General features: G+C 42.3%; 1 protein-coding gene across 1 annotated transcript; it reads left to right on the top strand.

Annotated features, from left to right (window-relative positions):
* The first annotated feature begins 26,137 nt into the window (after positions 1-26,137).
* On the top strand, positions 26,138-53,168 carry HMGB3 (high mobility group box 3). Its single transcript, XM_044057163.1, has 5 exons — positions 26,138-26,255; positions 40,633-40,792; positions 42,730-42,869; positions 43,567-43,741; positions 52,353-53,168. The coding sequence occupies exons 2-5, from the start codon at positions 40,643-40,645 to the stop codon at positions 52,479-52,481; spliced, it is 594 nt and encodes a 197-aa protein (XP_043913098.1). The 5' UTR covers positions 26,138-26,255; positions 40,633-40,642; the 3' UTR covers positions 52,482-53,168.
* The last annotated feature ends 18,921 nt before the right edge of the window (positions 53,169-72,089 follow it).

Below are 72,089 nucleotides of genomic sequence, written 5' to 3'. Positions count from 1 at the left end.
GTACCTACCATAAATGTAGATGTTTGAGTGTATTCACTGTTGCAGTCCAGGTTACCCTCCCACCATCCCCCTTTCTTTTGCTGGGGTTTATCTGTACTTCTCTATTCTATACAACCAATGTGGTGTATTTGCTTGTAGATGAAGGAAATGATTATCTTAGTGCATGCATGTTTATTGGCATCATTTTTAGCCTACCCTTTTGGGGGCACCTGACATTTGGGGCAAGTAAAACTGAAGAAAATGGCGTCGGCTGCATCTTTTATACCCCTGGCGCACTGACATCAGGGAAGAGGCGACAGCAACCGACGCCAGACCAAGACTTTGGAATTCAGGCCGACTGCGGGTAGCCTGCCAGCAGAATAACCCAAGAGTAATGACTGCAACAGTGAATACAGTCGAATATCTACATTTATGGTAGGTACACAACTGTACTTTCTGCTGAGTCAGCATAGCAGGAGCATTTGTTATGAATGGAGAATACTATATAATTTCATCAGCGGCACCCATTTGTTTCCACTTATATGTATTATTAGCATTAATATTTTGCAATACACTGGTCTTGTATGAACTGACCATTCACTCAGGTCTGCTAGATTGTCTTACTGTAACACATCAGTAGCTTTAGTGGTGTTAATTGTACCGTGCCAGATTTTTCAGTTATGGACATTGAAATTACTTTATCAGCATAGCCAGTATGATTAGATACTAACTTGATTTCAGGGCTGTATGGTTTAATGTTGCTCCTTGTTTAGCTTTATAACGTGTTTAATGCATCTCCTCTAAACATTCCTGTGTCTATTTTTAGTACCACTATTATGCAAGGATATGATGGGGGTTCACACCTGTGGTTAGTTGGGAAAGCAGCAGCTCAATTCAGTCATGTTTTTGGACCAGTATATCATTGTATTAGTGCTTTAAAAACATTGAAACACCTCCTCCATATGTTTTATTCAGAGCTGAGGGGGATCAAAATGTATGAAAGGCACTGTAGACTTTAATAGCCAGAGTGATTACTACGGTTCTGTACTATGTTTCTGTGACTGCATATATGTGTGTGAATTTTCTAGGGTAAGGAGTGCTTCCAGGTAATAATTTTTTTTATATTTAAACTACTAGCATTGAGAAGCAGCACCTTTAGGTATTTCTGACTGATTTTTATTATGTTGGCGGGCTTAACTTGGCATATCCTAAAAAAGGCACTATGGTGACAAAGTTTTTGTCAATATTCAGAAGCCAAGTGGTGAGTAACTACCCCCAAGAAACCATTATACTTGGAGATTTTAACATTAACTGGAACTCCTGTATATCTGAGCAGCCTTCTACTCATATCAACTTATATGGTTTTACCCAAACTATAACATCCCCAACCCGTACCAATAAAACTAACAACAAAACTAGTACCCTTGACTGGATACTCACTAATACCCCCCAACTAAACTATAAAACAGGCACCCTCCCTGAGGACATAAGTGATCACTTGCTTACCTATTTAATCAGAACAAAAACTGTCATCCTAAACTCTACCATCTGTAGAACTATTCGCACTACCAAAAATTTTAACCCTGCTCACTTTCAAGCTGAACTAGTCACCTGTGACTTGTCACCCCTGAAATACCTCCCAATAGATAATGCCGTGAAATACTTTAACTCTAAATTTCTAACCATTTTAGACAGCCATGCCCCATTACGCAAAGTTAGAATTAGAACCAAACTGGCACCATGGCTCACCAAAACGACCAAACAAAAAATCCTCCAAAGAAATAAACAATGGGCCAAATGGCGCTCAACAAAAAGCTCCTCAGACCACCTGCAATTCAGACAGCTAAGAAATGAAACAAAAAAAGCCATATTAGCCGATAAAAGAAACTACTACTACCAACTACAACAAACCAACCAAAATAATCCCCATAAATTCTGGCGAGGTACCAATAACCTCCTACACCCTGGATGCTCAAGTACTCCCTCTCCCTCTGGTTCTGATCACAACAATCCCATCCAAATAGCTGACTCATTTAACACTTTTTTCACTGAAACCATACAATCCCTAGCCAATCAGCTATCCCCTAGCACCCCAGACTCTGCCACAACCTTTACCAATAATTCTCATCAATTTCATTTTCAGCTAGTGCCCACTTCACTTATCTGTAACCTCATACAGAAACTTAAACCCACTACTCTCTCTGTTGATAAATTACCTGCAGAATACCTGCAAAAAGCTGCTAAAGTCATAGCCTACCCTATATCCATCCTCATTAACAGAACTATTTCTGAAGGATCTATTCCCCTAATCTGGAAAGTCTCTCACATAATTCCCCTGCATAAGGGCGGTAACTCCAAAGAGTTGTCCAATTATAGGCCCATAGCTATTCTATCTCCTTTGGCAGAAATAATGGAGAAATGTATACACATACAACTGTTAACCTACCTACTCGATCACAATTTATTAGCACCCTGTCAACATGGCTTTAGACCATTTCATAGCACCACCTCTGCTCTCTTATCCTTCACTAACCATATTAACAGTAATTGTAATATTGATACTCTATCCTCAGCTGTTTTATTGACCTGTCCAAAGCATTTGACATGGTGAATCACCACCTCCTTATAGACACACTCAAAAACCTGTCATTGGACAAACATACTATACAGTGGTTCCAATCATACCTACATAACAGGCAACAGGCTGTACTATGGGAAAATACTTTATCTTCCCACATCCCAGTCACTCTAGGGGTCCCGCAAGGATATATATTAGGCCCATTACTCTTCTCCATCTTTACAAATGACCTTCATTCTGTAATTCCTCAAGCTGACTGTATCCAATACGCTGACGACTCCACACTCATATGCGCTGCTGCTTCTCAATCAGAACTTCAGTCACTAACCCAAATGACCTTTAGTACAGTTGAAAACTGGCTCCTACAAAGACGTCTTATCCTTAACCCCAAAAAACAAAATGCTACTATTTACCCCACCGCAGAACCTCCCACTTAACTTTACTATTACTTCAAATGATGGAACTATAATATCTCCTGAACCAACCACCAAACTACTCGGGGTACTAATAGATAACAACTTGTCCTTTGAACCTCACATTAATAACACCATAAAAATAGTAAACAAGAAACTAGGTTCCCTCTATAGAATAAAACCCTTTCTTACACCTCCAGCCAGGGTTACTATTGCTCATACCCACCTCATCTCTACCTTGCTCTATGCCTCCCCTATCTATACCAAAACATGTAGAAGTAATCTGAGTAAACTTACATCCTCCTATAACAATATTGCCAGATTTGGAGCTGGGTCCTCCTATAGAACTCATCACTGTATCAATCTGAATCAGTTAGGATGGTTAGAGCTGCCAAATTTAATACTTTTCAATCAATTAATAGTAGCCCATAAAATCCTGTATTTACCTCAAAATACACCCATACTTACATCCCTAATCATCCCCTATAATAACCTCAAGACCTTACGCTCAGCTAATAACCTAATTGTACAAATATCAAAATCCAACAACTTAGCTGGTGACACCTTGTTCTCCAATACAGTAGGTAAAGCCTGGAACATCCTCCCAAGCCAGCTAATCTCAATATCCTCTGTCAGCTTATTTAAAAGCAAGCTTAAACCCTACCTCAAATCACACTGGCTATGCCCCTGTGTTAACCCAGACTAAGTACCTAACTATTAACTAGACTCCCACAATTCCTAGCCTCCCATGATCATGATCTTGTGTTGTCTCACTAATTTTTAGTGAGCTTAACCTTCCTTAGGATTTTTCTCATGTAAATAAGTATATACTGTGGAATGATCAAACACCTTCATATAGTATCACAACCTATGTGTTAAATAACACTAGAAATCCATCCTTGTTTGCTGTTCTTCTATACTCTATCTATTGATCTCTAGTGTTTTTCTTTCTTAGGTTTTTGTGAGACCTTAGTATCTCTTATCATAAATTACTAGGTGTATCTAATTTTGTAATATGTTATAAAGATTTGTACTACACCATTTCTAATACAAATGTATTAGTCTTATTCATCTATTCTTAGATAAATTTTTCCTTTTTCCTACTGAAATATAAAATATATAATCTTAGGCTTATACTATAATTGTTAAAACTTCTTATGTACCAAATTATACTGTTATTGTCTTTGTCTTGACCTTTTATGTAATTTGTGGAGCTTTTCTCCCCGGGCCTCCACTGAAAATGGACATATATCCAGCTGGACTAGCCCGGTCAACAAATGTAAAATAAAATAAATAAAAAATAAGTGCAAACCATCTCTTGAAAAGCATAGTGGCTTGTCGGTTATGTCTATCCAAGCTGTTAGAGATTGAATACCCTTGTTGTGACACCAGAAACTAAGCCATTTGTTGAAGTAGGTCATTTTTGCTGGTCCTGTCGTATAATCATTGCTGAAGGTAGGAAGTGACTCAAGGCTAGATTCATACCCACCTGGGACACATGTATTCAGAGAGCTCCATGTCCCTCTTCATATAGTCCAGTGAGGTATCATGGACTATGACCGTCATACTGGTTCTTGTGTTTTAAAGCCACAAGTGCATTTGTGTGTATGTGAATGCAAGCAAGGGGCAAGTGTGTGTGTGTGAATGCAAGCAAGGGGCAAGTAAGTTTGTGTGTGTGTGTGTGTGTGTGTGTGTGTGTGTGTGTGTGTGTGTGTGTGTGTGTGTGTGTGTGTGAGAGAATGCAAGCAAGGGGCAAGTAAGTGTGTGTGTGTGGGTGTATGTGTGTGTGTGTGTGTGTGTGCGTGTGGTGGGGGAATGCAAGCAAGGGGCAAGTGTGTGTGTGTTTGTGTGTGTGTGGGAATGCAAGCAAGGGGCAAGTGTGTGTGTGTGTGTGTGTGTGTGTGTGTGTGTGTGTGTGTGTGTGTGTGTGTGTGTGTGTGTGTGTGCGTGTGAATGCAAGCAAGGGACAAGTGTGTGTGTGTGTGTGTGTGTGTGTGTGTGTGTGTGTGTGTGTGTGTGTATGCAAGAAAGGGGCAAGTGTGTGTTGGTGTATGTGTGAGAATGCAAGCAAGGGGCAAGTGTGTGTGTGAGAATGCAAGCAAGGGGCAAGTGTGTGTGTGTGTGTGTGTGTGTGTGTGTGTGTGTGTGTGTGTGTGTGTGTGTGTGTGTATGCAAGCAAGGGGCATGTGTGTGTGTGTGTGTGTGTGTGTGTGTGTGTGTGTGTGTGTGTGAGAATGCAGGCAAGGAGCAAGTGTGTGTGTGTGTGTGTGTGTGTGTGTGTGTGTGTGTGTGAGAATGCAAGCAAGGGGCAAGTGTGTGTGTGTGTGTGTGTGTGTGTGTGTGTGTGTGTGTGTATGTGTATGAATGCTTACTAAGCTGGGCATTAATCCCTACGTCACTCGATGGGTTGCCAACTGGCTTACTGACAGAACCCACGCTGTAAAAGTAGCTGACTCCAAAGCCAGCTTCTGACAAGTCAGAGTACCTCAGGGGTCAGTCCTGGGACTGCTCTTGTTTGGCATCTACTTCTCTGAAGTACAGGCCAACAGTAAGGGATTCTGGCTAACAAATTTCACAGATGACTGCAAACTGGGAGCCATTATTGAATCCCCAAATGTTGTGGATATTCTAGAAATGTGCCTTATAGAAACAGATGCTTGGTGCCAGAGCCATGGGCTCAAGCTCAGTGCCAAGAAATGTATAGTTATCCCCTTTGGGAAAAAACATGTACCTGTTCTGGGACATGCTACACTTAAAGAAATCCCAATCCCTCAGAGCTATACGCTCCAGGGATCTAAACTTTGTCATCACAATAAACAAATGCTGGAGAGATAGGTTCCTGACTCAGAGACCGTCCAGACTCTGGAATAGACTGCCCATACATGTCAAGCAGACTGCCTCTTTGGCCCTCTTCAAACGGAACATTGACGATTGGATGGGAGAAAGAAATTAACCCCGGGGATCACATCACTCACCTGCTAGACAGGGGTCCAGGGTAGAAAGTAGTGTGGAAGTAATAGCCAGGGAATTGTTATGGCTAGGCTTGTATAAGCCCTAGGGCCGATAGCCTAGTACCAACCTATGAACCTATAGTTAACAGACTGCTATCAGAAGGAAGAAGCCCTTGGGTTATTTTAGCTGTTGCCAAACAAACTTTGTGTCTGTGTGATAAGGGGCAAGTGTGTGCACATCTGTGTGAGAAGGGGCAAGTGTGTGCACGTTTGTGTGATAAAGGGCACTCTGCCAGTATCTGCTGAATTTTACAAAACCACTTTTATCTCTAAAGCTGTCCCAGCACAATGTGGTAGTTAGATGTAACTTTAAATACACTATACTGGTATGTTCTTCATATACTGAATTGATAAAGTCTGTTTTGTGATTTATGATTTAGTGTTGAATTGTCACTTAATTCCATTAGGTACTGGAGTGCCTTTGCTGGGTAATTTTTTCCCTGTGGTTGTGGAACTGTGTAGTTATAAAGACAGGAAGAATTTGATTGTTCTCAGGTGGTGTGGGCATGGTTGCTTAACCCTCCCCTCAAAACCGTAACACCTTTAGTTTTGCAGCCATGTTTGGATGGATTTGGATCAGGGTGATTGCAGTTTATAGGTCTCCTTTTTGCTGGGATTTATGTAAGACCCCTAAAGTGGGAAGGATTAAAGTTTAAAAATAAAACATCCTGCATGAAAGGTCTGAGGTGGAAGATTGTGTATGTGGTTATGCTGATAAGAACTGGAAATTCCTGTGTTAACACTAATGTACAGTAAACAGTTTATTGGACTGTGCTGCAGAAGCTGAATCTGTGGACAGGTTTACTGGGCTGTGTAAATTAGGGTTCACTAGTGTTGGATTAAAGTACTTTAATAATGCTGTAGGTGGACAACTGTTCAATGGGTGCATTTCACGTACAATTTGAATGGAGCGGCTTGATGTGTAAGATCTGTATAGGCATGTGTTTCTGATGTCTGCACAGCCAAAGTACATAATTACTCGTGCATTCCTCGGATGAAGGCCTGGGTTCATTCTTGGTGTTGCCAAACAAACTTGTGGTTATGTGTGTGAAAGGGTGAGTGTGTGAGTTGAGTGAGTGTGGTGTGTGAGTTGAGTGAGTGTGGTGTGAGAGTTGAGTGAGTGTGGAGGTGAGTGTGGTGTGTGAGTGGGTGAGTGAGTGTGGGGGTGAGTGTGGTGTGTGAGTGAGTGTGGGGGTGAGTGTGGTGTGTGAGTGAGTGTGGGGGTGAGTGTGGTGTGTGAGTGGGTGAGTGTGGTGTGTGAGTGGGTGAGTGAGTGTGGGGGTGAGTGTGGTGGGTAGTGAGTGAGTGCAGGTGGTGAGTGAGTGCAGATGGGTGGTGGGTGAGTGGTTGAGTGTGGGTGAGTGAGTGAGTGTGGGTGAGTGAGTGAGTGTGGGTGAGTGAGTGAGTGTGGGTGAGTGAGTGAGTGTGGGTGAGTGAGTGAGTGAGGGGAGTGAGTGAGTGAGGGTGGTGAGTGAATTGAGTGTGGGTGAGTGAATTGAGTGTGGGTGAGTGAATTGAGTGTGGGTGAGTGAATTGAGTGTGGGTGAGCGTGAGTGAGGTGTCTGAGTGAGAGTGAGTGGTGAGTGTGGTGAGTGTGGTGTGGTGAGTGGTGAGTGAGTGTGGTGGGTGGTAAGTGGTGAGTGAATGTGGTGGGTGAGTGAGTTGAGTGTGGGTGAGTGTGGTGAAGTGAGTGGGTGAGTGTGGTGAAGTGAGTGGGTGAGTGTGGTGAGGTGAGTGTGGTGAATGAGTGAGTGTGGGTGAATGAGTGAGTGTGGGTGAATGAGTGAATGTGGTGAAGTGAGTCTCATTTTTGGATGTAATTTCTAAATTTTGTAAACATTGTTTTTGTATTGTCATATTGCTTTACATTGCCCTACCGATATGTGACAAAGTACAGGCAGAAGCACAGTAACAGCTGCAAAAACTAAGAGCATAAATTTGCAATAACCATGTGTATACATTAATTGCATGTTTTTACATAAGAAGCAGATGTCTGTCACAATTAATCGACAACACTACAGCAGATTGCAAGAAGTATGCAATACCGTAATTTTTTTAATTATGTCTTAAAAAAGCATGTTGGTGCTGTCATGCAAGTCTGTGAAATATTTCATGTTTATAGTGTGTCATTTGTTAGCTATTTAACCAAACGGGAAGGAAAAATAAGTGGGAGTTTGATGCTTTGCAAAACGGTGATTATCCCCAGTGCTGTGTAGCTTGGTTCTAAATTTGACAGGAGGAGGGCAACAAAAAACGTGTCCCACTGTAAGGAGGGAAAGGCTGACAAGAAAACAGTACATCACCTGCTGTGATCTGTCAATCACATACAGATAATGGGTCAAATTACCCTTAGCTCTTTGACAGCTAGGGAAGGTAGGTGTGAAGTGGGAGGGGAGATGCCTTGAAGAACTAGATTTCAGCCTTCACAAAAGAAAGCAAGTTAGCATTTCTAAGAAGAAAGAGCAATAAGATGCACTTTTCAATTCTGTTCTGTAGCATTTGCACTGCTTGTGTTTGAACTAGTCATTGAAAAAGGATAACATTTTAACCAAAAGTAGGGGACTTTAAGACAGCAGTGAATGCCTGTTAAGTCAATGAAGTGACAGCAGCGTAAGGGAAAAGGTGGCAGATCTGATGCAACTTTTTGGAGACAAACAATGCATTCTGGGATACTTAGAGGCAGCGTAAACAGTCTGAATTATTTCAAAATGCCAGCCCCCATGTGGTCAGAGTCAGAAATTGCATATAAAAATATCTAAAAAGCTCTAAATAGTCCCAGAGTGCTGTTAAAATGTAGGAAACACCAAACCATGATGAAATAAATATGTTTTTTGAGTTTGAGGGTGCGGTTGTCCTTTAAGACAAATAAGCAGGGCAGAAGTTATGGGACCCAGTGGGTGCAAAATCAGGCATAAATGAATGGATTGGGACATTTACATACAGGGCCAAATTGAGATGCACTATTCTTCATCATGTGGATGGTTCTCCCTTATTCACTTATCATTTCACAGTTATTTTGACAATAACTCTGGATGCCCTTGGCCTAGACAGTAGGAGACTAGCAGTTCATTCCTTTAAGCTTCATGCACATAATTAAAAGGGCATCAGAAAGGGATGTAATGTAGCTAGGCAAATGGAAATAATGAAGGCATATAAGAGATATGTCAGGTCTCACTTATTCTAATCAGTGTTTCTTTTGTAAATGTCAAGGCAATGCTACTGGAAATTTAGATATCTGTGATTTATTTATTTATCTATCATTCAGGACAAAAACTTTGTAGGTGAGGGTGGGGCAACCTAGGAATGAGTCAGGAGATGGCATTGCTGGACATGAGAGGACTACAGTGGAGTCAGCTAAAAGATGTCATGGAAGGGCATGACATGAGGTTGTCTGATATAAACAAAAGATCATGGGAATTACAAGGCATGTAAGTCTACAGGCCACATATATTGTGCCACTGCCCCACCTTATCAAGTACCTCCCATTTCTGGAAGGGTGAATTTGGTCAGGCCAAGAATGAATTTGCAGATGTCCATCCTATTGCTGAGGTTGGAGTTGAAAGATGTGCAGATGTCAATATGTAAAGGTAATCTGTTCCAGAGATGGAGTAGACATTGTGTAACATATCTGTGCCTACAATGTGTTTTGTTTATGACTTGGTAGAGATTTAAACTCTTAATTCCAGTGTACTGGAGCTGTTTGTCTTGCAGAGGTGCAACAGTTCAAGTAAGACTGGGTTACAGAATGGAATTCAAGACAAGATTATTATGTAGGAATCTATATGGGAGACAGACTAAAGGGAGAGGCTTCAAGTATGCCTTGGTTGCCAAGGGCTTTTAAACCAGTATTTTTGTTTAGCTAGGAAACTCTGAGGTCTTTCAATCTACATGATGTGTCTGGAAAGATGCATGGCAAAGCGGACATTGCTAATTGATCAAACAATTGGGTAGAACTGTCAGTACCTATAGTCTTATCGGAGCTGGGTTACACATGGGGGAGTAGCATCAGCGATTGCCCAGTTACTGAAAAAGAAAATTGAATGTATTTTGCTACATATTATTACATTGCTGGTCCAAGGTTAAAGAGATCTGCTCAGATATTACATAGAGAAAAAAACTGGGGGGAGGGGGCTTGAGGCAACAGAAGAGGAGAAAGGGCAAAGTACTTAATGAATAGGTTTGCTAGGGAGATAGATCATGAGGCATGGCTGTAGATTAACACTCAAACATCATCATGAAAGTGACATAATTGTATAGGAAGAACAAAATACACTTGTCAAACAAAGTAGGATAACATTTGTACAAGGTTTACATGGAAGTTGTATTGAAGTCCTACAAGATGCACAAGGTGGACTGATAAAATTCATCCTCCTGTGGTAGGATGGCAGGATTGGAAGGCTAAATTTGTAAGAAGGGGACTAATGGCAGGGAGCATAGGCTTGGACAGCTTGGTCCCCTTCCATTAGGCAGGCTGTGGCCACCACTGGCAGCTTGGGGTCATGAAAGAGGGATGGTACCTTGAATAGTTTATTGCATACTGGGCAGGCTAAGGACCAATTTCTGGAAACCACTGTTGAGTGTTTGGTTTCTTAGACCCCCTTCATTGAGCTATGTTGGATGTGTTTAACTTTATAATTATTTGGTGATACTTCCTAAATGCCACAAGATGGTTGCTGTGTTAGCCTGAATGTGTTTCTTCCAAGTATTGCCCTTATGCACATCTGGTGATGCTGACTGATATTGACTGGCCATAATTTCTTATTTAGTTTAACTACCATCTAATTTACATTTAATACTAATTGGCCTAATACTAATAAATGCACTGCTATGGCCATTTCATTCTGCACATGTATGTCTGTTTTATTTGTTTATTTATTTTTGTGTAAGCATAAGCATGTTTCAGATGACTACATAATAAGAGCATTCGATAAATCCCTGAATGATTTAGCATTCCTGCAGGAAGGTTTGTCTCTGTGATGATCTGAGGTGTAGACAGCTATGCCAGGAGAAGTAAGGCAGTGGATGTGTAACATATGCCAGCATAGTAAGCTGGAGTTTTGTAAGGAATTATATGTCATGTATATATCAAACTGATTTGTACAGATGCTTGTGCTGAAAATGTATTTGTAAAGCTGCTTGTGTTAAAATGTACCAAACAGTGGGTCCTACTGCACAGAAAAGACATACACCTGTATGTCAGACTGTATTGTAACTGTTGAAATGAATATATTGTAACAGAGGATACTGGAAGAGAATAGGTTAATCTCAGTCCAGCTAACTTTGAAAAAAAAATTCTGAAACTAAATTACTTGGTTTAGGCCATAAAGATTGTATCTTACAGTTCTGATTGCAGCCAGAGACAAAATGTGTGTAAGAAACAGGGCTAGGAATTCTACTGTATTGTCCCTAAGGGTGAACTAATTGCTACTCTGGAAGGGTGGAAGTTTTTGAAATGTCTTTATAGCTTCCAGATGCTGTAACACATCTTAGCAAAGCTCTATGTGTGTGTATTATGACACATATGTGCTAGATTCTGGTTCAGTTTCTAGTAAAGGGGGTAGTGTGGGAACCAGAAGTTAGATTACCAGATGTATGTGATGTCATTCTGTAATCCATCACTAAAATAATGTTTTAATACTAGATGAGACAGAAGTCTTAGGGCAGTCTGTTTTTGAAACCTGACAAGGAAGGATCACTCAACCACTTCATCTTGCCTTGTTTTAGTAAGTAACCAGGGTACAGTAATTCTTTAGATCAGTCAGGAAACTGTGTGAATCTATCCATCTGTGTTATTTTAATATTTTCTGTGATTGAAACTCTGGTGTTTATTGTAAATAGATATTCAGTATCTTCATGTTCTTGTTATTATTTATTATTAAATATATTTAAACTTTTCATTGTGGCTGGTCTTTTAGAGAATATTTTAACCTTTGAGAGTACTAATATTTATTTGGTGACACTGTGGTCACTCCTGAAAGCCTTGCTGCATCTGTTAAACACTACCATTTGTATTAGGATTAATTGTATTCAGTATAATTGGGTACCCTTGTAAGAGCCTTACAGTAGCTGGCTTTGGAGTGTACTGTCGCAGTATCTACCTCATAGTCTGGGCAGAGGGGGTATAGCTGGTAAATCTATGCCAGCCTTTCCCAGGTGTGTGTGTGTGTGTGTGTGTGTGTGTGTGTGTGTGTGTGTGTATGTGTGTGTGTGAAAATCAAACCTCAAAGTGTGTGTGTATGTCAACTACTTGGAGCAGGGACACAGAGCACCGGCTTCACAGAGAGGGTGGTGGAGGACTTGACTTGGAACACTTGGCTGAGGATTCAACTGTACAGCTGTGGTCAGTGTGGAGCCTTATTTGGAGCCTGATGAGAGAGAGGGAAACCCAGCCCCAGGATGGGAGTATGTTCCCTGTTTGCTCTTACTGGAAATTGTGCTTGGTGCAGACAGCTGCATCTGGAAATACTGTGTGTATCTATCTTTGTTCCAAGTGAACGTCCCTCACCGATGTCGGTGGTGAGGATTGAGGCTCCTTGATTACTGGCCCAGAGCAGAGGGGTCACAGTCTCAAATAAATAACGGGTGTCAAAATCATGATCTGAAACTAAATGCCCAAAAATTATTATTGTATCTTTTGGGAAGTCATCTACCCCTGAGAGCTACCTTATTGACAATATGCCACTAAGGGTTGACCCAGTTGTTCAGGACTTGGGAACTTATATGGAGAGTGACCTAACCTTGAACCAACATATGTCTATTGTTTTATGAAAGTCCTTCTTTATTGCTCGGCTTATACACAAAGGGATTGTGTCTAGATCTAGGGATGTTACTGTCCCCTTTTACTCAGCCATCATAAGACCAATCATTGAATATAATGCCCCCTTTGGGATGTATTTGTCCTAACAGATATAACAACTGGAATGCCCACAGAGATACATTACCAAAATAATACAAGGCCTGAACAACATGTCCTACATGGAGCAACTCAAAGCCCTATCACTATACTCAGTATCATACAGGCTGCTAAGAAGTGACATGTGTCTGGCATACAAGTCATCCTCTGACCCATTACTGCTATCAGCAAATCAAATGGCATCAGAAATACTCTGCCTAGGGATCTAAACCTTGTCTGCAACATCAACAGGATGGTTTGGAGGAACAGGTATATTACACAGATGACACAGCTTCTGTGGAAAAGTCTCCCCATCCACATAAAACACAGTTCATCCCTGTCCATTTTCACATGCAGTGTAGATCTATGGATGGGAAACAGAAAATTTATCCCAGTACTGTCCCTGTACTACTAATGGACAGATGCAGCTTCTAAATGCTTTATCCCATGCATGAGTCCACTCAAATTATTTATGGTATGATCTCATTTATTCTCATTAGGGATAATATATAATTATTGACCATGGGATGGGTAAGGCCAATCTATACCCAAATGGGATAGGTCATTTCAAGCACAAAAAGGAAAATTGGCTAGACTTAAAATGGCCCACAAGGGCAGCTAGCCTAGTACTTACCTGTGCACCTATGTTTATTTCCATTCCTAAACAATAACCCCCATTATCATTTGCCTACAAGGCACACGTGCCTATATTTGTAGGGGGGAGTAGTAGGGTGAGGAACATTGAACAAAAGAAGCAGTATTATGTGGTAGGATAGGCTGAAATCCATGTAGCATATAGAATTCAAAAGAAAATACTGTAGGCAACTAGGCAAACTTGGCAGGCCAGGGGAAGGCCTTACGTCTTTCCATTTTTTTTCTTTTTGTACCTGATATTGTCAAGGTTCTTGTATTGCACCATTTGAACTGGTCACATGCACTTCAACTGTGCCAGCCAGTCTCTTTGTACCTTTATACAATGTTTCATTTATATGGAAACTGCTAAAGGTGCCCACTACATCTGTGCCATGCTGGGGGGTAGAGGTGTGCTTCTGAACTACCAGTTTCCCACTTTCTTGTAGGCACATGAAGGGGTTGCTATGTAAAAGATCACTATAACCTGTTGTAAACACTTTTTTTTCTGGAGAGATGCACTTACATAGCCAAACTGGAAGCAAAGCTCTCTCCACCCAAGATTGTGCTAGACAGTCAAGAGGAGAAGGTTAACACCTGCACTACACCTCAAGCAACACACAGTCCTTCTAAACCCACACCACCAACACCCTGACATAGCAACACTAAACCCTCATATGTGGAGGCCCTTAGCAGTAACCTGCCCAGGCAACAAGGACCTCCGAAGCTGAAATGCAAACAAACACCAATCACAACCAAAGTGTCACATAGCTCACAACACCAGTGTGCCACCCAACAACAGCCCCTAAGGCAAGACAACATACCCAACACTTTAGTCATAGGTGACTCTATATAGTTCATGTAGTACACAGCCCGGGATGTCATCTGGTCCCATGGATGCTGTATTCTTAGCTTTGGAGAATGCAGTTTTTACCTGTGTGGCCATTATTACCAGAATTTGGCAATCTTTCCATATTGAAATGGGCCCTTTAGGGGGTGAAGTTGACACATAATATCGAGGTATAGATTGAGTCACATATAAGTATACAGATATGGATATGTATATGTATGTATTTTTTTACATTTTCATATTTATATGTTTATGTATTTTTTTATATTTTTATGTTTCTATATGAATTTTTTATGTATGTCTGTTTGCGTATAGGTACATCATGTGTATGAATATATTTTATTAATATTTTATTATTATTTTTTGAAACTCACAGTAGACTGTCAGTTTTATTAGACAATTCTATCAGTCAACAACTGTATTTATAAAGATCTCTCTAAAGACAAGGAAACTGAATGTTGTAAATTAGAATTAATTAGAATTAATTAGCTAATTAACATTCAGAGATTTCATTGGCTTGAGAAAGAGTTAAGTAGAGATATAAGGGAGTTTTTTACTTTTTATTTTCATTAAAGTCTGAAGAAGCGCCCTGTGAGGCGTGAAAGCGCTTACTCTCTACAAATAAAGGATACATCAGCTTTTTAAGTTGGCTTCGATTGTCGTGGTGTGCTTCTAATCTCTTTTTTCTATAGGTGACTCTATAGTCAGGCACACTGATGTCCCACTCACCAGGCTGAACAAGGAGAAAATTACAGTCAGCTGCCTGTTGGGTGCCAGGATCCGCCACATAAGACACGTGCTCAAGTCACTTCACAACAAGTACAAATATGACTCTGTCATTGTCCATGTTGGAGGGAATGACTTGAGACATACCTCCCTGGACTACATGAAAAGAGACTATGGAAGAGCTTTTGGATCATGTGGCCCAGGCAGGTATGACCCTAGCCCTAAGTAGCATCCTGCCTTCGCCCAGAATGATACCACAGTATAAGGACAAAATGATTGACTTCAACAATTGGCTAAGCTTCTGGTGTCATTCAAAGGGGATCCAGTATCTGTCTGCCTGGGATGACATGATCGACAGACCACGATGCTTTGCCAGAGATGATCTGCACCTGTCGCCCCTTGGGATTCAGGTTACTGGCTAAGGCTCTTGCCACCCCTATAGTGCCTTTTTTAGGCAAAGTTCAAAGGACAAAACCACCACCGTAACAGGCACAAGCATTCAAAAATCTGAAAGTAATGCTACTCAATGCTAGAAGTCTAAACCTCAAAAATGCACTCTCTCGAGGCACTCCTAAAAATGGAGAACATTGATATCTGTGCAGTAACTGAGACCTGGTTCAAGGCTCCAGATAGCACCCCTGCAATACCAGGCTATAACTCTTACCACACTTTCCGGCCACCAAACCAGGACCAAAATACTAAAGGTGGAGTAAGTCCATATTCACCAAGGATATTCACAACACTAGGCTAGTTGCCCAACACAGTGCATCTAAAATTCTCCAGGTTCAACTAACACTAGGTAAGACTGCAATCCAAATTTTAGCTTGCCACAGATCCCCCACCATGCTCCAAGATTCTCACTACACCTTTCTAAACATACTGGAAAATATTAAGATACAACCAAACACCCTAATACTGGGTGATTTCAACTACCCTGCCATTAACTGGGAAAACTTGTGTACCAACACCTTTGCCCAATGGTTCTTGGAATTCATAAATTCTAATGCCCTGGATCAACTAATCCATAGTCCACCAGGGGCTCCAATATCCTAGACCTGGTCATTACTAAAATGGGAAATCAATGCTCCACACCTCTGGTCACCCCCTCATTGGTCAGGTCTGACCATAAGTTAATCACCCTTGACATCCACATCCCTTCATCACCCCCCAGTAAGGAAACCTCCATAAAAAACTTCTCCAAAGCCATCTTCATGCTACTCAAGGCAGAAGTGACAAACTTCATGACATTCATGTAGATGGGAACTGAAAGTTTGACTGCTGAATCCTACACTAAGGCACCGTATGAGAACATCCACTGATGCATGAATCATGCCATCCCAAATAGAACCAAGACGTTCTCCTCCAAATAAAGGAAGCCAATCTGGTGGTCCCCTGCCATAAACAAAGTTTACAACAAAAGGAAGAAACTGTTGCAGAAAAGAGAAAAATCCCAGGATGCAAAATACTCCCTTACGAGCCTCAGTAAGAAGCTGAGATCCCTCATAAAATCCTCCAAAGCTAGTTACGAAAATAAAATTGCCAAAGACTCCAAAGACAACCACAAGGCATTCTATAGCTATGTCAAGAATCTAAATGGCAATGCTCAGATCTGCAACAGAATGGCATTAAATATATTGATCCCAAGGATATTGCCAGTATCCTGGCAGATCGATTCAGTGCCAACTTCACCCCCTCTCACCCCCCTAAAGGGCCCATTTCAATATGGAAAGATTGCCAAATTCCGGTAATAACGGCCACACAGGTAAAAACCGCACTCTCCAAAGCTAAGAATACAGCATCCATGGGACCAGATGACATCCCGGGCTGTGTACTACATGAACTACAAAATGAACTGGCACTTCACCTAAGTGCCATGTTTAATCATAGCCTCACCTCAGGCTTCGTGCCCACTGAGTGGCGCACAGCTACAGTTATCCCACTCCACAAGGGGAATCCACCTTGGATCCTGGGAACTACTGCCCCATCAGTCTGACGAGCCTGATCTGCAAGGCCATGGAATGTATTATCATGGAACTTATAAACAAAGATATTGGCAACCTTCAAACACTTGGACCCCACCCAGTTTGGGTTTTTGAAGGGCCGATCTTGTCTCCTGAACCTGAATGACTTCTTCGAATCAGTCTCCAGAGCTGTGGACAAGGGTAAGGCAGTCCACACAGCCTATCTGGACCTTGCCAAGGTCTTTGATACCATACCCCACTCTGGAATCACAGATAAACTTACTAAGCTGTGCAGTAATCCCTACATTACTGGATGGGTTGCCAACTGGCTTACTGACAGAACCCACACTGTAAAAGTAGTCGACTCCAAATCCAGTTCCAGACTAGTGACAAGTGGAGTACCTCAGCGTTCAGTCCTGGGACCGCTCTTGTTTGGCATCTACTTCTCTGAAGTACAGACCAACACTAAGGGACTCTGGCTAACAAAGTACACAGATAACTGCAAACTGGGAGCCATTATTGAATCCCCAAATGATGTGGATATTCTACAAAAGGGCTTTACAGAAACAGATGCTTGGTGGCAGAGCCATGGGCTCTAGCTTAATGCCAAGAAATGTATAGTTATCCCCTTTGGGAAGAAACATGTACCCATGAATTACCACATAGGTGGCAATACACTAAACACCAAAAGTGTGATAAGAGACTTAGGGACATAGGTGGACAGTCATCTCACCTTCGATAACCACATCGCCACAACAGTCAAGAAATCCTTCTATGTGGTACACATCATCACTAAGGGCTTTTCATCCAGAAAAAAGTAGGTAATTGTCCCACTGTACTCATCCCTCATTAGACCCATTATAGAATACAACACCCCGCTTGGAATGTACCTCTCAAGACATCTGCAACAACTGGAAAGGCCGCAGAAATACCTCACTAAAAGAATCACAGGCCTAAAGCAGATGCCCTATGCTGACCATCTAAAAAAATGCAGCTGTACTCTGTGGCATATCATCTACTCAGAGGTGATCTCTGCTTAACATATAAGGCCATGCCAAACCCAGAACTGTTGGACATGCTATACTTAAAGAAATCCCAATCCCTCAGAGCCACATGCTCCAGAGATCTAAAGCCTGTCATCACAATGAACAAAACATGCTGGAGGGATAGGTTCCTGACCCAGAGACTGCCCAGACTCTGGAATAAACTGCCCATACATGTCAAGCAGAGCACCTCTTTGGCCATCTTCAAAGGGAACTTTGAAGATTGGATGGGAGATAAGAAATTTCCCTGGGGATCGCGTCCCTCACCCTTCTAGACAGGGGTCCAGGGAAGTAAATATTATGGGAAGAAATAGCCAGGGAATTGTTATGGCTAGGTTTGTATAGGCCCTAGGGCCAATAGCCTAGTACCAACCTATGATTTTAGAACCTTTTTATCAGATAGAAAAACAGTCAAAAGCTGCTGATCAGACAAGCATTTTCTTGATGGTAAATGTGCAAAATGTTTCTGGTAATATCAGGTTACTGTAGAGAAGATCAGTGTCCATCTATCTTGAGAAAGTAATACAGAAATAAAAATACCACTCTACATGCATGCTTCCAGTCCTAATTCCTGGGTCTAACACATGCATAAACTTTACAGATTTTAACAGTTTATTTCTTACTTTCCAATGTGATTAAAAATAGGTACACATTTTTATTATTATTTATTATCTTGTATACTGTTATTAATTATCATATATGTATTTTGGACAGGTGGAACTGTAGGAACATCATGAAACAGCACTAAATTGCTGTTTTATATCACGACTATCTAAGATTATGCAAACAGGAATGGAATGAAATTAACTTTCTTGAGTTTAGGAGTGGATAATATTTAAGTATTTAAAGTATTTAATTATTTATTCAGGAAATCCTTCTATGTGGCACACCTCATCACTAAGGGCTTTTCATCCAGAAAAAAGGAGGTCATCTCATCCCTCATTAGACCCATTATATAGTACAATGCCCCATTTGGTATGTACCTCACAAGACATCTGCAACAGCTGGAAAGGCCGCAGAAATACCTCACTAAAAGAATCACAGGCCTAAAGCAGATGCCCTATACTGACCGTCTAAAAAAACTCCAGCTATACTTTGTGGCATATCATCTACTCAGAGGCGATCTCTGCTTAACATTCAAGGCCATGTCAAACCCTGAGCTGTTGGAGATGCTCCAGTTAAAGAAACCCCAATCCCGCAGAGCCACACGATCCAGGGATCTAAACCTTGTTATCACAATGAACAAAACATGCTGGAGGGATAGGTTCCTGACCCAGAGACTCCCCATACCCTTGAATAGACTACCCATACATGTCAAGCAGAGCGCCTCCTTGGCGCTTTTCAAAAGGAACCTTGACGATTGGGTGAGAGATAGGAAACTCACCCCGGGGATCACGTCAGTCGCCCTGCTAGACAGGGGTCCAGGGAAGTAAATTTTGTGGGAAGAAATATCCAGGGAATTGTTATGGCTACGTTTGTATAGGCCCTAGGGCAAATAGCCTAGTACCAACCTATGAAGTATGGGTGACTGTTAGTGGCAGAGGATATTACAGATTAGAAGAACCATTACTGTACTGTTTTCTGGCAAAACTAGTCGTAGGCACCCGTTTTGTTATTTATAGGTTCATAGGTTCATATTAGGCTATCTGCCCTAGGGCATTTATAAGCCTAGCCCAGAGTTTTGTGACTTTCGCCACCCCTTTAGTTTGAAGGATACTATGCCCATTATTTAGCTGTGCCTCTGTCAAGCAGTGACACTGAGGTAATCCCTGGGGTATACCTGCGATCTCCCATCCATTGGTCAAGATTTCTCTTGAACAAAGCCAGCGAGGTGCTCTGCCTCACATGTACCGGGATTTTGTTCCACAGCATAGGGAGTCTCTGGGTGATGAATCTGTCCCTCCAGCACATCCTATTTATGACTGTGTCAAGGTTCAAGTCTCGTGCTCTTGTAGATCGGATGGATTTAGATTTTTTGAGGTGAAACATGTTCATTAATTCCGGGTTGGACATGGCCTTGTATGTCAGACAGGTCACCTCTGAGCAGGCGGTAAGTGACTGAGTAGAGCTGGAGCTCCTTCAGTCAGGCAGCATAGGACATATTTTTGAGAACCTTTATCCTTTTGGTGAGGAACTTTTGGGGCCTTTCCAATTGCTGCAGGTGTCGGGTCAGATACATTCCAAATGGGGCGTTGTACTCAATCATCGGTCTGATGAGTGATGAGTACAGGGGAATGATGACCTCCCTTGACCTAGATGTGAATCCCTTCATGATCAGGTGGGCAATGTAAAAGGTCTTCCTAACTACTTTGGCAACGTGGGTGTCAAATGAAAGGTTACTGTCAACCTGGGTCCCCAGATCCCTGATAACCTCTTCTGTGCTTAGTATATTGCCACCTATATGGTAGCTGGGGGTAACCTTGCTTTTCCCGAAGGGTATGACTATGCGTTTTTTAGTGTTTAACTTTAGGCCATGGCTTTGGCACCAGTTATCCATTTCTATGAAACTCTTCTGAAAGATATCTGTGTCTGATGTGTTTTCAACTATGGCGCCCAGTTTGCAGTCATCAGCAAACTTTGTCAGCCATAATCCTCCTGTGCTTGCCTGTACTTCTGAAAAGTAGATGCCGAACAAGAGTGGGCCCAGGACCAAGCCCTGTGGGACACCGCTTGTGACAGGCTTGGAATCAGACATGGCGCCAGCAACTCTGACCCTGTGGGTTCTGTCACTTAGCCAGTTAGCAACCCATCTTGTGACGTATGGGTTTACATTTAAGCTGGTGAGTTTTTCTATGATGCCCGAGTGGGGTATTGTGTCGAATGCCTTTGCCAGGTCAAGGTAGGCTGTGTGGACTGCCTTGCCCTCATCAATGGCCTTGGTGACTGTTTCGAAAAAGTCAACCAAGTTTAAAAGGCATGATCTGCCCTTGACAAAGCCAAATTGGGTTTGATCCAATGTCTGCAGGTCCCCTATGTCTTTATTTATGAGTTCCATTATGATCCTCTCCATAGCTTTGCAGACCAGGCTTGTCAAACTGATGGGACGGTAGTTTCCAGGGTCGGTGGAGGCACCGCCTTTATGTAGTGGGACCACAGTTGCCGTACGCCACTCCTTGGGTACGTATCCTGAGGTGAGGCTAAGATTCAACAGCTGCCCTAATTGCGGGTTTAATTCCTCAATGAGTTTGTGGAGCATACAACCGGGGACACCATCTGGTCCCATGGATGCTGTGTTTTTCGCCTTGGAGAGAGCTGTTCTCACCTGAACATTTGAGATGTTTGGGAGGCTACAATCCTCTGGTATAGATATTTCTCCTTTTGGGGGGGAGGGGGGCAGAAATTTGCACTGAACCTGTCAGCCAGTATGTTGGCAATGTCTGTAGGTTCAGTGATCTTAACATCATTTTGAACTAGTTCTGAGCATATCTGGGAGTTTCCTCCCAGGTTTCTAACATAACTAAAAAAGGCCTTGTGATTGTCTTTTGAGTCCTTGGTGATTTTTCTTTCAAAATTTGCCTTGGATGATTTTATGAGAGATCTTAGTTTTTTACTTATAATGATCAAGGGTGTCTTCCCTTTTAGGGATTTTGCTCTATCTTGTAGTAGCTTTCTCCTTTTGTTGTAGAGCTTGTTTATGGCTGGGGTCCACCAGACTGGACTCTTGCCTTTGGTACAAAGAGTCTTTGTTTTGTTTGGGATTGCCTGATCCATGCAGTCCTGGAGGTGCTGGTAGAAGGCATTTGTATGTGATTCAGCGGCTTTAGTGATGGTTTCCGCTGGTTCGGGGGCCTTGAAAGAGGCCACACCAGTCCTAAGAAGTGTGAAGTCGGCTTTAGAGAAGTTCTTCACTGTGGTATTTTTTTATCTGGGGTGGGGGCGGGATGTGGACTTCCAGTGAGATTAGTTTATGATCTGACCTTACCAATGAGGGGTATACCTCCGGTGTTGAACATTGTGACCCCATGTTCGTGATGAGATCTAGTATGTTTTCGCCTCTTGTGGGCATGGTGACTAGTTGTTCCATGGCATTTGAGTTTATGAACTCTAGGAACCTTTGGGCTAGAGTGTTGGGGCTTGAGTAGTGATCCCAGTCTATATTCGGATAGTTGAAATCACCTAGTATGATGGTGTTTGGGGTTACATTTATCCCCTCCAGAGTTTTCAGGAAAGCTGTGTGAGTTTCCTGAGTTTGAGAGGGTGGCCTGTAACATGCTACAAATTGCAGAGCAGTCTTTCCTACGGTTAATTGCACCTGGATGGTCTCTGATGCATCGTGCGTTGCCACCAACCTGGAGGTGAGGGTGTCTTTGATGAATATGGACACCCCTCCACCTTTCTTGGTGTTGTCCGGATTTTGGAGCCGGAACGCATGATATGAGGTAAAACCTGATAGTGCCGGGGTGCTCTCAGGAGCCTTGAACCAGGTTTCAGTCACAGCACATCGATGTTCTCCATACTGAGAAGGGCTTCGAGTGCGTGCATCTTGAGGTTGAGACTTCTGGCATTGAGCAGCATTACCCTTAGTTTTTTTCCTTTGTTTTGTTCTAGGGTGGTAGGTTTAGAATTTGAGCCTTGCCTAAAAAAGGCACTATGGGGGTGGCAAGAGCCTTTGCCAATATCCGGAAGCCCAGGGGTGACAGGTGCAAGCCATCCCTTGTGAAGCAGCGTGGCTTGTCCAGCATGTCATCCCAGGCAGACAGACATTGGATCCCCTTTGAATGACACCAGAGATTAAGCCAATTATTAAATCTGATCATCTTGTCTCTGTATTGTGGCATCATTCTTGGTGAAGGTAAGATACTGCTCAAGGTCAGGGTCATACCTGCCTGGGCTACATAATCAGAGAGCTCCTCTATGTCTCTTTTCATGTAGTCCAGGGAGGTGCATCTCAGGTCGTTCACACCAGCATGGACAATGACTGAGTCATACTTGTACCTGCTGTCAAGTGACCCGAGTGCTTGCGTTATGTGGTGGATTCTAGCACCTGACAGGCAGCTTACTGTGACCTTCTCCTTGCTCAATCTGGTGAGTGGGACGTCGGTGTGTCTGACTATGGAGTCACCTATGACAAGAGTGTCTGGCATTGTGTTTGGCCTTAAGGGCTGTGACTGTTTGGCACACTGACTTTGTGGTCTATGTGTTGCACGTGTCTTGGTCTGTGGTGGCAGTTGTTTGGGTGTCTGCTTTGGTGGCCTTTGCTGTTTTGGTAGATTTTTGGTCAGAGCCTCCAAGTATGTCTTTATGTGTATGATATGAAGTTGTGATAGTGCTATGTGAGACTGGGTTTGTGGTGTGTGTGGTTACCTTCTCCTCCTGTCTGGTCTTGCCAGTCCTATGTTGAGAGAGCTCAGCCTCCAGTTTGGCTATATAGTTGCATCTCTCGCATGTGTTTGTGTTTTGTGGGAGAAGGAGAGGGTTGTCTGTGTACATGAGGCAATTGTAACATTGCCTCAATATTCCCAGATTCATCAGCTGAGCAGGAGAGGACACTAGCAACTTACCCCGCGACATGCTAGAAGGAAAAGTTAAAAACTTTGTGTAGATGGGTTTGAAAAGACTTCGAGGGATGTGGATGATCGAAAAGGGGTATTAGGCTGGTAGGATGCTATGTATAATAAAAAGTGCTATATCGGGGTAAAGAGTACTTTGGGAGCAAGTGCTAGGCTATCCGGATAGAGAATAGTCACTTAGGAATCAAGTAGATCTAAACTTATTAGGTATAGAATAGGGTGGTTAGATTAGCAGTACAGCTTAGGAAGAGCTGTTCTAAGGGAAAAAATGAAGAGTGGACTTTAGGTAGCCTGAATAGTTTAACCTTGATTAACCGCCGCTGCTCTTGTGTGCTCCTGTGGCAACTCCGCGCTAAAGCGTGCTTTATAGCAGGGGGCTGGAAAAGGCAGGAAATGACCCAAAATGGCCAATGAACTACAAGTTACTGACTTAAACCACTCCTCTGAGGACAAACAGGCAGCTCAGTACTCCCCACTCTCACCGGTGAGTAAAGAAACTTCCCCCTGACCAAACAAGGAAAATGGAGAAGTACAGGAACCAAGACAAAGCCCAGGGATCAGCAAAATCTGATCACTGGAACACTAGCTAGGAAAGTATGGAAAACAAGGATATTTTTTTTTCAAGTTTTTTTACACAGATATACAGAAAACACAATAAATGCTGTACTTTTCGACTAAATGCTATCAAAAGCTAGTACACTTGAGTGTATTAGCCTGTAGTTTAACTTTTAAGCAAAACTTAAACTAGCAAGTGCAGTAAACAGTTTGAGCTTGTAAAAACAGTAAAAACAGGTAATACTTCGATAAAATAAGCAGAAACAGTGGTCGAAAGTCACAAAAGGTCAAAAAAGCCAAGAAGAATACTTAAAATCTGGAAAGTTTGTCTTTTCTGGTCTCTGCTTGTCTTGGAACTCTGCTGGACACCACGAGGAGCTGTGCTGAGTTCTCTACAGCTGGAAAAGACCGCCAAAGCGTGCTTTATAGCAGGGGGCTGGAAAAGACAGGAAATGACCCAAAATGGCCAATAAACTACAAGTTACTGCCTTAAACCACTCCTCTGAGGACAAACAGGCAGCTCAGTACTCCCCACTCTCACTGGTGAGTAAAGAAACTTCTCCCAGACCAAACAAGGAAAATGGAGAAGTACAGGAACCAAGACAAAGCCCAGGGATCACGAAATTCTGATCACTGGAACACTAGCTAGGAAAGTATGGAAAACAAGGATATTTTTTTTTGTTTTTTTTCAAGTTTTTTTACACAGATAGACAGAAAACACAATAAATGCTGTACTTTTCGACTAAATGCTATCAAAAGCTAGTACTGAATTTTCATATACTTCACGACTGATTAATAGCTCATTCACAAACGTTATTTCTGCCAGCAAGAATGCTTTCTTCACTTTTACCATGAGGAGCACCCCTCACCATAAAAGCAATATAGTGGCATATTTATGTGCGCATGCATACACAATTTTAGTTTATAGCTGTTAACTGTGTGACAAAAGCTAGCCTAGAAAAGCCATTTTTATATGTCAACAGGCAAACAAGTCCCTCACTTTTGATGTGCTACTCTACAATTACCCCTCTTATGCAGTACTAGTGCATTTGTCAACCAATATCTAGTACTCTTCTACCTTATTATTAAACATTTATTAAGTAATCCATCCTCTTTCACATTATACTGAACATATCAATATCTTGCACCTGCTTTGTTGCTACCATAAGCACTTGTTGTTCTGTAGAATGTTTTTTCCTTAGCATGTTGCATCAATTTCACGATTTTTCCATGCCTGATAGGGATAATTTGTATTTTTCTTGTTTTCTGCGTCATACTTCTCAACCTCTTAGAGCAAAAAATCTGGACAAACCCTAAAATGATGGGGACAAATAGGGACAGATTTTAAATATTGCTCTTACAAACTTAGAAAGTTGATATAATAACAAATTTTGCATTAGCATGACTTCTGAAGGACGTAGAGTCTTAAACTCAAATATTTGTCATTATTTAATTACTTCAATCCTCAACTATTTGCCAGGAAAGTACAGATTTTAGGAGGTACACACCACAAATGAGGCAAAAATCTGGACAGTCAGATAAATTATGTACCGTTGAGAGGTATATCTGCGTCTAACGCATTTCTTAATGCAAAATAAATATATAATTATGAATGACGCCATGGAAGTATTATTAGAATGTTCGTTCAAAGGGTTGCCAAAAATAGTAATGCGTTTCTTTTTTTATTTATTGTTTTCATTTTGCGATGAAAGACAGTGCAAGAAAGAGTCGTAATGAATATGACTTCAGATGCATCCTACAATGAGGAATTAAATTTCCCCTCCATAACTTGATAAGAGATTGCTGCATAACTTCAAAGCTTGTCATAAGGCCACTATTAACTGCCAAAAAATAAGGAACGTCCTTTATTATGAATATCAAAGGTGTGCCTCTTGAATGAATGATATGTGGGAGTAACTCACCATTTGGGATTTGCAGCTCCTGAATATTAATCTTCGCTATATCCAATTGGTATTTGTGGAGGTTATTTTAAACGCCTTCAATGTTTGGCCAATCAGGCTACTCTCGTAATAAGCTAGCGCGAGGTTGTAGCAACTGCTAAAGGAAACATCAAGGGAAAATTGTGTCATACAGACAAACAATACAGGTACGTATCATCTTGTATGATAGTCTCTTCTTGTAGTCACATGGGGCAAGCATGACTAGGTCGTGAAACGGGTTTTAGCACTCGAATTAAGATTAAAATCACGGTTATTGTAATGCGTAGTGTTTTCATGTGAAAGATTATTACGTTTAAAAAAAAAATAAAGCAAGAAATGTGTGGTTTTGAGGGGGGGAATAAAATGTGATTTAAAATATTTGTTCTAAGTATTTGTCCCGCTAAAAGGCGTGTAACCCAGTGCTTGCATAAAACTAGGGAAAACGTGGAAAGTCGCACGCTGTGTGTGTTAATGGAATTATTTCTCTGTTGTGCTCACGTGACTTTTTTTCCTTAAATTTATTATGTTCTTTTTGAACTCCTTTTATAGTATTAGTGCAGTGCTGGTGACCGGTAAATAATGATGTAAACTTTTACTCTATTATTGGTAGCGACTGTCGCCGTTGGTAATATGGCTGTCATTAAAACACTGCGGCGCGTAAGCTGTCTGACTTTTTTTCACTGCATTATTTTCACCTCTCCGAAGTTGGGCCTGTATTATCTACTTATCTTTCTATAGAGTTTTAAAGTCATTTTTTTCCCTTTTAATTGGAGGAGGAAGAAATGTCTGCACGGTTTGATTTGTTTGCAGTAGCCTGATGCGTGTTAGTATGGCTATTGCTTCAAACCCCTTTTGCTTCCACTGCTAAAAAAAAAACAAAAAAAAAAAAAAACGCTTTACGAGTCTATTTTAAATGTCGGGATAATGTCTTAAACAGTGTTAACGTTATTTTTTTCTTTTCCTGTAACTTGGCAGTTTGAGCCATTGCTTAACTTCAGTCAGGATTTTGTTACTTCAGTGCGCGCTTGGTGACAGCACAGTGTAGTAATGGCTGGTGCTGAGCCTTTGTTATTATGCAGCGGGTTGCGCTGAAGCCGCGTTCAGGAAAATACTTCCCTAAGCTAACATCTCACTAAAAATGTGTGTATCTTACTCTAATAGTAATTGGCTTTCATTTGTATTTATTTCTTTATTCTGAGGAAACTGTGCCCCGTTTTCACGGGGTGTGTGGCTTTGTTATGTTTGAGCCAGCCCTCTCGTCGAGCTGTGAGAAGCCATTTTAGTGAATGGAGTCTTGGCAAACTATAGTAACTTGCTTCTATACGAGTGCAATACTATAGTTATAGGATCTTCGCCTTTTTGTAGAGACAAAAGATCTTATTTTCGGCGCAACATTTTCACCAAATACAATCGGGTTTGGAAAGAGTGACTCATTTTAAGGGGACTTTCTTTCATAATTTTGTAATTCACAAAATGGAAGATAAATTATTGCTGAAGATGACTTGTGGATGGACTTTTCCTTGTATGCATTGGTAGTATCTAGCCTGCGTCCTCTTGAACTTTCCCTGAATGTCTTGATGTAGTGTTTAAGTAACGAGTCGTGGGTTTTTAATTTTTTTACAGGTTTTGTTGCCCTTGGGTGTGGGTGAAGTAAGATGACGGGAAGCTGTTTTAAACTACCCTTTAAATAAGGGGAGCATACCTAATGTCTGCATTTACTCGTGTTTAGTTTTTTCCCTCCCAAAACTGGTGACCTTTGGTGGAAAGGTGATTATAAATAAAATGATACATTTTTCTTCAGAAAATGTATTGACTGACTTTCTCGTTTGCTTTCAGTCTTGAGTAGCTAGTATTCTGTCCCTGATCTTGTTTTCTGGATTTGAATTTTGACAAGTCTGCGTCTTGCAAACCGTTTTAAAATTTTAGTTGCGTGATATAGAATTCTAGCACACTAAGCTGAACTTTTCCTTTGGACTTCTAAATGCAACGTGATTGGCTGTATAGACTTTCTGGGGGAAAATATTACTTATCCAGGCGCCAAGTACTAACAGTTCTAGGATCCACTGCATACTGACTGTAGTGGACCCCTGTTGCAAGAATGACTGGGTTTGTCACTTGGTTTACTTATGTAACCATCACGAGTGGCATGGTGCTGCAGCGTTGCTACGTGCCTCTTTGTTTAGAGGTGTGTAACTTGTGGATTTAGAGTTGAGAAGTGAGTGGATTGCGACTCAATGAATTTAATACTGGTGGACTGGACTACAGGAATGCCTCCCATCTGTTTTTTAGATGGAGTTGGAAGGTCTGTCTTGAGTGTTGCCATACTTCTGTGTTCATGAGCTTTTTCAAGTGAGAGCATGGCTACAAGTGGTGCAGATAGGACTTTAGCAATCTTGTTTACTGTCAAGGTCATGACAGCTGAGAACCAGTAGTGTTTTGTAGGTGAAGCACTTGTAAACTAAATGTACATGGATGGGTATTGAGCACTAATTAGGGAGGTGGGTATGAGGCATATGGGCCCACTCAAGCACAGATTGAAGACTTTGCATAGAATGCTTGTGTTGGCAAGTATTGTAGCAGAGTTTCTCTAATTGGCTCTTGGCACATGCTATAGTGCTGATCATATGGACTCCATGTTCTGCCTAGAAAGTATTCAATTGAAGTACATAGTATAGAATGGGGGAAAAGCCAACTGAAGTCTCTTGCTAAACCTAGAAAGGAGGCGTGGGTATGCCATGCCTAGGAAGTCTGGTACTTTGTATTTTTTGGGTTACTGGGTAATACTGTTCATTAACAGATCCTCCATGTAGCAGGGCTGTAGTGGAGCAGTTGTGAGCAGCTAATGCTTGAGGGCAGTTTTCACTTTGCCTTTCTGAACCTTCTCCCAGAGTGAGACTCTGCTTCTGCTCCCATTGCCTTTGTCAGAACTACGCTTTTTTATGCAATCCTGTTTAGACCAATAAAGAGTGCAAAACCTCTTTCAAGGTTTACTTGGAAGTGACAAGAAACCTTCCAGAGTTTCCCAAATAAAACTATTGGCCTAAAATCCCCAAGCTGCTGTTGGCAGGGTGGTCACTACATTGCATTCTGCAATATTGCAGCTCTCTTCTCATATTCTATTGGCAATTAAGGCTCCACTCAGAGCTTGGTTGGGCATGCTTAAATTTGTTTTATTTTGGGGGGGGGGGGGTCAATACATAATGAGGGGGGTACCTGCTTCCCATTTTCTTGGGAAGGGGGGGGAGGAGTACTGGCAACATGTAAATGTCTAGGGACCCAGTTAATTTTCTATTTATCAACTTTAAATACTAAGCATGTTAATTATGGGGGTAGAAGTGGGTCTGACTGCAACTTAGATGAATTGGGTTTTGTTGCAGGACGTGGTTCTATGAGCCTTATGGCTCTTGATTCTACTAAACAGGCCAGGCCCCATTGTTCACCTGAGTTTGGGGTCCAGGGTGGCCGAACTGGGTTTAGTTTAGAAATTGGCACCTTTTAAGCAAATGTGGTGAGCTATCATGGAAAGATGTGCATGAGGCATTATGTTCATAAGCTAAACTAGGGTGAGTTTGGCCCCTCCCACTCACATGCAAGGGGTTGGGTGTAAGCACATATGCAGTCGACACTAGTGATTAAAAGTCCTCTGTAATAGAAGTGAAGTTATGGCTGCCTGTGTTGCCAGCTCTCTAGGAGATGGCCTTCTGTAGTAGGGGGGTATAGCCCCCCTTTCCAGACCAGTAAATCTGAAATCTGCATGCACTGTTGCTTTTGAGAATGAAAGTGCTGTAGAAGTGTCAATCTCTGTGGGACTCCCAAGTTTAATACTTTAGAAACAAAATAGCAATAGGCATTTTCAGCTACCTAGAAAATAGACTTGCTCTGCAGAACGTGGTACATAAGTCCCATCCAAAATAAACTGCAGTAGAGCTTGTATATGTGCCAGAGCAAGTGTTACTTGCACCTGACTCCATGCATCACCGGTGGGGAGACTCCTTGTTTTGACACTCTTTGCCAGAGCACTGGCTTATAGTGACAGACTATGTAGCACTAAACACCTGGTATCACCAAATTGCAGGACCAATGGATTTAAATTGGGAAGGGGGGTGTGGTATGGAATTCTAGTAAATGTATGCATCTGTTCTGCTAAATTTCAGGAGCATGTCAAAAATTAAAACTGTTCGAACACTGTTATGAGCACCACCTCCATGGTTGGAGCCAGTTGGCTTGGACTATGTTGATCCAAGTCCTTAACTTGCCAACCCCCCACCATTGCATTTACTTAAAGGTCAATCTGGTAATGACCTATCCCCTCTCCAAGTATACCCACTGTAACTGGTGAGAAGTGTCTTGTAACATTCTAAATGGCCTACAATTTAAGACTATGGCTGAAATAGCCATGTCCAGTTAATAAAGATGTGCCTCAGTTAAGAGCTTGACTGTTCAGTTTGATTTAGCACTGGAACAAAGGGTTTCAAACTGAGGTAAAATGATGGCTTTGTATTCTGTCTAGGTGACTAAAGAATTCAAGCACTCCCAAAGTGCTCTTTTGTAGGCATGCAACCTATATCCCTTCGCACCCACTACCTTCCTGTCATTTACTGAAATTCTAATTTGTGGTCCCTTTTAGATGCTGGTTGGATTGTACCTGATATGGGAATAGATGTAATGTAATTGGTCTCCACTAAGTTTGTGAAATCTTGAACAAGTAAAATGGGTTTGAAGTGGGATGGGGAAAGGGATCCATTATAGTTCAAGGAATTTTTCCTCTGGCGGTATGGCATTTTTCTCATAAGTTGCTCCACAAACTACCGTATGGCGATGGGGGCCTTTATAGCACAAAAGCATACAGTAGATTCCAGTCTAGATGGCTTCAAACCTAGTGGTTAACTCTTATTAAGCTGCAATCAAGCTGGGGGGGCGTGCAGCACTACAGATGAAGAATGAGCTGCTTAACCAAGTAGGTACCTTTTTTAAGATGCCAGAGTTTCATGCAAGTTCATAGGTTAGTACTAGGCTAACTGCCCCTGCGAGCCATTTAAGCCTAGCCAGTTATCCCTTGAGACTCAAACCCTGCACCTTGTGTTTGTAAGACAAACACCTTGGCCATTAAGCTACCCTCCCAACCAATTATGGTACTTGTATCCAAAATGTACCTTAGTTTAGTTCCTTAGGTATACAAAGTAAGTTAGTGGTCAGATTTGTTGTGGCTCCCCATGGAGGAGTCTGTAAAACTGGTCCTTGCCCTAGAGAACATATATTTTTTTTTGGGGGGGGGGCTGCCCTCTTAAACTGGGCCATGTTGAAGTCTTCACAAGCTGATGTGGTGACTGGACAACTTTGGTTGGCAAGGAGCTGTGGCTGAAGGGGGATTATTACACTGGTATTAACTGTAGGATCCACTAATGTAGAACTGAAGCTTATCACTTCTGTTTAGTGCTGGCACTGGGATTTGCAGATTAGACAAATGGAATAATTGGCAGTTTATCTTGGGCTTGTTTGGGGGAAGGTGGTGGGGTTGGGTCCATACTTAACAGCTGAGTTAACTATTCCTCTACAGAGTGAGCTACCAATAGGAATGTTCTGGTGGTATAGTTAATGCACCTATTCAGTGTTGGGGTAATACCTTATATGATTACAAACGACAGGTAACAACCCCAATCTGTCTTCAGGAGGGACAGTGTAAATCCAGGGCTACATTTGGGTGTAGGCTGATTATTCGTTTATGAACTTTAACAACTTATTGGGAGTGTTTTACTGCACTTGTTAGGATGGCTTAATCTGTATGCTTAATGATCATGTGCTTGGAGTTAACATTTTGTGGGTGCTGCAGTATTGGAGTAAGGTGTGTGTGGTGATATCGTAACTCCCAAGTGTTTTCAGCTGCACTCTTGTTCATTGCCCCATGCTCTGACAGTGTTGATAGTGAGTGATGGTAGTTGCGTAGTGTAGTCCTGCTGCAGCTGGTTAAGGAGGCACTTCAATTCTGTGGGTTGGGTTACTTGATACAGCCAAGGGATTTCTCACAATGATACACCTATTACATTGGAGGCACATTCCCTTGACTTGTGGGAAGTTACCCTTCCCTTTTTGTTGCAGTCTTTAGGACCAGTTTGGAACACTGACAGAAGTTTGCCTTGATTGCAATGACAAATCTGGGTACAGGGCAGTGGGTAGTGCCAGTCTACAAATGCTTGGTGGGTAGGGTGGTTTAGCTGGCCAGAATTTAGCCATTTCTATCTCTTTGGATAGACAACTTGTATAGCTGCCTGAGCTTTTGCTACCATGCTATTGAGACAATAGCTACTGCTGTGTAGTAGTAGGCTCCTGGGCTCCTTTTTCATTGTAATTTTTTTTTTTCACCTGTAGAAACTTAAGGTTTGATACTGGTATCGGTGTAGTTTTTACCTTGGTTAAACTGTCCAAAGCTCATGATCTCCTCTTCAGGTCCTTTAGATACTAGGTGGTCAATTATCTTAGTAATTCTTCAAATCCTAGACATCCTTAAATTCCCCGTCAGACAAGCAAAGTTCAGATCTGTAGATTTAATGTGTAATGGAGAAACAAAATGAGACCTAGAAAGAAAATTTGCTATATTCTCAACTTTGTAGTCTTCCATAGGATTATAGAAAGTCTAGCCTGGCTTCTCACTAGTATAGTTGGGTTGTAATTGTAAAATACTGCATTTCAGTGAGGTGCTGATGCAGCAAGAAAGCAAAGTTCTGACTAATTTATTGGTATGACAGATTTTCAGGGTAGTATGGAGAAGTGTGCCTTAGATGCCCAGTAGTAAAGGCACACAGCCTGCCCTAGACCATGCACTAAACTAGTGTCCCTTGATTGCTTGAAAAATCACTAGTGTAATCCTATGACAAGCATGCTATTGAGTATAAACACATGGCAGTAGTGCTGCAAGAAAATCACTATTTCATGTCATCTTTGTTAATGTGCCACAACTGTACCTTGTCCATGTTTGCAGCATTCTGGCGATTTTAGTCTGCAGTTCTGTGCAGAAACTGGCTCCTTTTTTATTGTAAGAGAACACTCCCTGTGTCAAGTTTCCTGTTAAACTTGACAGTCCTTGTAACTCTCCATGCTGATGAATGGGTTGCATCCTATCCAAAACTATAAATGAGCCAATGCATCTTTAACCTCCCCAGTCCTCAACAGTTTTATCATGGAACCTTCAAATCACTTGACTTGTTTCTTCCACCCATTATAGAAGTGAGGACTGCTGCCATAAAGGCCTTCATGTTTGCAATGGAGAAGGGGTAAGTCATGCTAATGTTATAAATACAATTGTGGTTAACTTGTGTAGTCAGGGCCACTGCATGGTCCTCCTATGCTGGCAAGCTTGTGTGCATGCCCCCAACACATGCATAAAGGGCCTACCATCTTTGGATTGGAAGCACAAAGATGGCTTTGTAAATAGCATATTTTACTGCGTAGGTCTCCACTTGCACAGGAGCAGTTTGCTATCTGGGGAAACTCTCCCCCTCTTGCTGGGGGTTGAACAGGTGTAACCAGTTTGTCCTGTGCAGCTGTTCAGTGCCCAGGCTGCTACTACTGACTTGGGTTGTGGGCAAGTTTGTCAAACTAGGCTTTCCTGTTTACCAACCATCTAGTAATAATTTGGGCAAAATACAGGGTCTTGAGAGACCCTGTTTTTTTTTTTTTTTTTTAATCTGACCTACTCTTTCACAATTTCAGTTTTCTTTTTGGGCCCTTAGAAATGTATTCCTCTTGAGGCTGCATTTGAAGGCCGTACCCTTTCAGCTTTCAGTTTTGACAGTCTTCAGTCCTGTAAGACAAGGGAATGTAGACAAACACTTGTCCTTCAAGGAAGTGATGGATCAACTGTGGTGGGGAATAACCCTCTTGAAGCCTCTTTAGGTAAGTGTACACTCCAGATTTTGGAAAAGTACATGGAGGGGAGGATCTCTCCAGGGAATCTTCAAGAGCTTGCTCTTGACCAGTCTCTTGTGGTATGATGGTGGCCACCTAGGATGCTTGCTGTCCTGGTGGGGTTAACAGAAAGATTGATATCTAGCAACAGATGCAGTGCTGAACAAATGTCCATAGGTTCCACTCATCATGTTTCCTTTAATTCGTGCAGTTTTCTTTCAAGCAGTAGGAGGGCACGTCTCAATCTTGCAGACTTGATAGGCTGGCATGACTGTGCCCAGAAGGCAGATTGCCACTTAAGCTGATGACAGTGTGTTTGAATCCTGCAACCATCAACCAAGGATGACAAGTCTCAATTCTGACTAGAGGTGGGCCCCAAAAGCATGAACATGTACTGCTGTCCTGGCATGGGCTTCTGGTACAAGTCTGACCAGATTGCAATCTGCTTGCACAGCTGAGCCTGGTCAAGCTGTCCAGGCCTTTCTGTCCTGACATCAGGTACCCCCTTTATCCACAGATTCTTGCTTGAATTCTACCAGCCTGCCAAGTCTCCACAGCTTTCATGGTTTTTATGTATTGGATGTACTAGCCTGGCACACAAGGCAGTAAAGATTGGATGTATGATTTTTTTTTTCTCCTAGGAACTTGCATATCTGAAATATAGTTGTATAAAATATCTAGCCTGAATTATACCATCTCTTACATAAGATGGTGACAGATGTTCACTCATGGCTGCTTGGCCTTTAAGCTATATGGCCATGTTTTGCCAAGGACACCAACTGGCCAGCTTCAAAAAGCTCTGGCTCCCCTCCTCCCTCCACCTTCACTTTGGTTAGGTGGCCCATGTAGAGGGATAAAGGCATTGCTCAGGCTTCACTGGAGCAGAGCAGCACATGGCTTCTAGGCTTTCTAACAAATAAAGGCTCCAGTGGGGAACCCATCACACCACCTTGTATTTTGAAAGGTGGGGGCTTTTAAGCAGTACTTTGAGTATCTCAAGTTTGTCAGGGGAAGGGCTGTTTTTTTTTTCTAGCACCAAACTAATTGGTGGAGTAGCTTTACTTCTGTAGTACGTCTTCATGTAGATAGTGTCTGAACAGGCCAGTCATTTTTTTCCTTATGCTTTTGACTGGTTTCAGATAGGATTCTGAGCTTGTGCATCCCTTAAGGAACTGTACTGGGGGTGTGTGCTGCCTAATATACATTCATTGACTCATTCCAGCAGTGCTTGCCAGCTCTGAGACTACTTTGGTTGCAGTATAGATACATGCCTGGCTCATGCTGTACCAGAACTTGCTAAAGGTCCTTGCTGGCAGCACAAGCTCCCTCAACACACCTTTAGGTAGTGGGTGAATCTGTGGCCACGTGAAATACTTCAACATTTTTCCTAAGCGAGAAATGCATATTGGTGGTGCTTAGTTAAGAAGCTGCTGTTTCTCAGTCCAAGCCCAGTCCTTCGATTCAGAGGAAAATTGTTCCAGAAATCAAGTGGATGCTCCATCTGAGTTGAAGATGTGTGTACAAGTAGATGTACCTTGCTAAACTCATTTCTGTTGTGCTAGTCGTAGAGGATATATTTAATGCTTCTTGTGATCCTGATTTTTCAACCTTCAGATCTGTTAAGGAAGCTTGTCTGCCTTTGAGACTTGTTCTCCATTGGGTTAGATTTGGTGACTTGTTTCTAAATCTTCACTAGCTAGGGTTAGACTTTGCTAATGCCCATCTAATACTGCTGTAAAAATGTCACTAGCTGGGTGGGTTTCAGATGGGACAATGCCCAAACAATTCTGGTGGATTGGCCTGAGTTTTCATGCCTGAAACTGACTCTTGCCATGAAGTACATGGCTCAAAACCTGCCAGCATCATATTTTTTCTCTTAGTGTCATGGAGGTAGACAAAGCTTGTGTGCTGTTACTTGAGGGGAGCTATTAAACAAAGCACCTGGTGTATTTTTATAGGCATGGCTGGCTGTCCAATTAGAGGCAGTTAAACTGGCATAACTTGGCACAACTTGAAGTGTGACCCAAAATGGAAGTGTTAATCACCAGACCGCCTCCCTTGCTTAATCTCTTACATTAAGACAATGCTTTTGAGATTTCCTTATTAGAAAGGCAGGTGGACTTAGTGTTAGAACATGTCATATGATAAAATACAGTAGCCCTCCGTGGCTAGTGCAGCTCTTGGGCTAGTTGACTTACCGAAGCCTAATAGAGGGGATCCTGTGGATATAGGAGCCTGAGAATGACTAATGCTAAGCAGGACCATGCAGATTCATCTAGAGTACTTGAGTCCACCCCTTTCCAGATTGTCAAGCTAAAGGTCAAATAGACTTTTGCCTCAAGTTTTTCATGGCAGGAATGAGTGGTGTGAAACTGAAGTCTGACACTGGTTTGCCTGTTTTTTCTAAACTTACACTTTTTTTTTTTTTTTTTTTTTTTTTTTTTAACAAATCAGTTTAGTTCCCAAGCTGCCTGTGGGCATCCAGAGAATGTACTCCCTTGCCCTGGTTCAACATATTGCTAGGCTGGGAGGGCAAATCCATCCCCTGGTTCAACATATTGCTAGGCTGGGAGGACAAATCCATCAATCTCAATTGGAGAGGTAAAAGGCTTGTCTACTAGACCACTTTTAAATTAAGTAGTGGTCATTGCATGGGGTCCCCAAGTCTGTGAGTAGGCTCAAATGGAGAAAGTTGAGCACAGTGACTTTCCTATGTGGTTTTGGGTGTAAACTCCCTCAATATTTCACTAATGAACATTGGGGAATATTGTGTAGTTGAATTTTTATTCAAATGCCCATTTTGAAAGGAGGCGGGTAGTGCCATAACTTGACTCCCCATTCAATTCCGCATTTGTCTTTGGGGTGTTTTTTTATCTGAAGAACCAAAGTGGATAGTGCCGGCCACAGTACAGAATTGGTCTAATCCAAACAAGTAACAGTTAAGTGCTTTCATCCCATATCTATTAAAATACAATGATTGCAAATCAATTTAAGACTTAAACACTTAAAACTGTTTTATACAAAAGTTCTCCTAAAATAACACCGTGATGCTAACCCAATGTGTTTTATTGGCACACTTAATACTAACACTTTGATCAATACCAGGGTATTTTGTGGCATTTAACCTAAGCTGCCATTTGAGTTCACATCTATCCAAATGTGCAACCAACACCCTACCTTGTAAGTCATTGACACCTTACTGCAACAAGTGAGCCATTCATTGCAAGTCTTATGGAGTAACAATACAGTGGAAATGTATGTTTGGTAGCTTAGGCTACCTTGTAACCCAGTGTACTCTGCCTACGGGCTCCAATTCATTTCTACCTTGAGGGGGAGACCAAGTAAATCACGAATGGGCAGGATGGAGGAATAACTCCTACAATTTTAGAAGTCACTTTAGAGTACAATGTGTGGCAGTCAGTGAGGTTAAAGAATGGTGGGCAACAAGCCCAAAATATTTTGGGAACTGTTGAAAGGACTGCTGCTCAAGGGGCAAGACCGTAGAATTGCAACTTACAGGCAGTATCGGCGGAGGAAATGGGTTTAGCGAAGCGCTTGTGCAATGAAGTGAATTCAATAAGTGTTTTTTTTTTTTTAGTGCTGCTGGCCATAACCTGTCACTAAACTTTCAAAAAAAGGACTGGAGTTCTGATGAAACTAAGAACACTTGATGTGGTCATGAAATGTATGGATGACATGGTGGGGAAACGCTCAGTGATTTTTATGCGTACAATTCTGGAAAGGATATACATACAGCACTTGCAGATTTACTGGCTAAGGGATTACATTTGTACCTAGCAGCAGGAAGTGGCTGACCTATTTGATTTAAAATTATGTGCACATGAACTGAATTCCAGTTTTTGGCTTAATGACCCAACCGGAAGTCTAACACAATTAACGAATCCTAGTATTTTTTAATCCCCCTTTATGTAACATGGTGGGGGGGTTTTAAAAAGCATGTTAATTAGATTTTATGGACATCTTGAATGCTAGATGTAGAGAGGAAAATAAAGATGAAAGTGACATTTCTAAGGACAAACTTAAAGTTTATGAAACCCGATAAGGGAAGTGGTCATTATGATGGACATAACAGCATGGTGACTATTAATGGGGTAGCACTTGCCAGGAAAGTCTTCCAATATTCTATATAGCAGATTGGACGGTATGTTATCAAGGGTAGATGAAGCTGATTATGCATATTAAATGTAAATCCTAGTGTTTTTGAAATTCCCAAAATACACAAGTTTAAATCCTACTTTTAGACCAATAGATGGGAAGAGCAAAAACGTGTTTTAGTAAATATTTGGATTTTCACATCAGAGAGGGTTTGAATGCCTTCCCGATATACTTACAAGGGTTCTTGGCAATTTTTGGCAAATTTAAATCGCATTGAATACCACTTAACAATGTGGTTACTGTTGACGTGTATAGTTTTGGGTTGTATCCCAGGAAGTAGGTCTGACATGGCTAGAGAATTGTTGGAAACTAGTGTGTATATGATCAAGACCAGGCCAATTCATCACCCTGATGGAAATTGTGCTAAATTATAATTTGAAGGTCAGTACTACAAGCAGGTAACTGGTAGCAATGGGGGCAACTTGTGTCCCCATTGTCAGTCGTCTGGGAAAATTAATTCATTTTCCAAGGTGAATACAAATGTATTGGATATTACATGAGGTACCTTGATTCTGAACAGATTCTAAAAACAAATTGGTAGAATTTTTAAGGTACATGAGACTGAATTTAAGTTCACACATGGTTATAGTCCTGGGAGATTAACATTTGGATGTGGATTTTGGGTGTGCACTATGAGAACAGATTGGTATCTGGGATTTATAGAAAACCCACGTTTTCTAATTTGGATTTTGGAAGTTGACACCTTCCATTAAGTCTATATAGTAAAAGGGCAATTAGTGAAGTTTACTAAGATTACCTGAGAAGGAATTTGACTAAATACAGTTTATACTGGGTATGTTTAACAAGCTGGGTTACCCAACAGGTTAAGTAAATGTTGAGTAGTTACAAATGTGTGGCAGGGGTGTACGAACAAATATTGTGGGTTAATCGCAATTTTAGTGGTGGATAAACATTGTATCCCAAGATAGAAAGGCTTTCCACATTCAATAAGTATTCCGCCAAGTGTCTGAAGTTAAAAATTGGGAAATACTACACTTTACAAAAATGTCTAAGGTGGGTGATTAAGGGATATGTCCTTCCAAGCTCAAACTGGAAATGAGTAATTCGTGTGAGGTTAGCAAGGATGTTTACATAAAGGGGCATCGGTTAAAATAATGTGGTTTACATGGCAAAATGTTTGTCCAGTGTTTTATATTGGACAGGCATGTAGATGTTAAGTGTATGAACATTTACTTTTAGAATTGAAAAGATGACCAGTGCTTAAAGTAGGCGTTTGCAGTCATATAATGCCACTGTCTTGGGTTTCTGGCTGTGCAACAAATGGTCAGTGACCAACAAGGTAGGGTGTTAGCTGTGCATTTGGATATGTTAAACTCAAATGGCAGCTAAGTTAAATGCCACAAAATACCCTGGTATTAATGAAAATGTCAGTATTAAGTGTGCTAAAAATAATATGGGGTTATTTTAGAACATTTTTGTATAGAACAGTTAAGTAGGTTTTTTAAGTCTTAATTACTGTGATTTATTTGCAATCCGTTTATTTTAATTGATATACAAGGACTGGGTTGTGTTGTGAGATGTTCTGAGGAAGTTAGTATTACTGTGGGATGAAAGCACTTTTTTTTTTTTTTTTTTACTTTGGATTAAAGACTATTTGTGCTGTGGCTGGCATTCTATTTACTTTTGTTCAATTTTGTGATTTCAGTGTGGTCCTATGTTTTGATCGGGGTGTTTTTAAAAGATGCTTTTGAGAGCAACTCTCCCAAGTCATCATAACACTGCACAGAGGCTAATGCTGTGCTCCCATTTATGTATTTCACAACAGTGGTGGTATGCAATTGCCTGTAGCACACCTGAGAACAAGTGACCTGAAGGTGTGAATCACAGCAGGCATCTTTGTGCGCCTTGATCTGAAGAAAGTTAACCATGAAATGTGGTGGGTGGTTGTTTAACCCTTTGGTTTTGAGGGTTGTAGATCCCAAGGTCTACAACCCTTCCATTGGATTGTAATGTGATATTGCAAGTTTGAATTAAACTGGCTTGCCTGCAGTATAACTAATGTGGTTGAAGGTTTCAGAGGTGCTCGTAAGTTAGAGAGGGTGGCCTGAAGTGGTCAAACTTTAATTGAAACTCAGGAAGAAAGGTGTGGAAATGACTTGGCTGTGCTGAGGATCTTCCTTCTAGAAGGTTTTGTTCTGTCTGTTTACTACTACTACTACTTTATGGTGGGTGATTGGTGTACAGTATCAAGTCATGAAATGTTCTTTACATACAGAAAGCTGGATACAGTACCTTGCATGTGGTGTGGTTAGGAAACTGGTATTGGCCTGCTTGGTGTAATTTCCCCTACCCACTAAAATGAGTAGCTCTGAAGTTAGTATTTACAAACTAACTGAAGAGTTTATAAAGGGTATAGGACCAAGTATAATTTGGAGGCATGATGATTGCTGAACAGCACCTGTATAGCTCCCACACTTTAATTTGTTTTCCCCTCAACACTTGCAGAGTTACCAGAATGGGGAAAGGAGATCCTAAGAAACCCAAAGGCAAGATGTCTGCCTATGCCTTCTTTGTGCAGACATGTCGTGAAGAACACAAAAAGAAGAATCCAGATGTTCCTGTTAACTTTGCAGATTTTTCCAGGAGGTGCTCTGAAAGGTGGAAGGTAATATAACCCACTTTAATTTTGGTATGTAAATTTGCAGCATTTTTCAGGAATGAGTAAAAGGCTCTTTACAAAGAGGAATGCTTTACAGTTTTCACAAGTTATGTTTTGGGCTAATCTTGCTGCAAGTGTTCCTGTCTAAAGCTAGAGTAGGATTGACAGTGATGGCTAGTACTTATGTTTTCTGCTGCTTTTATTTACAAGGGAATGAAAACTTGGTTCCTTTGTGTACACTTCCTGTTTTGTACTTGCCTACTTGTATTCCCAGTTGCTGGCTCCTGTAGTTCTACTTCCTTCATAGATATAATCTGTACCAGTAGACTGCAGCTCAAAGGCATTTATGTGCTGTAGATTCTTGGCATATGTCTGACCTAGTGTTCTTGGTGGTTGCACCATGTTGTATTGCATAGTTATATTTGTGATTTTCTTGAATGTACTTTCTCAGATACTTGTGTTCTCGTGGGCTAAGCCAAAAAATGGTTCCAGAAGGTTGCTGCACTGCAGCAATTAATAAAAATGCAAGGTAAAAGTAGCATATGTTAACTGTCCAGCAAAATGGTATGGGGTACTAGCCTGCCCACACAGAAATGTAAAATGTTGAGTCTTTAATCCATAATGCTTTTATTAGGAAGATTTACATAAGTAAACCAAAGACTTGTTTTTTGGGCACAACAGACATTCAGCACCTGTACTAAAGTTCGAGTTTTTTTTGGCTAAAATTCTTAATGATGAGCTTAGCTCCTTAACTAAAGTAAAACTAGCTGCAATTTCTAATTTTCATAGGAGTAAACCATTCCACCTCCGCTTTTCATAACTTTAAAAATGTCCAACTCTACCACCATCCAATTTTATAATGGGATTTTAGTTTTACAAGCAAATCTGTGAACCGAATGTTTAACCTGCTACTATATTTTAGTAGCGATAACCCACTAGTCTCAGAACTTCAAGCCTTGTTTTCTAAGCCCCCTTTTCATAAAGATGGCATATCCTTGCAAACAAACCCATCCTTTCTAACGTGGTGTCAGAATCCTCCCCCCCCCCCCCAAATTTCTCCAACAGATGTTACACTTATTGGATGTTCAGGCAGTTTTGTTATTTACATCAGGAAAATTCAGAGTTTTTATCAATTGTCTCATTTTCAGTCAAAATTAAGCCACTCAGTGGCTAACTGCATTTCTGTTAATCTGCAACAAACTGGGTTCCTTGTCAAAACCCATAAGCTCACCAGGTCCATGGCAACTTCATTTTTATCCATATCTTCTATGGATGGCATTTTGTGATGCTGTAACTTGGGCTAATCCTCCAACCTTTATTGTTCATTACAAGTTGGATCTGGACTTTAGGGGAAGAGCAGACTTGAGCTTGGTAATATCCTCATTCCACCCAGGATTCAGGTAGCTGGGAACTCTGTCCCACTTGCTGAGGAATGCACAAAAATTGAAAACCTTGTATAATGGAGCTGTGTACTTAAGAATGATGTGCTAAGGGAACTAATGTGCTCTCTCTTTGAGCTCCAGATATTGTTTTCCAATTGCTGTTCCTTGTCTTCAATGTTGCAAAAAGGTTGGCAAACTATCCGAGGTATGGATGGGGACTAGGGACATTATGGTTAAGGGAAGAGCTGTAAAGAGTCTTATCTGAGCCCACTCGAATGAAACTTGACAGATTTGTTTGTTTTGGGTGTGTAAGCAATGGTAATTTTACTTGATGCAAATAACTTTGCAGTGATGAATTTGACTATTGGCAATAGTGTTATTAATTTGAGTTTCACAGGAGTCCTGTGAGGTGGAACTTATTGCAGATTAAGTTGGGTATTGTTGCTGTAAAACCTGCAATGGATGTAATTTTATTTCTAAGCAGAGAGAAACTAAAACTATCTTGTGTCCTGTTCACTCAAAGCATGTGAGAATGTAATGTAAACATTTTTTTTCCTTAAGACCATGTCTGAGAAAGAAAAAGGAAAATTTGATGATCTTGCCAAAGCAGACAAGATGAGGTATGACAGAGAAATGAAGGATTTTGGACCTGTGAAAGGAGGCAAGAGGAGGAAAGATCCAAATGCACCAAAGAGGCCTCCGTAAGCAAATTTTTCTGTAGCCTACAAATAAGTGAAATGTGTGCTGTCTACAAATAAGTGAAATGTGTGCTGTCTAATACAAGAGTACCACTAGCAAAATATTCTTGTGCAATGATTTGATCAATGTAGTCACACTTATCCATTGCAGATTTCCAGTTTTCACCCCCCAAGCAAAATAAGATTGCTTTAAGGCTGACTCTACACTGATGCTCTTCCAAGCTTGCATCAAGCAAGAACGTTTGTATAATGACAGGCCTTTGCATTTCTCTAACAAGTTACTGAAGTTGCTCTGGCAGTCGGCAGGGTACAAGTTACTCTGCCATATCTTTATAATATGCTCATGGGAAAACAAGTGGTACTATAATGTTGGTAGAGTAATTGACAGTGTTTTGCATGCTATTTTTGCAACTGTTATGGGAAGCTTATCTGTGGTACTTTACGTAAGTGGTATAAATCTGGTATTTTTTATTTGCCTACTAGTTAAGTTCCTCTGCATGATGTAGTTGCATGCTATTGCTATTTACATGTGGCAAGTCTAAATTTGTATTGATGCCAGTGTGGTGGCAACATGTCCACTAGTCGGATTTCTTACAGTCCTTAAATCTAAAAGGAAACAGGTGTTCACACTTGTATAGAAATGGTACTCCAAGACTAGTTTTGTGGGGTTTGCTTGAGTAAACTTCAATCTGTCTTCTAGGTCTGGGTTCTTCCTGTATTGTTCAGAATTCCGCCCAAAAATCAAAGGCTCGAATCCTGGCCTGTCTATTGGTGAGATAGCAAAGAAGCTTGGTGAAGCGTGGAACAACCTTAGTGAAGCAGAAAAGGAGCCTTATGTGAACAAAGCTGGCAAGCTGAAAGAAAAATATGAAAAGGTAAGATGTCTCTGCATTCCAGCGGAAGTTTGTGTGTAAAGGCATTCACGGCGTGTGTGTATATGTATAGTGTAAATGGGAAGGGGTCACTTAGCAGGAGGGGAAGAGTTTATTTTGGTAATATGGGGGGCCTAATTTTTAATTGGGCAGTTGGAAGTCCCTTCCTACAGAGACATTTCTTGCATGTGACCAGAGGAGCACAGGAAAAATTAACTGGTATTTGGGGTCTGTCTTGATACTCTGGTTAGTATCTGAGCTTAAACATCAGCTGTGTGATTACCTGTTTGCATGGGTCTGTATTGCTGGCAGATTTATTGGAACCATGTAGTGGGTTGGCTGGCTAAGATGTGTAAAATTTTGCAGACTATCCTTGACACACACACACACACACACACACACACACACACACACACACACACACACACACACATTACCAAAGAACTCTCTGTTATAACTGATTTGGCATTACAATGTATGGTAAGGGTAGCCAGAGTAAGACCAGAAATTCAGTTCTAGCCATACAGTGAAGGCTTGACATGTTGCCCTAAAAGCGGAGCTGAATTTAGTGGAAGGATGGTAGTGCCGTTGAATGACTGCAGCCAGATTACCCAGTCCTAAAACCCTTTTGCTCCTGCATTCTGAATACGTGCAGATGCCTCCCCACACTTCTGCTACTCTTAAGTTGGGGGATAGTTTGTCACCAGTGTCTGCATATTGCATAGCCACTCCTCTAACAAAATCACTAATACAAATGGCCTTGGGAGACACTAGGTCCTCCTAGATGTGTAATTTTTTTAATCTTTGAGGTTTAACAGATCAAACTCTTATCAGCCATACTCCAGGCTACCTTTAATGCATTGGACTGTGCAGTGGTGTAGCAGTTGGGTTATTGGCTTTGTCAAAGTCTTACTTGCCCAGTAAACCTTAAATAAAAGTAAGGACCCCCCACCTTCTAGAAAGTAGCCACTGAGTTTTCACAGCCATTTCTGACTTCAGTGGCCTTGGATTTCCAATGCTAAGGCTTAATGGCATCAAACATTTCATCCTTCTTGGTGCATGGTGCTTTAAGGGTCCATTGTGTATTCTGATAGTGGGATTGTTTTACAGAGCTGTGTTGCTATTTCTGGACTTATCTTTTTCATGGTTGCCTCTCCAGTATATCAGGAGAGTATTTAAAGCAGATAACCCCAAGAAGTTTAACTTTAGTTTGAGGACCATCCTCTTAATTGCAGGCACTTAAGACTCCCTTGCTAGTGCAATAGCCATCCACTTTGACATGAACAAGGGTAGTTGCCCATTCCTACTTGCCTCCCCATCACACTCTCTTTTTTTTTTTTTTTTTTTTTTCCTCAGTGTTACCATGTTAATCCTAAGTGAACTTTTTCTGCCTGCTCCTTTGGCCATGTGGTGATTCCCCACATTGTTTGTTGGCTCATTGTGATTTCTGCATCACAGTTATCCTTGATACTGATCTCTGCACTCTGTCAGCAGGATCCCCAGCACACCCCATCGACATTGGCCAGGACCAGATTTAGCTTTATACAGCAGTTATTTCTCTTGCTTGTGTAAAAGCAAAGCAAACTGTTTTGCTTTCCACTATATATTAAGACTGCATTGTATGAGTCATGAGACATGTAATCACTAAACTTTTTTTAATTTCTCCCAGTTCTCCGTAATGAAGTGAAGTTAACTTTAGGTGTGCCTTTATGTACTGGTATCTCTGGGCTGACATCAGTCTTGTCAAGATTTCTACACTTCAGGTTCCTGTTATGTAATTGAAGATGCAATCCTTTGAGTCTTGATCTAACTTGAAAAGTACAAAATAGCAAAACTGCATTTAAGCTGTTTTCTTTCCGGGGAAAAAATTTGCTTGGCCTCTGGCTGTTTTAGTCACTAGTGTGATCTCAGTTGGTACATAGTGGGGGGGCTTGTCCCCCACTTCATGTAATTGAAGCTTTTTCCTCCTGGGGGAAAAAATCACTTGGTGTACATGGGGTCAAATCAGTATTCACTTAAGCATTTGCTGATTTAATATAGATCCTATACACTCTTTTTTTGCAAATAAAATGCAGAATATGCTGTACATGGCACCCAGATCGTGTTTTGCTGTGCCATTGAATCAGTATCTTGTATTGCTGTCAGGAATGTCTGAGTTTAGTTGGGCCGTAGCAGTCTACTTGCGTATCCAAAGCCAGTCTAATTTGGAAAGGATATACTTTAGGGCTTCTCTTTAACCTGTGTTTGTGGGGGGTTGACGGCTTAAGTGGTCTTGGTAGGAATGACCAATGGTGGTAGAGCATGCATTTGGATGCTTCTGTTTGGTGTCTGAGCACTGCTTCCTACTTAATGGCTTACACCACCCACACTGACAGGACTATATACCAACTTAGAGCTGAACTTTTTGGCAAAGCAGTCCCACAAGACCCTTGTCTTGGTGTTTGCACTGCTGCTGTTCTCATGGTTTCTTTACTTGTACCCTCGGTACCTGAGAAGACTCTCTAGCTGTATTCAAGATGTCATCTTGGCCTCTTCCCATTGTTTCATTTCCCTGTCTAACTTGTTCCCATTCCTAGTATATTCCAGCCCCCCTTGCCTACTCCCTCTACCCCTAACTGCATTTATCCTTTATTGGGAGAATCTCCCTTCTCCATTACTATGTTGGCTTGGTAATGCACATTGCTGTGAGTATTCCAGCATCCCACTCTTCCTTGATTACCACCCACTCTTAGCATTCCTTTCCACTTGATTGCAGCTGCTTATGTCAATTTGTCCATTTGCTTGTCTATTGTAATGTTTTTTGTTCAAATTTATGTGGAGCTTTTCTCCCCAGGCCTCTACTGAAAATGGAAATGTATCCAGCTAGACTAGCCCAGTCAACAAATGTAAAATAATTGCAAGAGCCTTGACTGTGTAGCACTAAAATACCACTTCAGATCTGGTAACTTCTGTTGGATCAACTTGTCCTATTTGAATCTTGCCCTCTTCCTAAAAATTCAACTCTATTTAGTTTTTATAGATGCAGCCTAAAGGGACTAGCCATTTGTATGGCTTGTATCTTGCTTTCCATAGGCAAGAGTTAAGTTGTAGTCTCTTCCACATAGCCTTCGTTGCTATAATGCAGGCTGGGGCCGCATTGAGTGAACAGAAATGGTTTTGGGGCCGCATATAAAAATATCCTAGTTTAACTCTCTCATTGCTCTGGAAGACCACAGTCTACCTCCTGGCTGTAGTAAGGGTATCTCATCCAGGGGCAAGGTCAGAACATCTCTGTATTCTTCCTTTACAAGAGCCATTATTGAGTGCAGTGCCCCTTTTGGCATGTGCCTCAGCAAAACACCCTGCCAAACACGACTACAACCATTTCTGACAAAGGTCAACTTGACCAAGATCACTTATTTATCCAAACAGACTGACCAAGATCACTTATTTATCCAAACAGACTAAAAAGCTTCTTGGTTTCCTGTCTCACTGGCCCCAATAAATTTCATCACTGGCTTGCTTTCCAGGCTAAAAGATCCTGCCTTCTGAGACCTCCTCTACCTCAGAAATGCTGGATATACTTAAAACGCTCACTACAAAGACCACAGCCTTCACTGCAACATAAACAAGCCACTTTTTTATGGACAGTTGACACAAACCTTCAACTTCTGTAAAAAGCTCCTCGTGTTCAGCAAAACGATGGCTGTGGATGGATAGCCATAAATGTAGTCCTTGGGTAAGTTAGCATAGCCTTCATCAAACCAGGTGGAAAATCCACATACTAACCTTTCCCAGCTGGATGGCTAAGATTTAATATTGGTTACTCAAGTCTACTTGCCCAAGAAGAGGAGCATGTTTAACTAAATTCCATTTGCAAAATTATATTCAGTATACAACCCCCCCCCCCCCCCCCCCCCCAAAAGCAACCTCTGTAATCGCATGACACTCCGGGCCTCCACTGAATTTCACTGAAATTGGAAGTCAAAATATCTGAAAAAAATCATAATGGAGATGGATTCATCCATGCAATTTCCCACCACAAAAGACTATCCAATAAATCAACAAATTGCTCAGCAAAAAGTAAATCGATAAACTATACTGGTGTAAACATATAACTTGTTAATCCATACCAAAAGATTGTTTCAGAGTTTCAGCTATGTACAAACAGCTTTCTCCAGAAAACTTAACTCATTGATATTTGCCTTGCTGTGATTATAACTGTAAAAAAATATAAGTTTATACTGTACCTCAATGATTCTCACCATTACAAGATGTAATCTCTGCCATATTGTATGAGTGCTAAATCCATGATTTGCTCTCATGTATTGTATTTTGTTTTTGGAGCTTTTTCTCCCCGGGCCTCCACTGAAAATGGACCTGTCCAGTCAGACTTTCCCAGTAAACAAATGTAAAATAAAAATTAAACTTCCCTCCAATCTAAAGCCATTTGACATTCATACATTTTAATTTGTTCAGAAGTTACTCTGACAGTTTACTGAGCTGTAATGCTGACCTTCACTTTTGAAAAGCACATTCCCAGACTGTCAATAGCTCAAGTGTAGAGAGGATTATTTATTATATCTTTTTGGAAAACTAACTGTTAAATTGATTACACACCCAGAAACACAAGTTGTGATATGTAAACCACAGACTGTTGCAACATTAGCACTCTATGCTTATGTCGAACAGATGACTCATACTGGTCTATTCCAAAAGAAGTAGCTTAAGGTCATTTGCAAGGTTACATGGCAGTTTATATTGGAAATAAGCAGAGATATTAAAAAGGCTGTGTTTTTCATAAATGGGTTCATACTAGGCTATCTGCCCTAGGGCATTTATAAGCCTAGCCAGAGTGTGTTTGGCTTTCACCACCCACTTTAAATTTAGCTTGAGGCCATGGCTCTGGCACCAGTTGTCTGTTTATATGAGGCCCTTTTGAAGGATGCTTGTGTCTGCTGGAGAGTAGATTATGGTACCCAGTTTGCAGTCATCTGCGAACGTGGTCAGCCACAGTCCTTCCATGTTGGCCTGTACCTCCGAGAAATATACCGAACAAGAGAGGTCCCAGGACTGAGCCTTGTGGGGGACGCCACTTGTAACTGGTTTGGAGTCTGACATGGCTCCTGCAATTCTAACCATGTGGGTTCTGTCCTTGAGCCAGTTTGCAACCCATCTAGTGACATAGGGGTTTATTTAAGTTGGTGAGCTTATCTATAATGCCAGAGTGTTTGCCAAAAAGTCTTCTAAGGTAAGTACAACTGATTTAGTATGGAACCATACCTCTCAACCTTGGAGCAAGAAATCTGGACAAAACAAAGTGGGACACATGCCCAAAAAGTTATGCATCACAGACACCATTGAAACAACTGTAGCTACAAACATTATACATCACTTATCTTTCTATCCCATTGTCAGTTAAACACATGACCTTCAGTCCTGCCTTTTGCATCAAAAAAACATACTTTGAAATGACAAATGCATTAAAAATAATAAATAAAACACATTGCATCAACATCCTGCAACTTCCTACCTGCAAGCAACCACAGAGCTTTCACTGAAACGAAGGCGGTTTCATTCCCCAGAATGACAGCTCTCGCTAATAAAGTATAATATAGCAATAACCCACGCCTGGGTGTGGGTTATGCTGGATTTACCCACAGTTGGTTTGGTCATGATGGCAAAGCCAGAGTGGCCAAACAAAGCCAACCGTGGGTAAATCCAGCATTACCCACACCCAGAAGTGGGACATTAAGAAAAAATACTTTAATGGCATTGTATAATGCCTCCTTGCTGCCCTTCCGCAGTTGTCTGGTATTCTGCAGCAGCTCTGATGTACTGCATATGCCTACGCAGTACATCAGAGCTGTGGGCAAAAGCAATGGAGAAAGCAAGATCTCAGTTGCTTTTTACTGTTCGCTGTGTTAAATTGGTTTAACACAGCCAGACAGCTTTAAAACAAGTCTATTGTGTTTAAGGTATTCCTCTGAAATACTTTGGTCTAAAATATTTAGCAACATTTTGAAATTTGTACAACAGAATTCTGTAGGGTAGTATTGCACCCCCAACTAAAGTTTCTGCAATTTGCTGTAAATCCAGCCTTTAATGTTCACTGGACTGCATCGGCTTATTGAAGCTGATCAACATTGAATGCTAGCTGACTACAAAAGGTCAACCAACCAAAATAGTGGACATTAACAGTGATCCCAGGGTTGCTACAAAATTAAGTGGGGGAGGTTCACCCCCCTACTTGTACCATCTCTGATCGCACCACAGTGGAGGAACTGGCAAACCCCTGACAATGGCCCACCAATCCCCCAGGGGGAAATCACTGTTCGTGTCTTCGCTGTAGTGGTTGCTCAACCTTTATATGTTTATCAATTAGTGTTCAATGTTATCAGCTTTTGAACTGTAGTCAGATTGTGACAAAGGCTCAGTGTTTTTAGAAAGTTCAGGTGTCTCCTACTTCAATTTGTGTACTAGGTATAGAACAGTGTTTAGGCAGGAGGGGAAGAGGATAGATTTGGTGCAGCTTACCTTATAGCTTCATTCACATGAGCTCTAGATTTGCCTTATACTTTTTAAGGAAAATGCCTTATTTTGGGGTCTTAAATTCTCAAAAGCCATCATGTTGAATCTGACTGTCTACACGAGAATAGTGAAACTGCAGAACCTCAAGTAAATGGAAATCTCTGTAAAGGGAGATTTCCGTTTACTTCAATGTAGTGCGGTCTCAGAGTTGGTATGTAAGTAGTGGGGGGTGCAGGGGGCTTGCCTACACCATTTAGTTTGACTGTTCCATGTTTTAACAGTTCAGGTCTACCTTTAGTGATTCGAACTGTTAAATATTCGATATTCTAATGCTGAATTTATTTACCTGCATAGTTGGTTTGACTCACTTCTGACTTCATCAGTCCCATTTTTGGACATCCTAAGTTATGCTTTACCCATTGTCTGGAATCTGACTTACTATTTCACAACTGTTTATCTCCCTCTTTCCTTGCTATATATTGATCTTTTAGATATTTGCTTTGCTTATAGCAGTATACTGTCCAATATATTACTTTTAGACTTCATCCTCAAATGTGGGGGCTTCACTGAACTAGCATTTGCTCTGTACTGTGTGGCTGTTTCACACTTCCCTGCAGGCAGTTAAAGGATATTAGAATTCTTTTAAATATATTCTTGTGGAAAGTGTTAGAATTTCGAGTAATAGTGACGTTTTAGTGGTTTAATTTTGGTCTGTGCTTAGCTACTTAAGTCTGGAGATTTGGTTTCCCAGTCTCCTGGGTGCTTCAGTAAAAGGTTAGACTGACCAAAGAAGCCTCTGTTCCTTTGAACATCTAGTTAGAGCAAATTGTAGCTTTCTCATCTGTCATCCACCAGGCTGTGGGAGTATATTCCTACAAGAATTTTTCTGACTTGGGCCACCAGCACATTATATCTGGTTTCTGTCTCTTGCCTATTAAACTGTTAAAGGGCTGTGGGTTAGCTCAGGTGTTGCTCTGGAAACTAGCTTTGGGCCTACACTTGGGCTCCAAGTTTGGATGTGGATCCAAAGTACTTCCATTTTCCTGTGTCCCTGATTCCCCTGAATAACCACCCTGAGTTTTTCACATGCTCCAACGTCTCCTGGTGTAGCTATCCACTCTCTGCCTTTTAGTTCAGATGTGAATAACTTATGGAAAGTGCAAGAACTGCTTTTTTAAGTTTCAGCTCCAGTTACATGCGTATACTGGCTTGCGGGCAAGTTTTTAGGACCAACTACAGAACAAAAGTAAATGCAAAAACTACAACCATCTTGTGCCTCAAGACGGACTTAATTTAGTCAAGTGTTTGTATACTTTTTCACAAGTGCGAGTTCATCTTTGTCTTGGTATTTTTGGGTACTAGTGACACTGACTTACTGAATCTAGTAAGAACCTCTCTAATGGTGAGATGAAGGGGATTAGAGGAATGCATAGTGTGTTCCCCCACCCCCATTTTATTGTAACTTTTAGTGTACAACTGAGGTTAACATTTGAATCCAAGCTTTTTCTCGTGGAATGTTCTACTTGGAGTTGTGTGTGTGTTGTGGCTGGCTTTACTATGTAGTAGCTGGTCATGCATGCCAGCATAATACTGTCCCTCATAGGACAAAGCTTTTGGACTGTTTCCATTTTGTTTAAACAAGATGGATCGTGTTTGTGCATGAATATGGTATGTGAATGAATTTCATTTTCAGAAATGTCTGTAGATTTGGGATTTATAGTTTGAACCCTTCTGAAGTCCTTCATGGTCTGCAAACCCAGCCAGTAAATTAAAGGCAGTATTTGCCCTACTTTTTGATGCACCCCCCAAGTCTTAACAGCTGTACAAACAAGGTTGGGGGGTATTGTGCTTCTCACCAAAAAATGCAAGCTATTAAGACAGGAAACTAATCCAAGCAGCACTTTACTTTCTAGTTGTGCTGGTAATGGATGTCCAACTACAGCTTTTACTGTTTGTGGTCAAATAGTGCCCCCTAGTGTAGCTTAGTGCTAATTTTGATGGCAACTTTTTTTCAGGTTTTTGCTTAGGCCTGCACAAGAGTATTTAGTTTCTGTGAAATTGCAACAAATGTTAAAACATTTTAACTCTTGCTTTTTCTTTTCAGGACATTGCAGCTTACAAAACACAAGGAAAGGGAGGATTTATGAGTGCAGTTGCTGCTGCAAAAGTGAGCAAGGAGGAAGATGAGGAGGAGGAGGAAGACTACGAGGAAGATGAAGAGGATGATGAATGAACTGTGCAGCATTTTAACATTGCTGTAAAAAGGAGGAATGAGGAATGCTGCTAATGCAGTGCATCTGTTTGATGCTTACATAGTGGTCTTGTACTACTGGATTTCAGAAGTCCATGATTTTATCAAGTTATAATTGCATCTCAATTGTTTTGTATGAGCATCAATGAAGTGCTCATTGTTCTCACTTTATGCACTTTATGTGCAAGAAAGCATTTAACTTGTTCAAGCTTTGCATTTTTATTTGTTTTAAGGTGTTAAGGTCCTGGGTTAGGAGCTCTGGGTTTTAAACTAACTTTATGAAACTGATGTTACTTGTAGTGCGTGTTTGGAGCCATGGAATCTAACCCAAATTCCATTCCATTAATCCCCAAAGTACCAGTTCACTGGCTTAAGTTGTGGCTCTCTATGCACTAGAGTGGTAGATTTCACACTACACTGGGTGTCCCATTTTTAGCTTCAAGCAGTTTCTGTATATAGTGTGATAGCATTCTGCTGCTTTACCCCTTGGTGGTGAAGGGTTTTCAGCTGGAGTTTCTTGAGCAGGTTTTGACTTTTGCTGTCTTGGGTGAAAGTCTAAAGCAAAATCAGATGCAGCAGTTTGAGTACTTTAATTTTGCAGCTTTTTTGTATAAAGGGTGCTAAAACATTTTTTTGAAGTAAAATAAACAGTATTACATTTTTAAAATGCTACTTGGTATGTGCCTCTTATTAATGGAAGTATTTTCACCACAAATAGATGATGGCTGTAGCCCTACTAGGGTTTGCACTAGGTCCAGTCCTGTAAAGATTGAGGAGCCTTAACTTTTTTTTTTTTTTTTGCTACTAGAACTGATTTTCAGAACTTCACTAGTTAGAGTTGCTCACACTTTGAAGAAGCTAAAAACATGCTGGTGCAACCAGTTGAGTATTAGCCCTGCTTTTGGGTTTTTCCACTGCTGTATGGAATGTGGATTGTTTGGGATACTGCAAATGTGAAATCAATTGTGTTGATTGATGTATACCAGTAACCTAAATAGTTTGGTTATTGAGTCGGTGGTGCTGCAGTAGCATTGTTTTCTCACAGCAAGACATTGTCCGTTCGATTCTCAGCTAGAGCATCTTCTGTGGACAGTGCGTGAATGGGTGTACCTTCGTTGAAGGTTATGCATTGGGGCTGGCAACTCAGCATGTAAAAATCAACTGCCAATCATTAGCATGTAAAAAATCAACTGCCAATCATTAGCAGACCGGAGTTCTGCTATGGTGACCCCTAACTGGGAAAAGCCGAAAGACACACTACCTTTACGTTCACAGGCAGCACTTGGGGTCAAAAGCACAACTTGTACAAGTTCAAAAACTTCACAGAAGTAGCAGGTTCATGGGTAGATACTAGGTTATTGGCCCAAGGGCCTAAGTAAGCCTAGCCAACAAGGTTCCCTGGCTTACGCCACCCAAATTATTTTCATGTACCCCTGTTGAGTAGAGCCACAAGTGATTCCCGAGGTGCATTTCCCATCCACTCAAGATTGAGTGCTAATTAACTTTGCTTGATGGGTAGCTTGAGTATGGGAAGCTTCTGGGACAGGAATTTGTCCCTTCAGCATGTCCCAGTTACTGTGGTGACAGGGTTTGGGGTCCCTAGAGCGTGTAGCTCTTGAGGGATTGGGATTTCTTTAGGTGTAGCATGTCAAACAGCTCTGGGTTTGACTTGGTTAGGCAGAGATCACCTAAGTAGGCGATAAGCTACAGAGTAAAGCTGGAGTTTGAGACTGCGTGAGGCATCTGAGGCCAGTAATCCTCTGAGGTGCTTGTGTGGCCTTTCCAGCTGCTGCGGAGGCTTTGTGATGTACATCCCAAAAGGGGTGCATTGTACTCTGGGTCTGAGTGTCTAGTAGAGGGGAACAATGACCTCTCTTCCTGGATTTTTGTGATGAGGTGTGCCACATAGGATTTCCTGACTGCTCTCCAATTTTTGTCAATTGGTGTGGACAGGATACCAGAGTCTCAAGTATGGTTACAGACTAGAGTAAGGAATGTAGTTTATCTTAACATTGTTACTGGTACAGATATTCTGAAAATTAATACAGAGTCAGAGTGGCCGAACATGTTTCAGCTACGTTAAAGCCTCTGAGGAAATGAGGAAAGTCTTGTGTGAATTTCTGAACATTACTCAAGTCAGGTGAGACCCACCGTTGTGCTGCGGTAGCATTGTCACCTCACAGTAAGACACTGTCCAGTTATTCTCAGCTAGTGTCTGCTGTGTGGAGACGTGCGTGAATGGGTTTGCCTTCATTGAAGGTTGTGTCAGGGCTGGTAATTCCATGTAAAAATAAACTACCAATCATTGGACTGGAGTTCTGCTGTGGCAACCCCTAACTGGGAAAAGCCGAAAGACAACTAAAGTTGGGGGAGGTTCACCCTTTCTTTTATTGCTTGCAAAGATGCATTGCATCTTTGGTTAGTGATGCAGTACGACCCACATTTAACATCACAATCCCCTTGTATGTATTGGTTTTGCATGTTTGTGCTGTCTGTAAACTTGTACTGTTTTTGAACCAGCTACTCTTATCTTGAGCAAAAACGTTTAATGGAGTGTCTTCCTGTTTCGGAGATGACTCCAATGGTGAAGGCAGTTCTCTACTGTGTGTAGCTAGCAGTAGGCTGTTGGTCATGTTACTTGAGCCTAATACTATTTATTGTCATGTTTTTGGTTCTGAGGCCACCATTGAAGGTGTTGCTGTTGAGTCTAGCACTGAAAGCCACACTTAACTTGTGCACTTCTGTGCTACCTGGTGTCATGACCAGATGTGACAAGACCATGCCTTTTCCCCAGAACTTTAAACTGTACAAAGATGGCAATGGTCAGCATGCTAATGTAAATTGACACTCATTTTGACAAATTGCAGAGGTCCAGTTAGCAAGCTTGAACCCATACACTGAGAAAGCAAATCACTGACCAACTAAATCTGTTTACAGTGGATTTAATTAGTTTTAAAGTTTTCACTTTTTTGGTGGGGAGGGGTTCTAAGACTAATGGCTTCTCTCCCCTGGGATAAGTACAAGCCCACACCTAACTTTGCAGCTACTGCAAGGTGATGGGTTTAGCACAGTTCCAGAAATGTAGTCTGTAAACTACTCAATCTGGGAGTTTGAGTTGGGACTAGAAACAAATTCCTGGACAGTGGGTGTCCTAATTGCTAAGGTTATGTAAGGGATTTGTAGTGTGACCTTGTGCTTAAGACATGGTCACTTAATGCAGCAGTTGGGCTTATGAGGAGTAAGTAATCCATTGAGGATAGTCTCAATTTGCTTGTTTTTCCAGGCAGAATGTAGATGGGTTCATGTGACTATCGCACCTTTTTTGTACATGTTGTGGTAACACTTGTGTGCTGTGTATTGTGCAGCAATGGGGAGGGTACAACACTCCATGACAGTGCTACTTGTATGAATTCCAGCTGCCACCTTTTGAACTGCAGCAAACATTTTCATAGTCTGCCCATTCTGATGTCTGGTCCTCTGCTGACACCCTTCATATTTTGTGTAGTTCCATACTGTCTATAGAGAAACAAGTGCAGTATTTAAATGTTCGTGCTTCACCGTTGCAGTCATTACACTTGGGTTATCTGCTGGCAGTCTTCCCTCAGTCGGTCCTGGGCCAGCATCATGCTGTCTCCTCTTCCCTGACGTCAGTGTGCCAGGGGTATAAAAGATGCAGCAGACGCATTTTTCTTCAGTCTTTCTTGCCACGCGGTGCCCAAAGCAAAAGCAGTTAAAGTGCCGGTCGGCAGACTCCTGAGATTTTCAAAATTAAATTTCAGAACCGAAGTCTTCAATAAAGCTGAGTACCCAGTTAACTTTTTCTTGCTCCAGACCTATGTTAGTAAAAGTTAACGGTTGTATTTCTTGTGGAAGGCGTACCTCAAGGATTTTCACTCTTACTGTATTCCTTGCCTAGACCCTGACCAAGACGTTGCTAGATTCAACCACTTCTGTTTGGTTTTTGCTTTACGTTACTTTGGTTGAAGGTTTAACTACATAATGCTGTCGGAACAGACTACCGGAATTCATAAAAGCAGAGACAAAAAAGGACAGGCATCTGAGGTCCAAAACTAAGCCTCTTCTAGGCCAGTCACCGGTTCTCGGTGAGGTCCTTTCGCAGCCCCTGACACCTGCTACCTCAGAGCCACAGGCCGCCTCAGACTACCACGTGGACACAGCTAGGCCTCTGGAAACCCAAGGTATTGGGCCTATGGAAACGATGGGTCTGGAGCTGCTGAGCAGGCATTGGCTTCTGAAGGTCTTTTCAGACCTACACAGCTTACTATCAAGGCAGCCAAGGCAAAGTCTAAAACACCATTAAAGATAAGTACAGCATTCTCCTGGACAGTCATCCATGCCAAAAACAGATGCTTAAAATGGCAGAGTGCCTAATTTGATCATGGGTTCCCATCCCCCTCCTGATAAAAGGCCTAGGCAAGACGGACTATGATTCCTCTGACCAGATGTTCATCGTGCATACAGCTGCAGTCATTACAGATGGGTTATCCTGCCGTCAGGCAGGTCCTCTGTCAGCCGAATTCCAAAGTTTAGGTCCGGCATCGGTTGTAGTCACTTCTTCCCTGATATCAGTGCGGCAGGGGTACAAGAGGCAGCAGACACCATTTTCTTCAGTCTTTCTTGCTGCGCGGTGCCCGAAGCAGAAGCAGTTTGCAAGTGCCGGTCGGCTAGCTTCTGAGGTTTACGAAAGTATTTCAGCCGAAGTAGTCTTTAAAGCCAAGTACCCCGTTGGGGAAACTTTTCTTGCCTCAGACCGATGTCAAAGTTAATTGCATTTCTTGTGGGGAAGCAAATACCGCATAAGGATTTTCACTTTTTCTGTATACCTTGCTTAGGGCCAGACCACGATGTCTCGGCCTGCCGTTTTTGTGCTAGGTTCAACAAGCGCACTAAGCGCCAGTTGGAGTTCGCCCTTCATTTTGGCAAAATTAATTATGTCGTCGATACTCTGGCACCAGTTAAGCGAAAGACGCAAAGACAAGGACCGACATCAGAGGTCTGCACAGAGTACTGAGACCATGCTTAAGACTACCAGTTCTCAGCGGGGCACCTACGCAGCCCCTGACTACCGAAACTATTTTACCGGTGACTTCAGTACCAGAGGTCACAGGCTCCTCTATCTCCATTCCCACTGCAGATACCGATGCCACTCTTGGCAGGGAAACTGAATATTTAGTGAGGCCTGCCATTTCTGAAGGCTTCTTCAGGCCTTCCACCTTCTCTATTAAATCCTACCCCCCTCTGACAAAAGACCCAGATTGGAGGAAGACTACCCTTCCTCAGACCAGGCTTCTATTACCTCGGACCATTCTGAGGACCAGGGTTATGCCTATTCCCCTTTTGAAGACACTGATGCTGAGGAGTCTATTCCCTCGCGCCCCCCCCCCCCGAGGACTACTCTTTTGGGGATACCCTGCATACTTTGAGGGAACACTTCCACTGGGAAGGCCAAGATTACTCATTCCAAGAAAAGGCTCAGGGAATTTCTTCTGCTCCCCCAGCATAGGCCCCTGGCTATCCCTCCTGTTGGATATTTTGGATGATGTGTATGCAGAAGCCAGTCTTAATCCAGATTCTTTACCTCCAGCCCCTGTTAAACCAGACTGGTATTACCGGGTTCCTGATTCTCACCAGTTCCTTTATAAAAGCCATACTGCTGACCCAGAAACAATTTCACAGGGTCCCAAGGGAATAAAGGCCTCTGCTGCTAAAAACCTTTACCTTCAGAGATTCCAGAGCATTAGAAAGGTGTGTGTGTGTGTGTGGGGGGGGGGGGTGTAGTATACATCTGCCACTTTAACCATGAGGGCATTAAACTGTCAATTTTATATGTTAAAGTACCAACAGTTTTTGTTATCTCAGCTGAATGACACAAACAGAACAACCAGATTTGAAAGTTGCAGAATTTGTTGCATGGAGCAGAGCAAGTGGGTAAGCATACCTTGCATTGTGGTTTTGATGCTTTAGAGGCCTCATGCAGAGCTGCTGTCACAGGGTCTGTTATACATAGACATGCTTGGCTCAAAGAGCATACCTTACCAGATCATGTCATAGGTTCATACTAGGCTATCTGCCCGAGGGCATTTACAAGCCTAGCCCATAGTTTTGTGGCTTATGCCACCCCTTTAGTGTGGGGAACTATACCCATTATTTTGCTGTGCCTCTGTCGAGCAGTGGCACTGAGGTAATCCCTGGGGTATATCTGTGATCTCCCATCCATTGGTCAAGATTTCTCTTGAACAAGGCCAGCGAGGTGCTCTGCCTCACACATACCGGGATTTTGTTCCACAGCATAGGGAGTCTCTGGGTGATGAATCTATCCCTCCAGCACGTCCTATTAATAGCAGTGTCGAGGTTTAAGTCTCCCGCCCTTGTGGCTCTGGATCTAGATTTTGAGGTGAAGCATATTCATCAAATCTGGGTTTGACATGGCCTTGTATGTTAGGCAAAGGTCACCTCTGAGCAAGCGGTAAGCGACTGAATAGAGCTGGAATTCTTTCAGTCGGGCAGCATAGGACAGATTTTTGAGACCCTTTATCCTTTTGGTGAGGAACTCTTGTGGCCTCTCCAGCTGCTGCAAGTGTCTGGTCAGATACATTCCGAATGGGGCATTGTACTCAATCATTGGTCTGAGTGATGAGTATAGGGAGACTATGACCTCCCTTGATCTAGATGTGAATCCCTTCATGATGAGGTGGGCAATGTAGAAGGCCTTCCTAACTACTTTAGCTACATGGGTGTCGAATGACAGGCTACTGTCAACCTGGGTCCCCAGGTCCCTGATAACTTCTGTGCTCAGTGGATTGCCACTTATATGGTAGCTAGGGGTAACCTTGTTTTTCTCGAAGGGTATGACTATGCATTTTTTGGCGTTTAACTTTAGGCCATGGCTCTGGCACCAGTTATCCGTTTCTGAGACCCTTCTGAAGGATATCTGTCAGATGTGTGTTCGACTATGGCGCCCAGTTTGCAGTCATCTGCAAACTGTCAGCCATAACCCTCCTGTGTTTGCTTGTACTTTGGAAAAGTAGATGCCAAACAAGAGTGGGCCCAGGACTGAGCCCTGTGGGACACCACTTGTGACAGGCTTTGAGTCTGACATGGCGCCAGCAACTCTGACCCTGTGGGATCTGTCACTCAGCCAGTTTGCAACCCATCTTGTGATGTATGGGTTAACATTTAAGCTGAGTTTTTCAATGATACCAGAGTGGGGTATTGTATCGAAGGCCTTCGCCAGATCAAGGTAGGCTGTATGGACTGCCTTTCCCTCATCAATGGCTTTGGTGACTGTTTCGAAAAAGTCAACCAAGTTTAAAAGGCATGATCTGCCTTTGACAAAGCCAAACTGGGTTGGATCCAAAGTCTGCAAATTCCCTATGTCTTTATTTGAGGTCCATTATGATCCTCTCCATGACTTTGCAGATAAGGCTTGTCAAGCTAATGGGCCGGTAATTTCCAGGGTCCGTGGAGGCACCGCCTTTGAAGTGGGACCACAGTTGCAGTGCGCCACTCCCTGGGTACGTATCCAGAGGTGAGAATATGATTAAACAGCTGTCCTACCTGTGGGTTTAATTCCTCGTTGAGTTCGTGGAGCACACAGCCTGGGACACCATCAGGTCCCATGGATGCTGTGTGTTTTGCTTTGGAGAGAGCAGTTCTCACTTGGGCGTTAGAGATGTTTGGGGGGCTGCAATTGTTTGGTATAGATATCTCTCCTTTTGGGGGGGAGGGGGGGAGAAGTTTGCACTGAACCTGTCAGCCAGTATGTTGGCAATGTCTGTAGGATCAGTAATCTTCACATTTTGAACTAGTTCTGAGCATATCTGGGAGTTTCCTCCCAGGTTTCTAACATAGCTAAAGAAGGCCTTATGATTGTCTTGAGTCTAGCTATATTCTCAATTTGCTTTGGATGATTTTATTACTTATAGTGATCAAAGGTGTCTTACCTTTTAAGGATTTTGCTCTATCTTGTAGTAGCTTCCTCCTTTTGTTGTAGAGTTTGTTTATGGCTGGGGTCCACCAGACTGGACGCTTGCCTTTGGTACAAGAGTCTTTGTTTTGCTTGGGATTGCCTTATCCATGCAGTCCTGCAGGTGCTGGTAGAAGGCATTTGTAAGTGATTCAGCGGCTTGAGTACTGTTTTCCGCCGGCTCTGGGGCCTTAAAGGAGACCACACTAGTCTTTAGAAGTGTGAAGTCTGCTTTCGAGAAGTTCTTTACTGTGGTCTTTTTTATTTCAGGTGGGGGTGGGATGAGTACCTCCAGCGAGATTAGTTTGTGATCTGATCTCACCAGTGAGGGGTATACTTCCGGTGTTGAACATTGTGCATGGCATGAGTTTATGAATTCTGGGAACTTTTGGGCTAGGGTGTTTGGGCTTGAGTAGTGTTCCCAGTCTATATTAGGGTAATTGAAGTCACCTAGTATGATCTTGTTTGGTGATAATTTATCCCCTCCAGTGTTTTCAGGAAGGCCATGTGAGGTTCCTGAGTTTGTGAGGGTGGCCTGTAACATGCTACAATTTGCAGAGCAGTCTTGCCTATGGTTAATTGCACCTGGATGGTCTCCGATGCATTGTGCGTTGCCACCAGTCTTGGTGTGGGTGTCCTTGAATATGGATACCCCCCTCCTTTCTTGGTATTGTCTGGATTTTGGGGCCGGAACGCATGATATGAGGTAAAACCTGATAGTGCTGGGGTGCTCTCAGGAGCCTTGAACCAGGTTTCTGTCACAGCACAGACATCTATGTTCTCCATATTGAGAAGGGCCTAGAGTGCGTGCATTTTGAGATTTAGACTTCTGGCATTGAGCAGCATTACCCTTAATTTTTTTCCTTTTTTGTGTTCTAGGGTGGTAGGTTTAGAATTTGAGCCTTGCCTAAAAAAGGCACTATGGGGGTGGCAAGAGCCTTTGCCAATATCTGGAATCCCAGGGGTGACAGGTGCAAGCCCTCCCTTGCGAAGCAGCGTGGCTTGTCCAGCATGTCATCCCAGGCAGACATTGGATCCCCTTTGAATGACACCAGAGTTTAAGCCAATTGTTAAAGCTGATCATCTTATCTCTGTATTGTGGCATCATTCTTGGTGAAGGTAGGATACTGCTCAAGGTCAGGGTCATACCTGCCTGGGGTACATAATCAGAGAGCTCCTCAATGTCTCTTTTCATGTAGTCCAAGGAGGTATGTCTGAGGTCGTTTACACCAGCGTGGACAATGAGTCGTATTTGTACCTGCTGTTGAGAGACCTGAGTGCTTGCGTTATGTGGCGGATTCTAGCGCCCGACAGGCAGCTTGCTGTAACTCTCTCCTTACTCAATCTGGTGAGCGGGACTTCAGTGTGTCTGACTATGGAGTCACCAATGACTAGTGTGTCTGGCATTGTGTTTGGCCTTAAGGGCTGTGACTATTTGACACTCTGTGAGGTCTATATGTTGCAGGTGTTGTGTTCTGAGGTGGTGGTTGTTTGGGTGTCTGCTTTGGTGGCCTCTGCTGTTTTGGTAGATTTTTGATCAGGGCCTCAGAGTATGTCTTGTGTGTTTGTGTATGATTTGAGGTTGTGATGGTACTATGTGAGACTGGGTCTATAGTGTGTGTGGTAACCTTCTCCTCCTGACTGGTCTTGCCAGTCCTATGTTGAGAGCGCTCAGCCTCCAGTTTGGCCGTATAGTTGCATCTCTCGCATGTATTTGTGTTTTGTGGGAGGAGGAGAGGGTTGTCTGTGTACATGAGGCAATTGTAACATTGCCTCAATATTCCCAGGTTCACCAGCTGAGCAGGAGAGGACACTAGCAACTGATCCCTCGACATGCTAGAAGGAATAGACCAAAAAACTTTAAAAGAGATTCCGGGGGATGTGGGTGACCGAGAAATGGGGGTTTGCCTTTTTGGGGTACTATCTGACAAGAGTGCTATATCAAGGTAATAAGTACTGTAGGAGCAAGTGCTAAGTTTAACAGAGAATAGTCTACTTGGAGTCAAGTAGAGATGATCTTTTTAGTTGTAGGATATGCTGATTAGATCAGTAGTATAGTTCGAGGAAGGTAGTTTTAAGGGAAAATTTGAAGAGTGGACTTTAGGTAGCCCGAATAGTTTAAACCTGCTTAACCGGCGCTGCCCTAGTGTGCAACAGTGGCATCTCCGCGCTAAAGCGCACTTTATAGCAGGGGGCTGGAAAAGACAGGAAATGACCCAAAATGGCCAATAGACTACAAGTTACTGCCTTAAACCACTCCTCTAAGGACAAACAGGCAGCTCAGTACTCCCCACTCTCACTGGTGAGTAAAGAAACTTCCCCCTGACCAAACAAGGAAAATGGAGAAACACAGGAACCAAGACAAAGCCCAGGGATCAGCAAAATTCAAGTTTTTTTACAGAAAAGCAGAAAACACAATAAATGCTATGATTTTCGACTAAATGCTATCAAAAGCTAGTACACTTGAGTGTATTAGCCTGTAGTTTAACTTTTAGGCAAAACTTAAACTAGCAAGTGCAGTAAACGGTTTTAGCTTATAAACACAGTAAAAACAGTGCAAACTTTGATAAAACAAGCAGAAACAGTAGTCGAAAGGCACAGTCGAAAAAAGCCAAGAAAAATACTTAAAATCTGGAAAGGTAGTCTTTTCTGGTCTCTGCTGCTAGAGGAACACTGCTGGCCACCACGAGGAGCTGTGCTGAGTTCTCAAAGCAGTTATTAGATGCACCACTTCAAAAAGATGTATTGTTTGGTGTTAAAGCTGAGGAGATACTAAAGAAAATGGAGGAAAAAGCGAAATCTATGCAAACGGTGAAAGATTTCTTACAGGTACAACCTCTACACTTCAGCAGAAACTGGCCTTCAGAAATTGGTCCTTTCCAGCCACGGGCAGACCTCAAAAGGGGCAGATACAGATGCCCAAGGGGTGGATGACTACCTCAAGGATCTTACAGAGCTAGACAGTGGCAAGCACCAACCCCAAGAGGTGGAGAAGATAGATCAGTCATTTAGAAAACCAACACTATGACTTCCCCTATGCCTGACAAATGGCAGCACCTTTGGGCAGAAAACTGGCATTCTCAAACTGGCACATTGTTACGAAAGCCAAATGGATTCTGGACATTAGACAGAGGGCTACAGGTTCCACTTTTACACCCTTCCAAAAAAATGAGAGACTTGCCAAACCTGCCACAATCAAAGGGCAGAGGCACAGACAAATTTCCGCTCTCATGGATATGAAAGTGATTCAAGAGGTACCTGCAAAAGAACAAGGTCAAGGTTTTTCCAGACTATTCCTGCTACCAAGGAAAGACAAATATTGGAGACCCATCTTAGACCTATCCATCCTAAACACATCTACAGGTGCCAAAATTCAAGATGCTCACATTACAGCAGCTTCTTCCCATGCTGGGCAAGGAGTCTTGGCTGGTAACATTGGACCTCAAGGAGGCATACCTGCATGTCCCTATCGGACAGGATTGCAGAAGATACCTCAGATTTCTTGCAGGTTCAACCCATTACCAATTCTCTGCATTGCCTTTTGGCTTATCTACTGCGCCCAGAGTGTTTACGAAATGCCTGGCATCAGTAATTGCCTTCTGCAGACAAGGAATACAAATCTACCCATATCTGGATGACTGCCTGAACCAAGCGGACAGCAAGGACATTCTATTGCAGCATCTGGTGTTTGTAATAAAACTGTTAAACTACCTAGGATGAACAAAGAAATCAAGACTAATGCCTTCACAACAGTGTTTCCTGGGTGCCAGCTTAAATACAACCACCCAGATGGCCTACCTCATGCCAGACAAGGGCAACTGTCAATATTTCAACAAAATGGCTACTTTCACCAGACTAACTGCAAGGAAAGTCCTGCAGGCTCTGGGATTCATGGCATCTTGCATCCTACTCATACCATGTGCAAAGCTGCATATGAGGAAACTTCAGTGTTACCTAAAAAAAAATATGGTCTCAACACAGCCACAGCTTGGAAACAATTATATCACTCATTCCATGCATTCAAAAGGAATTTTTTGTGGTGGGCTCAAGCATGCCAAAGAAACACAGGTCTCCCTTTCTGTGTACCTCAAGCAACTCAAATCATCACAATTGATGCTTCAGACTACACCTGGGGAGCACACATGGTGGATCAGTGCATCCAGGGAAAATGGTCCCAAAAAGAGAAGCACCTATACATCAACCAAAAGGAGATGTTAGCCGTGCAAAATGATCTTATGACCTTCAAAGACCTACTGCATCCTGGCCAGCTATTGATAAGGACAGACAACACCACAGTCATGTGGCGCATAAACAAACTGGGGAACTCATTCATACCCCCTGTGCAGGCAAGCCATGACCCTATGGAACACAGCACTGGAATTGCAAATTCAACTACAGGAACAATTCCTGCCAGGGAAGGAAAACACACTGACAGACAACTTGAGCAGAAATATGACAGACCCACACAAATAAGTTGCATCCTCAAGTCTTAAAGATAATTCTGGCATGGGGACAGCCAGACCTAGATTTATTTGCTACCCACAGAAATTACTAGTTGGAAAAATTTTGTTCAAGGACCTATCATCCACAGGCCTGGAAAGTGGACACTCTCTCAATTGGACAACATTGACTGTCTCTGCCTTCCCGCCTCTTCCTCTGACCAAAGTTCTATTAAAAGCCAGAGCAGAGGCCACAAATGATTCTGATTGCTCCAGACTGGCCACGACAACACTGGTATCCTCTCCTAAAAAGCTTGACACTCCCCACCATGGATCCTACCTCTAGTTCCTCTTTTGTTGTCCCAGCACAACTACAAAACCCTTCACAGCCAGCTCAAAACCCTAAATCTAGCTGCATGGAGAATACCTTAATTTCCCAACAGACTGTCCTCTCCAAGGAGGTACAGGATGTCATCTTGGAGGCCAGAAGACCCTCCACTAGAAAAGCCTACTCAGCCAAATGGAAAAGATTGTTCCTGGAATCAAGAAAGGGCCAGAACCCTTGGGTAATAAATATACCTCAAATTTTACAGTACCTAGCTGAAATGTTAAACAGTGGCCTTTCATTCTCCAAGATCCACGCTTCAGCCATTTCTGCACAATACAGAGCCTCCTTTATTCTCACATCCTCTAAGGCAGTTCCTCAGAGGGGCAAAAAATATAAAACCCCCACGGAAACTACCAGTCCCAGCTTGGGATCTCAACTTCGTATTGGAAAAGCTGACCCTGCCTCCCTTTGAGCCGGCTTCAACAGAGCTACAATACTTGTCATGGAAAACTGCCTTCCTTCTGGCTATTACCTCAGCACGCAGGGTTTCGGAACTGCAGGCCCTCATGGCTGTGCAACCATTCATTTTCCATCAGGACAGTTTCCTTAACCAACCCTACCTTCATGCCAAAGGTAGTATCCAGTGTAGCTTTGAATCAGACTATTCATTTACCTACCTTTTATCCAAATCCACAGAGACTACTACATTCCTTGGACATTCACAGACAACTTCGTTATTACTTGGACAGAACAAAGCCATTCAGGAAATCTGAGCAGCTCTTTGTGTCCTATGCTACAGGTGCTCAAGGAAAGGCTATTTCCAAACATCCAATTTCAAAATGGATAGCCCACTGCATATGCTTTTGTTCATTTCATGGAAAGTCTGTGCCTGTATACATCAGATCCCATTCCACCAGAGCTACAGCTACCTCTGCAGCTTTCCTCAAGGGGGGGGGGGGTCCTACCAAGGACATTTTGGTAGCAGCTACTTGGAGTTCAGTGCACACTTTCTCCAAGCACTACCACCTTCCACTATACTCAAAATCTAGAGTGGGCTTTGCCACAGCAGTCCTGCAGGGCATCCTCGCCCCTCCTAGTTCCACTTGGTGCCTGCCACCCTTACTTAGCTTTGGGATTCTACCCATCTGTAATGACTGCAGCTGTATGCACGAACATAGTAGTTTAGTACTTACCATAAATGTAGAGGTTAGAGTGCTCGTACAGCTGCAGTCCAGGTTACTCTCCCTCCATCCCCTCTTAGGAGAGGCCTTATGACATGCCTTTATACAACCTATTTGGGGTATTCTTTTGTGGTGTATTTGCTTGCAACTACTGTTTTTGATTTATCTACATTGCATGTTTGCATAATATGTTTTGCCTTCCTTCTGGGGGCACCTGACATCTGGGGCAAGAAAAACTGAAGAAAATGGCATCTGCCTCTTGTACCCCTGCCACACTGATGTCAGGGAAGAAGCGACAACCGACGCCAGACCTAGACTTTGGAATTCGGCTGACTGAGGACCCCCCCCCCCCCGACGGCAGGATAACTCATCTGTAATGACTGCAACTGTATGAGCACTCTAACATCTACATTTATGGTAGGTACAAAACTGTACTGTTTCTATTTCCTCTTCGAACAGAGATACTCTTCCTCCCTATGAGGACTCTGATGCTGAAGAATCTATCCCTTCAGCCTCTCCTCCTGAGGATTACTCTTGGGGAAACCCTGCACACCATGAGGAAGCATTTCCATTGGGAGAACCAGCTTTATTCAGAATCCAAGAAAAGGCTCAGACTCTACTGCCTCAGCACAGGCCCCTTGCTATCCTCCCTGTTCTAGATGTTATTTTTCTGAATCCAGTTTGTCTCCTGATTCTTTGCCCCCTGCACCAGTCAAGCCGGATGGGTACTACAGGGTCCCAGACTCAAATTTCTTTATAAAAACCCTGCTGCTGACCCAGAAACAATTTCTCAGGGTCCCAAAGGGGTCAGGGCTTCCACTGCAAAAAAACCTGTTACCTGTGATAGGGATTCTAGAGCACTGGATAGATGGGGGGGGGGGGGGGGCATTTACACTTCTGCTACTTCAGCTGTAAGGGCTTTAAACTGCCAGTTTCACATGCTTAAATGTCTTTACTAAAACAGAAAATGCTTACAAGCTCAGTGTCCTGACCATAAGGAAATGCAGGATTTATTGCATGCAGCTGAACAAGTGGGAAAGCATACTCTGCAGTGTGGTTTTTGATTCATTAGAGGCTTCTTGCAGAGCCGCAGTTACAGGCTCATTCAAAGGCATGCTTTGTTAAAAACAGTTTACCTAATCATGTTAAAGCAAAATTATTGGATGCTCCATTACAGCATGATACTTTGGTGTTGAGGCAGAAGAGGTGTTAAAAGAAAATGGAGGATAAAGCAAAATCAATGACGGTAAAGGATTTCTTGTAGGTTAAGCCACCTAGATTTAGCAGGAACTGGCCGCCTAAAAATTGGTCCTTTCCAGTGTCAGGCCAACAGGGGCAGATCTCAGCCCCAAGGCTCATACAGACCTAAACAATGGGGTGCTTCAGCCCCCAAAGGTGGAGAAGACCAATCACAACCTTATAGGAAACAAAGCGCCAAGCACTTTTGACCGCACCCTTAGGGGGAAATGGCACTCTACTCAGGAAATTGGCTTATCACCCAGGACAAATGGGTACTGAATATTGTTTCTCAGGGTTACAGGTTCCACTTTCACACCCTACCACAAGGTATGCCAGACCTGTCACAAAACCAATGGGCAGAGGCACAAACAAATTTCTGCTCTCATGGACATGAGAGCTATTCAAAAAGTACCACAGCAAGAACAGGGGGGGGGGGGGGCAGGGATTTTACTAAAAACTTTTCTTGGTTTCCAGAAAGGACAAAGCCTGGAGACCAATACTGGACCTGTCAATTCTAAATACTTTCTGGATGTTCCAAAAGTCAATGTTGGCACTGCAGCAACTTCCACCCATGCTGGGCAAGAAGGCTTGGCTAGTTACTTTGGACCTCAGAGGCATATCTGCACGTCCCAATCAGACTCTTGCAGAAGATACCGCAGATTCATAGCTGGCTCAATGCATTACCAATTCTCGGCACTGCCCTTTGGCTTATCTACTATGCCCAGGGTCTTCACAAAATGCCTGGCAGTAATTGCATTTTGCAGACTAAAGAATTCAAATATATCCCTACTTGGATGACTGCCTTATTCAAGCAGAGATAAAGGATGTTCTACTAAAGCATCTGACGTTTGTAAAATTACTAATTTGCCTGGGGTACACAGTAAACTAAAAAATCAAAACTAGTGCCCTTGAGATATTCCTGGGTGCAAGCTTAACTACAACTGCCCAGATGGCTTATCTCACGCCAGACAAGCAAAGGCAACTGACTACTTTCAAATGATGGTAACAAAGACCCAGCTACCTGCAAGAAAAATTCTGCAGACTTTGGGCTTCATAGCATCTTGCATCCTGCTAATTCCATATGCAAGACTGCATATGGGGAAGCTATAATGGTACCTTAAGTGTTTGGACTCAACATTGTCACAGCTTGGAAATCCTGCCTGCAACAGGAGTTTTGATGGTGGGCACTGGCCTGTCATCACAAAGGACAGCCTTTCACTTTACCCACAGCCAGGCAGACACTAACAGATGTATCTGATTATGCCTGGGGGCGCACATGGCAGGAAAATGTATTCAGGGCACGTGGCCCAAGGACCAAATGCGTCTTCACATCAGTCAGAGATGCTAGCTGTACAGAATGCCCTGACAGCCTTCAAGGATCTACTACATCCAGGACAATTATTGAAGACTGACAATACTACAGTTATGTGGTACATAAACAAGCAAGGGGGCACACATTCCTACCCACTCTGCAGGCAAGCCATGACTTTGTGGAACACAGCACTGACCTATCAAGTACATCTGCAGGCGCAATTCCTGCCAGGAGCTCAGCACTGACCTATCAAGTACATCTGCAGGCGCAATTCCTGCCAGGAACACAGCACTGACCTATCATGTACATCTGCAGGCGCAATTCCTGCCAGGAAAAAAATACTCTGGCAGACTAAGCAGAAACCTCATGGACCCTCATGAGTGGAAACTAAACCCACAGGTCTTCAGCATAACAAAGAAATTGGGATGCCCAGACCTAGATCTCTTTGCCTCCCGTCAACTACCAACTACAGAGATTCTGCACAAGGACTTATCACTCACAAGCATGGGTAGTGGATGCTCCATCTTTCAGCTAGAAAACCCTAACAGTTTATGCCTTTCCACCACTGCCTCTCCTTCCCAAGGTGCTCGTCAGATGAGAAGCCAAAAATAATTTTGATTGCCCCAGACTGGCCATGTCAGCACTGGTACCCAATCCTGAAGAGTTTCTCAAGGCCCAGCCTCGACTTTACCTCTAATTCCTCATCTGACTCCACAAAACAATCTGATCCTGCACAGCCACCTCAGAACCTTAAATCTGGCTGCATGGTGGATAATAGCCACTCAGAACTCACCTCTGTCTAAAGCTGTTATGGATGTCATTTTGGAAGCCAGGAGGCCCAGCACCAGGAAATCTTATGCAGAAAAATGGAAGATTCTGTGCTTGGAACCAGGCGCAAGGACTTGAACCACTTGTTCCAAATATTCTTCAGTTTTTACAGTACCTAACTGAGATGCTGGACAAAGGCCTATCCTTAATTAATATTCATGCCTCTGCCATTTCGGCTCATTACAATACAGAACCTATTTTCTCTCGGCTCATTACAATACAGAACCTATTTTCTCTCGTCCACTAATAAGACAGTACCTCAGAGGGGCAAACTAACAAGACCCCCAAGGAGAGCACAGATACCTATATGGAACCTCAACTTTTGTCTTAAAGCTCACACTACCTCTTTTTGAGCCAGCTAATATAGCTGACATAAAATTCTTATGGAAAACTGCTCTGTTCCTAGCAATAACTTCAGCAGGAAGTCTCAAGTTACAGGCATTAATGGCAGTGGAACCTTTTTTTTCATCCGGACAGAGTTTCTTTAAGGACAAGCCCAACATTTATGCCAAAGGTAGTATCCACTGTGGCTCTTAACCAAACCATTCATTTGCCAACATTTTATCCAAATCCACAGAATAAAGGGGAGAGACTTCTGCACTCTTGGCAACTACGCTTCTACTTGGACAAAACAAAAGCTTTCAGAAAAACTGAGCAACTGTTTGTAGCATATGCTACAGGATTACAAGGAAAGGCTATCTCAAAGCAGACTGTTTCAAAATGGATAGGACACTATTTGTTTCTGTTATGCACAGCATGGCAAGTCAGTGCTTAAGAATATTAGGCCACATTCTACCAGGGCAGCAGCCACTTCAGCAGCCTTTCTCAGGAGTACCAACCAAGGAAGTTTTGGAGGCTGCAACGTGGAGTTCAATGCACACTTTTTTACCAAGCAATATCACTTGCTCGTCCAGAGTAGGCTTTGCCACTGCAGTTCTGCAGGACCTCATAGCCACTCCTAATCCTATTTAGACCCAGCCGCCCTACCTCAGCTTTGGGATTCTACCCAAGTGTAATGACCAACAGTGAAATACTATGAACATAGTATAGTTGTGTACCTACCACAAATGTAGATGGAGTGTATTCACTGTTGCAGTCCAGGTTACCCACCCTCCATCCCCCTTTCTCTGCTGGGACTTCTCTATACTATACAACCTATGTGGTGTATTTGCTTGTAGATGAAGGTATTTTTATTTTACTGTGTTTTTATGAGCAATATGTATTGCCTGCCTTCTTGGGGGCACCTGACATCTGGGGCAAGAAAAACTTGAGAAAATTGTGGCTGCATCTTGTATACCCCTGGCGCACTGATGGGGAAGAGGCGACAGCAACCGATGCCGGACCAGGGCTTTGGAATTCAGGCCACTGAGGGTAGCCTGCTAACAGGATAACCCAAGTGTAATGACTGCAACAGTGAATACACTCAACATCTATGTTTATGGTAGGTACACAACTGTACTTTTTCCTGGTTGCAACTTGCAGTGTAGTATGTCGGGAAGTTTCATATGCGGAGGGGTGCAAAACCCTTGTGGCTGCTACCTGGTGAAACTGCTGAAATTAAAAATTCATTTTTGTAGTTTCCCAGTGTAGCAAAGAGTCATTCAGTTGACTTTTTGGTATTTCTCCAGTGTTTGAAGAGTTCCCTCAAGCCATTTGTGAGAGTTGGGTGAAGTTTCAGTTGTCACAGCGAGTAAACTGTGTAGGGAACCTTTTGACTGAGGAGCACATTTTGGGCTGAAACGTGAAACTTCCTGATGCCACTGTCTTTACAAACATTTGCCTCTCTCAGTTTGGTTGTTTTCACCTGTAGGGGACCAGGAGAACCACAGTGTGGTTCTGGTAAGCTCTGATTTTGAAAGATTGTAGTTCTGAAATTTTAACTTTCCTACTTCAACTATGAGAAAAGGGTAGGAATACTTCACAGATTACCTGGCCTCTTAAGGAGTGTGCAACTGTCAATGAGCCTTAAGAGTTTTCAAAAATCTTGTAAGTTTGCTAAACAGTTTATGAAAACAAGTTTGTCTACTTTTAAGATGCTGCTTGATATACTGGAAGGAATTGCAACTAGTTTAAGATGTTGCAACACAACCCGCAAGTACATTATACTATCACACTCATTGTGATGGGAGGACTAAGTCTGTTTTGCACGTATGTGTAAACTTGCATTAAAATCTCTAGAAAAATTGATCCCTTTGCAAGGTCACAAATTTGACACTTTCCACTTCTGCCCTCCCACACACTGGTATGACCTTTTGTTTTTGAAAGGTTCTCTGCAA

The sequence above is a fragment of the Protopterus annectens genome, chromosome 15.part0 (assembly GCF_019279795.1).
Source record: "Protopterus annectens isolate FY-2018-M chromosome 15.part0, PAN1.0, whole genome shotgun sequence".
NCBI lineage: Eukaryota > Metazoa > Chordata > Ceratodontiformes > Protopteridae > Protopterus > Protopterus annectens.
The sequence above is the reverse complement of the archived record's forward strand: the minus strand, read 5'-3'. Positions and strand labels throughout refer to the sequence as shown.

Coding starts and splice junctions, on each gene's coding strand:
- HMGB3 (XM_044057163.1), top strand. CDS start 40,643: ATGGGGAAAGGAGATCCTAAGAAACCCAAAGGCAAGATGTCTGCCTAT. Junction 40,793..42,729: donor GGTGCTCTGAAAGGTGGAAG/GTAATATAACCC, acceptor TTTTTCCTTAAG/ACCATGTCTGAGAAAGAAAA. Junction 42,870..43,566: donor AATGCACCAAAGAGGCCTCC/GTAAGCAAATTT, acceptor TCTGTCTTCTAG/GTCTGGGTTCTTCCTGTATT.